A 72,089-nucleotide genomic window follows, 5' to 3' on the forward strand; every position below is an offset into this window, starting at 1 on the left:
GTTCATTTATTACTAAACTTCACCTTTAATCCTAACCGTTGATTGAAATCGATCGCAACCATTGATGAATTTTAGAAAAGTCTATTTAAGAGACCCTCATCTCTTCATTTTGAAAGGTTGAATGAGAATTTGCATCGAATTTTTGCTAGAGTTCATACTAACATTTGCTCATATTCACATACGCAAAGATCAAGTTTGACTAAAAGTTGACCTGATTTAACCACAGTTGACTTAAGTTGACTAGTTTCAAAAAGAATTTTGAAATAATTAAACGAAATTATTTAATCAAATGGAGTACTTACTTGTAATTAATTAAACAAAGTTATTTAATTAAACGAGAAGCCATTCCTAATCAATTAAAAGAAGTTATCTAATTAAATAAGAAAATTGTCTCTAATTAATTAAAGATTATTTAATTAAATAAAAAAAGTAATTATGAGAGCATATCTCATTTTATTAAATTAAATATCTCAAAAAAATCTCTCTTCAGTTTAGAAAGGGAAATTTCCAGTTCACTATTGATAAAAAATGAGTTAAATCAGTTAACTCCTTTTTCTACTCAAATTGAATTAGTTAACTCCTTATTTTACTCAAAATAAATCTGTTAACTCCCTTTAATTTGGAAATCTCGCTTTATGACTGAACTTCACCTTTAATCATGACCGTTGATTGAAATCGATCTCAACCGATGATGAATTTCAGGAAAGTCTATTTAAGAGACCCTCATCTCTTCATTTTGAAAGGTTGAATGAGAATTTGCATCAAATTGTTGCTGAAATTCATACTCACATTTGCTCATATTCACATACGCAAAGACCAAGTTTTACTAAAAGTTGACCAGATTTAACCACGGTTGACTTGAGCTGACTAGTTTCGAAAAGGATTTTAAAATAATTAAATAAATTTATTTAATTAAATGGAGTACTTACTTCTAATTAATTAAAAAAAGTTATTTAATTAAATGAGAAGCCATTCCTAATTAATTAAATGAAGTTATTTAATTAAATAAAAAAAGTGTCTCTAATTAGCTAAAGTTTATTTGATTAAATAGAAAAAGTAATTATGAGAGCATATCTCATTTTATTAAATTAAATATCTCAACAAAATCTCTCTTCAGTTCAAAAAGGGAAATTTCTAGTTCACTATTGATAAAAAATTAGTTAAATCAGTTAAGTCCTTTTTCTACTCAAATTGAATCAGTTAACTCCTTATTTTACTCAAATTAAATCTGTTAAATCACTTTAATTTGGAAATCTCCCTTTATGACTGAACTCCACCTTTAATCCTAACCGTTGATTGAAATCGATCTCAACCATTGATGAATTCTAGGAAAGTCTTTTTAAGAGACCCTCATCTCTTCATTTTGAAAAGTTGAATGAGAATTTGCATCGAATTGTTGCTCGAATTCATACTCACATTTGCTCATATTCACATAAGGAAAGATCAAGTTTGACCAAAAGTTAACCAGATTTAACCACGGTTGACTTTAGTTGACTAGTTTCGAAAAGAATTTTGAAATAATTAAATGAAATTATTTAATTAAATGGAGTGCTTACTTCTAATTAATTAAACAAAGTTCTTTAATTAAATGAGAAGTCATTCCAAATTAATTAAATGAGGTTATTTAATTAAATAAGAAAATTGTGTCTAATTAATTCAAGATTATTTAATTAAATAGAAAAAGTAATTATGAGAGCATATCTCATTTTACTAAATTGAATATGTCAATAAAATCTCTCTTCAATTCAAAAAGGGAAATTTTCAGTACACTATTGATCAAAAATGAGTTAAATCAGTTAACTTCTTTTTCTACTCAAATTGAATTAGTTAACTCTTTATTTTACTCAAATTAAATCTGTTAACTCCCTTTAATTTGGAAATCTCTCTTTATGACTGAACTTCACCTCTAATCTTGACCGTTGATTGAAATCGATCTCAACCGTTGATGAATTCTAGGAAAGTCTATTTAAGAGACCCTCATCTCTTCATTTTGAAAGGTTGAATGAGAATTTGCATCGAATTGTTGTTGGAATTCATACACACATTTGCTCATATTCACATATGCAAAGATCAAGTTTGACCAAAAATTGACCGAATTTAACCACGGTTGACTTGAGCTAACTAGTTTCAAAATTTTTTTTTAAATAATTAAACAAAATTATTTAATTAAATGGAGTACTTACTTCTAATTAATTAAAAAAAGTTATTTAATTAAATTAGAAGCCATTCCTAATTAATTAAATAAAGTTACTTAATTAAATGAGAAAAGTGTCTTCAATTAATTAAAGATTATTTAATTAAATAAAAAAGGTAATTTTGGAAGCATATCTCATTTTATCAAATTAAATATCTCAACAAAATCTCTCTTCAGTTCAAAAAAGAAAATTTTTAGTTCATTATTGATAAAAAATGAGTTAAATTAGTTAACTCCTTTTTCTACTCAAATTGAATCAGTTAACTCCTTATTTTACTCAAATTAAATCTGTTAACTCCCTTTAATTTGGAAATCTCCCTTTATGACTGAACTTCATCTTTAATCGTGACCGTTGATTGAAATCGATCTCAACCGATAATGAATTCCATGAAAGTCTATTTAAGAGACCCTCATCTCTTCATTTTGAAAGGTTGAATGAGAATTTGCATCAAATTGTTGCTGAAATTCATACTCACATTTGCTCATAATCACATACGCAAAGATCAAGTTTGACTAAAAGTTGACCAGATTTAACCATGGTTGACTTGAGCTGACTAGTTTCGAATTTTTTTTTGAAATAATTAAATGAAATTATTTAATTAAATCGAGTACTTACTTATAATTAATTAAACAAAGTTATTTAATTAAATGAAAACCCATTCCTAATTAATTAAATGAAGTTATTTAATTAAATAAGAAAAGTGTTTCTAATTAATTAAAGATTATTTAATTAAATAGAAAAAGTAATTATGAGACCATATCTTATTTTATTAAATTATATATCTCAACAAAATCTTTTTTCAGTTCAAAAAAGGAAATTTTCAGTTCACTATTGATAAAAAATGAGTTAAATCAGTTAATTCCTTTTTCTACTCAAATTGAATCGGTTAACTCTTTATTTTACTCAAATTAAATCTTTTAACTCCCTTTAATTTGAAAATCTCCTTTTATGACTGAACTTCACATTTAATCTTGACCATTGATTGAAATCGATCTCAACCGTTGATGAATTCCAGGAAAGTCTATTTAAGAGACACTCATCTCTTCATTTTGAAAGGTTGAATGAGAATTTGCATCGAATTGTTGTTAGAATTCATACTCACATTTTCTCATATTCACATACGCAAAGATCAACTTTGACCAAAAGTTGACCAGATTTAACCACAGTTGACTTGAGTTGACTAGTTTCAAAATGAAGTTTGAAATAATTAAATGAAATTATTTAATTAAATGGAGTACTTACTTCTAATTAATTAAACAAAGTTATTTAATTAAATGAGAAGCCATTCCTAATTAATTAAATGAAGTTATTTAATTAAAAATGAAAAGTGTCTCTAATTAATTAAAAATTATTTAATTAAATAGAAAAAGTAATTATGAGAGCATATTTCATTTAATTAAATTAAATATCTCAACAAAATCTCTCTTCAGTTCAAAAAGGGAAATTTTCAGTTCACTATTATTCAAAAATGAGTTAAATCAGTTAACTCCTTTTTTTACTCAAATTGAATCAGTTAACTCCTTATTTCACTCAAATTAAATCTGTTAACTCTTTTTAATTTAAAAATCTCTCTTTATGACTGAACTTCACCTTTAATCCTGACCGTTGATTGAAATTGATCTCAACCGTTGATGAATTCTAGAAAAGTCTATTTAAGAGACACTCATTTCTTTATTTTGAAAGGTTGAAAGAGAATTTGCATCGAATTGTCGCTAGAATTCATACTCACATTTGCTCCTATTCACATACGCAAAGATAAAGTTTTAGTAAAAGTTGATCAGATTTAACCACGTTTGACTTGAGTTGACTAGTTTCGAAAAGAATTTTGAAATAATTAAAAGAAATTATTTAATTAAATCCAGTACTTACTTTTAATTAATTAAACAAAGTTATTTAATTAAATGAGAAGCTATTCCTAATTAATTAAATGAAGTTATTTAATTAAATAAGAAAAGTGTCTCTAATTAATTAAATGAAGTTATTTAATTAAATAAGAAAAGTGTCTCTAATTAATTAAAGATTATTTAATTAAATAGAAAAAGTAATTATGAGAGCATATCTCATTTTATTAAATTAAATATGTCAAAAAAATCTCTCTTCAGTTCAAAAAGAGATATTTTTAATTCACTATTGATAAAAAATGAGTTAAATTAGTTAACTCTTTTTTCTACTCAAATTGAATCAATTAACTCCTTATTTTACTCAAATTAAATCTGTTAACTCTTTTTAATTTAGAAATCTCCCTTTATGACTGAACTTCACCTTTAATCCTAACCGTTGATTGAAATCAATCTCAACCATTGATGAATTCTAAGAAAGTATATTTAAGAGATTCTCATCTCTTCATTTTGAAAGGTTGAATGAGAATTTGCATCAAATTATTGCTGAAATTCATACTCACATTTGCTCATATTCACATACGCAAAGATAAAGTTTGACCAAAAGTTGACCAGATTTAACCGCAGTTGGCTTGAGTTGACTAGTTTCAAAAATAATTTTGAAATAATTGAACGAAATTATTTAATTAAATGGAGTACTTTTAATTAATTAAAAAAAGTTATTTAATTAAATGAGAAGCCATTCCTAATTAATTAAATGAAGTTATTTAATTAAATAAGAAAAGTGTCTCTAATTAATTAAAGATTATTTAATTAAATAGAAAAAGCAATTATGAGAGCATATCTCATTTTATTAAAATAAATATCTCAACAAAATCTCTCTTCGGTTCAAAAAAAGAAATTTCCAGTTCACTATTGATTAAAAATGAGTTAAATCAGTTAACTCTTTTTGCTAATCAAATTGAATCATTTAAGTCCTTATTTTACTCAAATTTAATCTATTAATTTCCTTTAATTTTGAAATCTCCTTTTATGACGTAACTTCACCTTTAATCCTGACCGTTGATTGAAATAAATCTCAACCGTTGATGAATTCTTGGAAAGTCTATTTAAGAGACTTTCAACTCTTCAATTTGAAAGGTTGAACGAGAATTTGCATCGACTTGTTGCTGGAATTAATACTCACATTTGCTCATATTCACAAACGCAAAGATCAAGTTTGTCCAAAAGTTGACCAGATTTAACCACGGTTGACTTGAGTTGACTAGTTTCAAATTTTTTTAAAAAATAATTAAACCAAATTATCTAATTAAATGGAGTACTTATTTCTAATTAATTAAACAAAGTTATTTAATTAAATAAGAAAAGTGTCTCTAATTAATTAAAGATTATTTAATTAAATAGGAAAAGTAATTATGAGAGCATATCTCATTTTATTAAATTAAATATCTCAACAAAATCTCTTTTTAGTTCAAAAAGAGAAATTTCCAGTTCACTATTGATAAAAAATGAGTTAAATGAGTTAACTCCTTTTTCTACTCAAATTGTGTCAGTTAATTCCTTATTTTACTCAAATTAAATCTGTTAACTCCCTTTAATTTAGAAATCTCCCTTTATGAATGAAATTCACCTTTAATCCTGACCGTTGATTGAAATCGATCTCAACCGTTGATGAATTTCAGGAAAGTCTATCTAAGAGACCCTAATCTTTTCATTTTGAAAGGTTGAATGAGAATTTGCATCGAATTGTTGTTGGAATTCATACTCACATTTGCTCCTATTCACATAAGCAAAGATCAAGTTTTACTAAAAGTTGATCAGATTTAACCACGTTTGATTTTAGTTGACTAGTTTCAAAAAGAATTTTGAAATAATTAAACAAAATTATTTAATTAAATTGAGTATTTACTTCTAATTAATCAAACAAAGTTATTTAATTAAATGAGAAGTCATTCCTAATTAATTAAATGAAGTTATTTAATTAAATAAGAAAAGTGTCTCTAATTAATTAAAGATTATTTAATTAAATAGAAAAAGTAATTATGAGAGCATATCTCATTTTATTAAATTAAATATTTCAACAAAATCTCTCTTCAGTTCAGAAAGGAAAATTTCCAATTCACTATTGATAAAAAATGAGTTAAATCAGTTAACTCCTTTTTCTACTCAAATTGAATCAGTTAACTCTTTATTTTACTCAAATTAAATCTGTTAACTCTCTTTAATTTAGAAATCTCCCTTTATGAATGAACTTCACCTTTAATCCTGACCGTTGATTGAAATCGATCTCAACTGTTGATGAATTCCAAGAAAGACTATTTAAGAGACCCTCATCTCTTCATTTTGAAAGGTTGAATGAGAATTTGCATCGAATTGTTGCTGGAATTCATACTCACATTTGCTTATATTCACATACGCAAAGATCAATATTGACCAAAAGTTGACCAGATTTAACCACAGTTGACTTGAGTTGACTAGTTTCGAAAAGAATTTTTGAATAATTAAACAAAATTATTTAATTAAATGGAGTACTTACTTTTAATTAATTAAACAAAGTTATTTAATTAAATCAGAAACCATTCCTAATTAATTAAATGAATTTATTTAAATAAATAAGAAAATTGTCTCTAATTAATTAAAGATTAGTTAATTAAATAAAAATTGTAATTATGAGAGCATATCTCATTTTATTAAATTAAATATCTCAACAAAATCTCTCTTTAGTTCAAAAAGGGAAATTTCAAGTTCACTATTGATAAAAAATGAGTTAAATCAATTAATTCATTTTTCTACTCGAATTGAATCAGTTAACTCTTTATTTTACTCAAATTAAATCTGTTAACTCCCTTTAATTTGGAAATCTCCCTTTATGACTAAACTTTACCTTTAATCCTGACCGTTGATTGAAATCGATCTCAACCGTTGATGAATTCTAGGAAAGTCTATTTAAGAGACCCTCATCTCTTCATTTTGAAAGGTTGAATGAGAATTTGCATCGAATTGTTGCTGGAATTCATACTCACATTTGCTCATATTCACATACGCAAAGATCTATTTTGACCAAAAGTTGACCAGATTTAGCCACGGTTGACTTGGGTTGACTAGTTTCAAAAATTTTTTTGAAATAATTAAACGAAATTATTTAATTAAATGGAGTACTTACTTTTAATTAATTAAACAAACTTATTTAATTAAATGAGAAGCCATTCCTAATTAATTAAATGAAGTTATTTAATTAAATAAGAAAAGTGTCTCTAATTAATTTAATATTATTTAATTAAATAGAAAAAGTAATTATGAGAGCATATCTCATTTTATTAAATTAAATATCTCAACAAAATCTCTTTTCAGTTCGAAAAGAGAAATTTTCAGTTCACTATTGATGAAAAATGAGTTAAATCAGTTAACTCCTCTTTCTACTCAAATTGAATCAGTTAACTCCTTATTTTACTCAAATTAAATCTGTTAACTCCCTTTAATTTAGAAATCTCCCTTTATGACTGAACTTCACCTTTAATCCTGATCGTTGATTGAAATCGATATCATTCATTGATGAATTCCAAGAAAGTCTATTTAAGAGACCCTCATCTCTTCATTTTGAAAGGTTGAATGAGAATTTGCATCGAATTGTTGTTGGAATTCACACTCACATTTGCTCCTATTCACATACGCAAAGATCAAGTTTGACTAAAAGTTGATCAGATTTAACTACGTTTGACTTCAGTTGACTAGTTTCGAAAATAATTTTAAAAGAATTAAACAAAATTATTTAATTAAATCAAGTACTTACTTCTAATTAATTAAACAAAGTTATTTAATTAAATCAGAAGTCATTCCTAATTAATTAAATGAATTTATTTAATTAAATAAGAAAAGTGTCTCTAATTAATTAAAGATTATTTAATTAAATAGAAAAAGTAATTATGAGAGCATATCTCATTTTATTAAATTAAATATCTCAACAAAATCTCTCTTCAGTTCAAAAAGGAAAATTTCTAGTTCACTATTGATAAAAAATGAGTTAAATTAGTTAACTCTTTATTTTACTAAAATTAAATCTGTTAACACCCTTTAACTTAGAAATCTCCTTTTATGACTGAACTTCACCTTTAATCCTGACCGTTGATTGAAATCGATCCCAACCGTTGATGAATTTCAGGAAAGTCTATTTAAGAGACCCTCATCTCTTCATTTTGAAAGGTTGAATGAGAATTTGCATCAAATTGTTGCTGGAATTAATACTCACATTTGCTTATATTCACATATGCAAAGATCAAGTTTGACCAAAAGTTGATCAGATTTAACCACAATTGACTTGAGTTGACTAGTTTCGAAATTTTTTTTTACATAATTAAACGAATTTGCTTAATTAAATGGAGTACTTTCTTCTAATTAGTAAAACAAAGTTATTTAATTAAATCAGAAGTCATTTCTAATTAATTAAATGAAGTGATTTATTTAAATAAGAAAAGTGTCTCTAATTAATTGAAGATTATTTAATTAAATAGAAAAAGTAATTATGAGAGCATAACTCAATTTATTAAATTAAATATGTAAACAAAATCTCTCTTCAGTTCAAAAAGGGAAATTTCCAGTTCACTATTGATAAAAAATGAGTTAAATGAGTTAACTCCTTTTTCTACTCAAATTGAATCAGTTAACTCTTTATTTTACTCAAATTAAATCTGTTAACGCTCTTTAATTTGGAAGTCTCCCTTTATGACTGAATTTCACCTTTAATCCTGACCGTTGATTGAAATTGATCTCAACCGTTGATGAATTCTAAGAAAGTCTATTTAAGAGACCCTCATCTCTTCATTTTGAAAGGTTGAATGAGAATTGGCATCGAATTGTTACCGGAATTCATACTCACATTTGCTCATATTCACATACGCAAAGCTCTAGTTTGACAAAAAGTTGACCAGATTCAACCACGGTTGACTTGAGAGTACTAGTTTCAAATTTTTTTTTGAAATAATTAAACAAAATTATTTAATTAAATGGAGTACTTACTTCTAATTAATTAAACATAGTTATTTAATTAAATGAGAAGCCATTCCTAATTAATTAAATGATGTTATTTAATTAACTAAGAAAAGTGTCTCTAATTAATTAAAAATTATTTAATTAAATAGAAAAAGTAATTATGAGAGCATATCTCATTTTATGAAATTAAATATTTCAAAAAAATCTCTCTTCAGTTCAAAAAGGGAAATTTCCAGTTCACTATTGATCAAAAATGAGTTAAATTAGTTATTTCTTTTTTCTACTCAAATTGAATCAGTTAACTCCTTATTTTACTCAAATTAAATCTGTTAACTCCCTTTAATTTGGAAATCTCGCTTTATGACTGAACTTCATCTTTAATCCTGACCGTTGATTGAAATCGATCTCAACTATTGATGAATTTTAGGAAAGTCTATTTAAGAGACCCTCATCTCTTCATTTGGAAAGGTTGAATGAGAATTTGCATCGAATTGTTGCTGAAATTCATACTCACATTTGCTCATATTCACTATGCAAATATCAAGTTTGACCAAAAGTTGACCAGATTTAACCACGGTTGACTTGAGTTGACTAGTTTTGAAAAAAAAATTAATATAATTAAACAAAATTATTTAATTAAATTGAGTACTTGCTTCTAATTAATTAAACAAAGTTATTTAATTAAATGAGAAGCCATTCTGAATTAATTAAATGAAGTTATTTAATTAAATAAGAAAAGTGTCTCTAATTAATTAAAAATTATTTAAATAAATAGAAAAAGTAAGTATGAGAGCATATCTCATTTTATTAAATTAAATATCTAAACAAAATCTCTCTTCAGTTCAAAAAGAGAAATTTCTAGTTCACTAGTGATAAAAAATGAGTTAAATCATTTAACTCCTTTTTCTACTCAAATTGAATCAGTTAACTCCTTATTTTACTCAAATTAAATCTATTAACTCTATTTAATTTGGAAATCTCCCTTTATGACTGAACTTCACCTTTACTCCTGACCGCTGATTGAATTTGATCTCATCCGTTGATGAATTCCAAGAAAGTCTATTTAAGAGACCCTCTTCTCTTCATTTTGAAAGGTTGAATGAGAATTTGCATCGAATTGTTGCTGGAATTCATACTCACATTTAATCATATTCACATATGCAAAGATCAATTTTGATCAGAAGTTAACCAGATTTAGCTACGGTTGACATGAGTTGACTAGTTTCGAAAAGAATTTTAAAATAATTAAACAAAATTATTTAATTAAATGGAGTACTTACTTCTAATTAATGAAATAAAGTTATTTAATTAAATGACAAGCGATTCATAATTAATTAAATGAAGTTATTTAATTAAATAAGAAAAGTGTCTTTAATTAATTAAAGATTATTTAATTAAATAGAAAAAGTAATTATGAGAGCATATTTCATTTTATTAAATTAAATATCTCAACAAAATCTTTGTTCAGTTCAAAAAGGAAAATTTTCAATTCACTATTGATCAAAAAAGAATTAAATCAACTCCTTTTTCTACTCAAATTGAATCAGTTAACTCTTTATTTTACTCAAATTAAATCTGTTAACTCCCTTTAATTTGGAAATCTCCCTTTATGACTGAACTTCACCTTTAATCTTGACCGCTGATTGAAATCGATCTTAACCATTGATGAATTCTAGGAAAGTCTATTTAAGAGACCCTCATGTTTTCATTTTGAAAGGTTGAATGCTAATTTGTATTGAATTGTTGCTAAAATTCATACTCACATTTGCTCATATTCACATACGCAAAGATCAAGTTTGACCAAAAGTTGACCAGATTTAACCACGGTTGACTTGAGTTGACTAGTTTCAAAATTTTTTTGAAATAATTAAACAAAATTATTTAATTAAATATAGTACTTAATTCTAATTAATTAAACAAAGTTATTTAATTAAATGAGAAGCCATTCCTAATTAATTAAATGAAGTTATTTAGTTAGATAAGAAAAGTGTCTCTAATTAATTAAAGATTATTTAATTAAATAGAAAAAGTAATTATGAGAGCATATCTCATTTTATTAAATTAAATATCTTAACAAAATCTCTCTTTAGTTCGAAAAAGGAAATTTCCAGTTCACTATTGATCAAATAAAAGTTAAATCAGTTAACTCCTTTTTCTACTCAAATTGAATCAGTTAACTCCTTATTTTACTTAAATTAAATCTGTTAACTCCTTTTAATTTGAAAATCTCCTTTTATGACTAAACTTCACCTTTAATCATGACCGTTGATTGAAATCGATCTCAACCATTGATAAATTCCAAAAAAGTCTATTTAAGAGACCCTCATCTCTTCATTTTGAAAGGTTGACTGAGAATTTGCATCGAATTGTTGCTGGAATTCATACTCACATTTGCTCATATTCACATACGCAAAGATCAAGTTTGGCCAAAAGTTGACCAGATTTAACCACGGTTGACTTGAGTTGACTAGTTTCGAAAAGAATTTTGAAATAATTAAATGAAATTATTTAAGTAAATGGAGTACTTACTTCTAATTAATTAAACAAAGTTATTTAATTAAATGAGAAATCATTCCTAATTAATTAAATGAAGTTATTTAATTAAATAAGAAAAGTGTCTTTGTAGTGCCTGCCCCTAGTTCGCATTTTGTTATCATTGCTGAACTTTTTTAGAGCTAATTTTATGTTGATCGTTAGCTTCATTATTTTGAGATTATCAAATATTCTACTATGGATTCAGTTTATTATGTGATGAGATTACTTAGACTTTACATTTCATGTATGTATGATGATTATTTTTAATATTTGCAATTATTGATGATGATGATTACATTGCTTTCAGTTATTAATGATTATTAGTTAGATGGTTTATTATCATATGTATTTTCTTATGGATACTTACCCCATACTTGCATGTGTATGGTGTGTGTGTTTTCTTTGTGTGTTTGCTTTTGTATGGTGTGTCTGATGTGGTTAAGGAAGGGAGTCGTAGTCACTTGCTAGTTGGGATCTACACGATGCACCATTTCCTGCCATTACCTGTTTAGTTTAGTATATTTGTGTTTGTACATGCATAGTTTTTATGCAGGTTGCAGGTACCAGGTATTGACTTCCCTGAATTGCCAAGATAAGTGTACCCTATCACATTATCTCAATGATAAGAGAGGGGAGATAAATTCTCAAGTCCAAATCTTAACCCTTTAAGCCATTTTCCCTAATTAAAAAAATAGGACAAGTATCTGAGTTGATTACCTTTCGAATACGTTGGATAACGTAATTCATGATTTAAACCCTTGGTTTGATTTTGAATGTATTTTGGCTATGATAGGGTTTTCATATTTTTGTCTTGTGAGTCTTTGATGTATTTTCTAGTAATTAAGCCTAATTAAAATATTTAATTAATAGTTTAATTAAATAAAAAATTAATATGATATTTTAATATTTATTTTATTCAATTAATTGATAAATTAATTAAATTAAATAATTAAATTTGAAAATAAAAGTTATAATATTAAATTTAGAATGTGACAATATTTATTTTAATAATAATATATTTGGAGTTCATTTTTAAATAAATGACTAAGTAATATTATTATTAAATCTAATAAATATTTTAGAAAATTAAGTTTTGAAAATAAAATTTAAAAGTGAGAAATATATTTAAATTATTAAAAGATTCTAGATTTCATGTGCTTAAAATATAAATATATTAAGATTGAAAAGTGGAATTATTAAAATAAGTGCATGAGATTTAATAAATAAATAAATTAAATTGGAAAGAGTAAATTAAATATTAAATTAATTAATGTGAATTATTTTAATATTTGCTCACATAGGAGTTGGAAAATTCTCGAGAGTTGTCATGTAGACAACACAAGAGTTTGCACTCTAAGAATGCACTAGTTGTCTACACTTAGGAGTTAGCATTTTATTTAAGCACATAGTATCTACAACCTTAAGACTCATCTAGAAGGTTGGAGAAGACTCATGCTTGGTTGTCATGCTTATCTTCTAGTTGTTTCTAAAGACACTCTAGATGCATCTTAGAGGCCTTTAAATAGAGGCTCTCCTAGTGTGTTTGGACAAGTTGAATGGAAGCTACAAGCTTCAAGCTAAAAATGAAAGCTTCAAGCTTACATGCTCATATTCTTTTTCATGCTCATATGCTCCTTCATGCTCATATGTTTCTATATGCTCATATGTTTCTATATGCTTCTATGCTTCTTCTAGCACTTCTAGTCACTTGGAAGATTCAATTAGCTTGGATCTTGGAGGAATTGCAAATGATGGAGAAGGAAGAGATTTTTTATGGACTTCTGAGGCATGGCGGATTAGCATCAGTGTCCAGGTGCACTCGTGATATTCACATATTCTCTTTGTACTTTATTTCTTTCTGTCTTGATCATGTTTGTTATATGTGTCTGAATACTCTTGTGATTGAATCTATAATTAAATTGAAATCTAGATATTTTATTTGGTTGAGAAGAAAAGAATAGAAAACCCTAGTTTCAAATGAGAAAGAATTAGATCTATCGAGTTTGGGTTCGAATTAGAATCAAATTGATAAATAGATCTGAAGAGGGTTTCTAAATATATAGTCAAACCTATTTAGAAATTAATGGTTAAATTTAGAAAACAATTGTTTTAAGAGGAAATTCTTAATTCATCACAAATTGTCCTGTCGCTGCCCCTTGGATAGACCCGAACTCAGTCATTCATAACTTTTTATCATGATCGAATTTATTTGATCGCTCTAGTCAGAAGTGGCGCAACTTGGCCCTCTCCAACATATTTCAATTTCAGCCCAATCCAATGATTCATTAGGGAGATATGGCCGTCGTACTAGGACTGTTTTATTCAAGGATAGATATTTGTCCATTTTTCAATAACCAAGAGTTCTTTATGCTTAAACTTAACAAAAATAATATATCAAAGCATGAAATGAATTAAAGATATTATTGCAATCTTCCCTTAATAGAATCTTATTTTTATGCATTAGTTTTATATGATTTATTAACTAATCTAATTTAATTAAGATTAGTTTATAGTAGAAGAAGTATAATTAATCTATTTATCAACCAACATAGAAAGTATTTAGTTGAAATATTAATATTGGATTTAGATTTAAATAAAAATTATTATATTGACAAGGAGTCATAGCTACATTATAACATTGTTATAATATAGCAACGATTTAAATTATTAATACATTTGTATTATTAAATAGATTAATGGTACACCTTAATCGTGCTAAGAATTAGTTAAATATTAACCAATGAAGTTTGTAAGGTTTCTTTAAGATCAATTAATAATAGTTTTGATGAGTTTATTATTTATTAATATTTGTTGGGTCTAACAAATTATTAATAAATAATGGTGCAAATAGTTCGATTAGATTTAATCTAGTGAAGATTATTTAATGATTAAAGTTTTGTAAAGATATTAGTTTTTGAAGTTGGATTATAATTGATTTTAATCAATTGATATTCATTGAGTTGTCAAAATAATTATATTATGCGATAGAGTTTTAACTTGAAATGATTATCATTAATACGAAACCGTTAAGAAAGATGAATGTAGTCATTATGGATAAGATTTTTAAAATAACTTGTTAATATTATTATTATTAAAATATTAATATTTGTGTATTGGATTGAAATTGACTTTGATGTACAAACTATTGTTAGTCAACTAATACTCATTGGGTTGATGGTTTGGTTGTGAAATTATTAATTAAATCAATTAACTATAGCTAATTGGATTTAATTAATAATTAAGTTATGTAATAGAGATTTAATTGATATAATTCTTTTAACAAGATTGTAGATTATCTATATTGAAGTTGATAAGTTTTATGACTTGAATTATGACCTTAGATATTATATGGTTGTCAATAGTTATAACGATTAAATTAAAATAATCAAACTTTAGTAATACTTAATTAAGTTTCTAATTAAAAACTATTAGAATGTAATAGATCATGGATGGTGTACCTATGTTAATTGATCATTTTAGTAAAGTTATAATCTTCTTATTTGAAGATTGATAATTGGCTTTCTTATATTTTAGCGAATAATGATCTTAGAAAAGTTGAAAGGTTAATCAATTAAAATATGGATCATGGTTAAATATAGAGGACAATTTAATTAATGGAAGGATAATGCTATCAGTGAACAAATGGGTTGACTTGTAGGTCAAATGATGAAACTTTAGACACTTGAAGTATACTTGCAAATAGAAAAGTGATACCTCTACACTTGATTCAACTATGTAATATAGAAAAACCAAAACATGTGTTTGCATCGTGTATTCTATATGCTTCTTGTTTTGAGTTTTTGGGTTGACTAGTGTTGACCAGTCCTAGGTTGTTACTAGAGGCTCAGGGGTTATGAGATTGTGTTGCAATGTTGATCTTATTTGGTCTTGATTTTTATAAGCCCAACCATGGTAATGTGATCGTATGCTCTATGAAATGTTTGTATTTACTGATTGTTATTGTTCATCAGTCTTCATGTGTGAAGCTGAGATGTATGTGTATGAGACACTTGAGCTAATCATTTTTGAGTCATTGATTAGTTATCCTTGGATTACTTTCTAGTCGCCATGATGGGACTGAAATGTTGATTTATTTTTTGATGATGTCATGTTGTGACATATTTTGACTCATCAGTATGATTTTGAGATATTCTTGGTTGCTTTTTGAGAACCAATGGATGTTCTGATTTATCTTGAGATATATATTTTGGTTATTGAGAACCAATGGATACTTATAATTATCAGTGATGCCTTCAGTTGCCAATAAAGAATTGTTGTGGTCATGATTTTTTATGGATTCTTTTCAGATGCTCATGGAGATTTGATGATTCTTATCTTGAAGATTTGATGATTCTTATTATGGATATTTGATGCTTTTATCATAGATATTTGATGATTCTTTTTATGAATTATCTTTTGAATTTTCTTTACAATCGCTTGTACAGGACTGTGCTAATTTTATGATTCCATGAGCTTAGGGTAGGTTATCTACTCGTAGTGTCGGGAAGTGGCTTGCAATGGGGGCCGGGGCCCTAAGAGGTTGTCAGGGTAACTCATTGTAAGTTGGATTAATAAGTGATAACATTCACACCTAATACTAACTGAATGAACCTAAAAAGATAAGTGTTTTGTTCTCGCCCATGCCTTGAGTGCTTGTATAGACTAGGATGGGAGTAGTGAGAACGCATGGTTGCAACCTTGCATTCCATAGTATGCCTTGTCAGTATGAGAGGATACTAGTGGCCGCAAGAGATCAGTATGGACTCATGGAGTTTAGCTAACTGCTAGGGTAACTTGTATGTGATAAATGCGATGACACTTTTTCGCTTGCATAGTAGGTTCCTACATGTCATTGTGTGCCTCTAGGAAGTAGATGTCAGTTTCGTGATTGGAACCTTTGAGTTAGTATATTTTTAGGATTCCTGGACTATAAAGGTTTGTGCTATGTTGTATGGATAGCCTATTTGGGACTTGAGATTATCTCCTCAGCACGGTGGGAGTGGACCACTTAGGTTCCACGCAGTCGGGTGGTAGTGTTTTTCCACTCTTATCATTTGAGATATGTTTAAGACACCGTGGCTGGAGCATTCTTGGTTGGTATTTATTGTCATTATGTTCTTGGATCATTATGATAGATGATATATCCTATGATGGATGTATTTACTAGTATGTTTCTTATATTGATGATTTGCATATATTAGATGATATTATCTTATGCTTTACTTTGCATGTTAGTAGGATGTTTTAGGAGTGACATTCCTACTATGATTATACCGATGATCTCTTCGGTGCTTTGGAATGTTACACACGGAGGGATGGCTAGAATCCACGATGGTCTAATGATGCTATTTACGATTGAGAGGAACTATTTTCTTAGTTAGTTATGTTTGATCTTACGATGGATGTATATGTATTCTATGATGATGTATCATGTGTATCATGTGATTATCTTTAATTTGATGTATCATGGATTAGAATAGGATGATATACCTTATTCTACATATGTATATTCTTTGAGCTTGTCATACCCTGTGACATGTACAGAGGATCAATGAGCATTTGAAATATAATGTATGAACATTGGACTTACCATTATTATTTCATGTGGATGTTGTACTAAATGGACTCATGTATGTCAGTTAATTTAGATGTAACTCAACGTTAAGGGATTCTTAAATAATGAAATTGGTTATGTATGTTATGTTTACTTTTAGAAGGACATTATTATTGCTTCCGTTATTATGTACAAGTTGTATGTGGTATTTACTTTTATGTTATTTAAAAATAAAAATAAAAATGTTACCAAACTTAGTGAAACTCTAGGTTAATTCTTTGGATCCCTTGGCGGGGCGTTACAGTCTCTAATTAATTAAAAATTATTTAATTAAATAGAAAAAATAATTATGAGAGCATATCTCATTTTATTAAATTAAATATCTCAACAAAATCTCTCTTCAGTTCAAAAAGGGAAATTTTCAGTTCACTATTGATAAAAAATGAGTTAAATCAGTTAACTCCTTTTTCTACTCAAATTGAATCAGTTAACTCTTTATTTTACTCAAATTAAATCTATTAACTCCCTTTAATTTAGAAATCTCCCTTTATGACTGAACTTCACCTTTAATCCTGACCATTGATTGAAATCGATCTCAACCGTTGATGAATTCTAGGAAAGTCTATTTAAGAGACCCTCATCTCTTCATTTGGAAAGGTTGAATGAGAATTTGCATCGAATTGTTGTTATAATTCATACTCACATTTGCTCATATTCACATACGCAAATATCAAGTTTGACCAAAAGTTGACAAGATTTAACCACAGTTGACTTGAGTTGACTAGTTTCAAAAAGAATTTTGAAATAGTTAAACGAAATTATTTAATTAAATAGAGTACTTAATTCTAATTAATTAAAAAAAGTTATTTAATTAAATGAGAAGCCATTCCTAATTAATTAAATGAAGTTATTTAATTAAATAAGAAAAGTGTCTCTAATTAATTAAAAATTATTTAATTAAATAGAAAAAGTAATTATGAGAGCATATCTCATTTTATTAAATTAAATATCTCAACAAAATCTCTCTTCAGTTCAAAAAGAAAAATTTTTAGTTCACCATTGATGAAAAATTAGTTAAATCAGTTAACTCCTTTTTCTACTCAAATTGAATCAGTTAACTCTTTATTTTACTCAAATTAAATCTGTTAACTCCCTTTAATTTGGAAATCTCCCTTTATGACTGAACTTCACCTTTAATCCTGAGCGCTGATACAAATCGATCTCAACCGTTGATGAATTTCAAGAAAGTCTATTTAAGAGACCCTCATCTCTTCATTTTGAAAGGTTAATTGAGAATTTGCATCGAATTGTTGCTGGAATTCATACTTACATTTGCTCATATTCACATACACAAAGATCAAGTTTGACCAAAAGTTGACCAAATTTAACCACGGTTGACTTGAGTTGACTAGTTTCGAGAAGAATTTTGAAATAATTAAATAAAATTATATAATTAAATGGAGTAGTTACTTCTAATCAATTAAACAAAGTTATTTAATTAAATGAGAAGTCATTCCTAATTAATTAAATGAAGTTATTTAATTAAATAAGAAAAGTGTCTCTAATTAATTAAAGATTATTTAATTAAATAGAAAAAGTAATTATAAGAGCACATTTCATTTTATTAAATTAAATATCTCAAAAAAATCTCTCTTCAATTCAAAAAGCGAAATTTTCAGTTCACTATTGCTCAAAAATGAGTTAAATCAGTTAACTCCTTTCTCTACTCAAATTTAATCAGTTAACTCTTTATTTAACTTAAATTAAATCTATTAACTCCTTTTAATTTGGAAATCTCCCTTTATGATTGAACTTCACCTTTAATCCTGACCTCTGATTGAAATCAATCACAATCATTGAAAAATTTCAAGAAAGTCTATTTAAGAGACCCTCATCTCTTCATTTTGAAAGGTTGAATGAGAATTTGCATCGAATTGTTGCTGGAATTCACACTCACATTTGCTTATTTTCACATACGCAAAGATCAAGTTTGAACAGAAGTTGACCAAATTTAACCACGATTAACTTGAGTTGATTAGTTTTGAAAAAAATTGAAATAATTAAACGAAATTATTTAATTAAATGGAGTACTTACTTCTAATTAATTAAACAAAGTTATTTAATTAAATGAGAAGCCATTCCTAATTAATTAAATGAAGTTATTTAATCAAATAAGAAAAGTGTCTCTAATTAATTAAAGATTATTTAATTAAATAGAAATAGTAATTATGAGAGCATATCTCATTTTATTAAATTAAATATCTCAACAAAATCTCTCTTCAGTTCAAAAAGGGAAATTTCAAGTTCACTATTGATAAAAAATGAGTTAAATCAATTAACTCCTTTTTCAACTCAAATTGAATCAGTTAACTGCTTATTTTACTCAAATTAAATCTGTTAACTGCATTTAATTTGGAAATCTCCCTTTATGACTGAACTTCACCTTTAATCCTGACCGCTGATTGAAATCGATCTCAACTGTTGATGAATTCCAAGAAAGTCTATTTAAGAGACCCTCATCTCTTCATTTTGAAAGGTTGAATGAGAATTTGCATCGAATTGTTGCTAGAATTCATACTCACATTTGCTCATATTCACATACGCAAAGATCAAGTTTGACCAATAGTTGACCAAATTTAACGACGGTTGACTTGATTTGACTAATTTTGAAAAGAGTTTTGAAATAATTAAGTAAAATTATTTAATTAAATGGAGTAATTACTTCTAATTAATTAAACAAAGTTATTTAATTAAATGAGAAGTCATTCCTAATTAATTAAATGAAGTTATTTAATTAAATAAGAAAAGTGTCTCTAATTAACTGAAGATTATTGAATTAAATAGAAAAAGTATTTATGAGAGCATATCTCATTTTATTAAATTAAATATCTCGAAAAAATCTCTCTTCAGTTCAAAAAGGGAAATTTTCAGTTCACTGTTGATAAAAAATGAGTTAAATCGATTAACTTCTTTCTCTACTCAAATTAAATCAGTTAATTCATTATTTTACTCAAATTAAATCTGTTAACTCCTTTTAATTTGGAAATCTCCATTTATGACTGAACTTCACCTTTAATCCTGACCGTTGAATGAAATCGATTTCAACCGTTGATGAATTCCACGAAAGTCTATTTAAGAGACTCTCATTTCTTTATTTTGAAAGGTTGAATGAGAATTTGCATTGAATTGTTGCTGAAATTCGTACTCACATTTGCTCATATTCACATACGTAAAGATCCAGTTTGACCAAATGTTGACCAAATTTAACCACGGTTGAATTGAGTTGACTAATTTTGAAAAGAATTTTGAAGTAATTAAACGAAATTATTTAATTAAATGGAGTATTTACTTCTAATTAATTAAACAAAGTTATTTAATTAAATGAGAAGCCATTCCTAATTAATTAAATGAAGTTATCTAATTAAATAAGAAAAGTGTCTCTAAATAATTAAAGATTATTTAATTAAATAGAAAAAGTAATTATGAGAGCATATCTCATTTTATTAAATTAAATATCTCAACAAAATCTCTCTTCAGTTCAAAAAGGGAAATTTCCAGTTTACTATTGATAAAAAATGAGTTAAATCAGTTAACTCTTTTTTCTACTCAAATTGAATCAGTTAACTCCTTATTTTACTCAAATTAAATCTGTTAATTCCCTTTAATTTGGAAATCTCCCTTTATGACTGAACTTCACCTTTAATCCTGACCTTTGAATGAAATCGATCTCAACCATTGATTAATTCCAGGAAAGTCTATTTAAGAGACCCTCATTTCTTCATTTTGAAAGGTTGAATGAGAATTTGCATTGAATTGTTGCTGGAATTCATACTCAAATTTGCTCATATTCACATACACAAAGATCAAGTTTTACCAAAAGTTGGCCAGATTTAACCACAGTTGACTTGAGTTGACTAGTTTCAATTTTTTTTTGAAATAATTAATCAAAATTATTTAATTAAATGGAGTACTTACTTCTAATTAATTAAACAAAGTTATTTAATTAAATTAGAAGCCATTCCTAATTAATTAAATCAAGTTATTTATTTAATTAAGAAAAGTGTCTCTAATTAATTAAAAATTATTTAATTAAATAGAAAAAGTAATTATGAGAGCCTATCACATTTTATTAAATTAAATATCTCAACAAAATCTCTCTTCAGTTCAAAAAGGGAAATTTTCAGTTCACTATTGATCAAAAATGAGTTAAATCAGTTAACTCCTTTCTCTACTCAAATTGAATCAGTTAACTCTTTATTTTACTTAAATTAAATCTGTTAACTCCCTTTAATTCAGAAATCTCCCTTTATGACTGAACTTTACCTTTAATCCTGACCTCTGATTGAAATCGATCACAATCGTTGATGAATTTCAAGAAAGTCTATTTAAGAGACCGTCATCTCTTCATTTTGAAAGGTTGAATGAGAATTTGCATCGAATTGTTGCTGAAATTCATACTCACATTTGCTCATATTCGCATACGCAAACATCAAGTTTGAGCAGAAGTTGACCAAATTTAACCACGGTTGACTTCAGTTGACTAGTTTTGAAAAAAATTGAAATAATTAAACGAAATTATTTAATTAAATGGAGTACTTACTTTTAATTAATTAAACAAAGTTATTTAATTAAACGAGAAGTCATTCCTAATTAATTAAATGAGAAGCCATTCTTAATTAATTAAATGAAGTTATTTAATTAAATAACAAAAGTGTCTCTAATTAATTAAAGATTATTTCATTAAATAGTAATTATGACAGCATATCTCATTTTATTATATTAAATATCTCAACAAAATCTCTGTTCAGTTCAAAAAAAAAATTTTCTAGTACACTATTGATAAAAAATGAGTTAACTCCTTTTTCTACTCAAATTGAGTCAGTTAACTCCTTATTTTGCTCAAATTAAATTTGTTAACTCACTTTAATTTGGAAATCTCCCTTTATGACTGAACTTAAGCTTTAATCCTGACCGTTGATTGAAATTGATCTCAACCATTGATGAATTCCAGGAAAATCTATTTAAGAGATCCTCATCTCTTCATTTTGAAAGGTTGAATAAGAATTATAATCAAATTGTTGTTGGAATTCATACTCAAATTTGCTCATATTTATATACGCAAAGATCAAGTTTGACCAAAAATTGACTAGATTTAACCACGGTTGACTTGAGTTGACTAGTTTCGAATTTTTTTTTGAAATAATTAAATAAAATTATTTAATTAAATGGAGTACTTACTTTTAATTAATTAAACAAAGTTATTTAATTAAATGAGAAGCCATTCCTAATTAATTAAATGAAGTTATTTAATTAAATAAGAAAAGTGTCTCTCATTAATTAAAAATTATTTAATTAAATAAAAAAAGTAATTATGAAAGCATATCTCATTTTATTAAATTAAATATCTCAACAAAATCTCTCTTCATTTCAAAAAGGCAAATATCCAGTTCAGTATTGATAATAAATGAGTTATATCAGTTAACTCCTTTTTCTACTCAAATTGAATAAGTTAACTCCATATTTTACTCAAATTAAATTCATTAACTCCCTTTAATTTGGAAATCTCCCTTTATGACTGAACTTCACCTTTAATCCTGACTGCTGATTGAAATCAATCTGAACTGTTGATGAATTCCAAGAAAGTCTATTTAAGAGACCCTCATCTTTTCATTTTGAAAGGTTGAATGAAAATTTGCATTGAATTGTTGTTGGAATTCATACTCACATTTGCTCATATTCACATACGCAAAGATCAAGTTTGACAAAAAGTTGACCAGATTTAACCACGGTTGACTTGAGTTGACTAGTTTCGAAAAAAAATTTCAAATAATTAACCAAAATTATTTAATTAAATGGAGTACTTACTTCTAATTAATTAAACAAAGTTATTTAGTTAAATGAGCAGCCATTCCTAATTAATTAAATGAAGTTATTTAATTAAATAACAAAAGTGTCTCTAATTAATTATATATTATTTAATTAAATAGAAAAAGTAAATTATGAGAGCATATCTCATTCTATTAAATTGAATATCTCAACAAAATCTCTCTTTAGTTCAAAAAGGGAAATTTCTAGTTCACTATTGATCAAAAATGAGTTGAATCAGTTAACTCTTTTTTCTACTCAAATTGAATAAGATAACTCCTTATTTTACTCAAATTAAATCCGTTAACTCACTTTAATTTGAAAATCTCACTTTATCACTGAACTTCACCTTTAATCCTGACCGTTGATCGAAATCGATTTCAACCGTTGATGAATTCCAAAAAAGTCTATTTAAGAGACCCTCATCTCTTCATTTTGAAAAGTTGAATGAGAATTTGTATCGAATTGTTGCTGGAATTCATACTCACATTTGCTCATATTCACATACGCAAAGATCAAGTTTGACCAAAAGTTGACCAGATTTAACTACGGTTGACTAGTTTCAAATTTTTTTTTGAAATAATTAAACAAAATTATTTAATTAAATGGAGTACTTACTACTAATTAATTAAACAAAGTTATTTAACTAAATGAGAAGCCATTCCTAATTAATTAAATGAAGTTATTTAGTTAAATAAGAAAACTTTTTCTAATTAATAAAAAATTATTTAATTAAATAGAAAAAGTAATTATGAGAGCATATCTCATTTTATTAAATTAAATATCTCAATAAAATCTCTCTTCAGTTCAAAAAGGGAAATTTCTAGTTCACTACTGATCAAAAATGAATTAAATCAGTTAACTCATTTTTTTATTCAAATTGAATCAGTTAACTACTTAATTTACTCAAATTAAATCCGTTAACTCCCTTTAATTTGGAAATCTCCCTTTATGACTGAACTTCACCTTTAATCCTGACCGCTGATTGAAATCGATTTCAACCGTTGATAAATTCCAGGAAAGTCTATTTAAGAGACCTTCATCTATTCATTTTGAAAGGTTGAATGAGAATTTGCATGAAATTGTTGCTGGAATTCATACTCACATTTGCTCATATTCACATACACAAAAATCAAATTTGACCAAAAGTTGACCAAATTTAACCAGGGTTGACTAGTTTTTAAAAGAATTATGAAATAATTAAATGAATTTATTTAATTAAATGGAGTACTTACTTCTAATTACTTAAACAAAGTTATTTAATTAAATGGGAACCGATTCCTAATTAATTAAATGAAGATATTTAATTAAATAAGAAAAGTGTCTCTAACTAATTAAAGATTATTTGATTAAATAGAAAAAGTAATTATGAGAGCATATCTCATTTTATTAAATTAAATATCTCAACAAAATCTCTCTTCAATTCAAAAAGAGAAATTTCTAGTTCACTATTAATCGAATTGTTGCTGGAATTCATACTCACATTTGCTCATATTCACATATGCAAAGATCAAATTTGACCAAAAGTTGACCAGATTTAACCACGGTTGACTTAAGTTGACTAGTTTCGAAAAGAATTTTGAAATAATTAAACAAAATTATTTAATTAAATGGAGTATATACTTCTAATTAATGAAACAAAGTTATTTAATTAAATGAGAAGCCATTCCTAATTAATTAAATGAAGTTATTTAATTAAATAAGAAAAGTGTCTCTAACTAATTAAATATTATTTAATTAAATAGAAAAAGTAATTATGAGAGCATATCTCATTTTATTAAATTAAATATCTCTACAAAATCTCTCTTCAATGCAAAAAGGGAAATTTCCAATTCACTATTGATAAAAAATGAGTTAAATCAGTTAACTCATTTTTCTACTCAAATTGAATCAATTAACTCCTTATTTTACTCAAATTAAATTCGTTGACTCTCTTTAATTTAGAAATCTCCCTTTATGACTGAACCTCACCTTTAATCTTGATCGCTGATTGAAATAGATCTCAACCGTTGATGAATTCTAGGAAAGTCTATTTAAGAGACTCTCATCTCTTCATTTTGAAACGATGAATAAGAATTTGCATCGAATTTTTGCTAGAAATTATACTCACATTTGCTCATATTCACATACGCAAAGATCAAGTTTGACCAAAAGTTGACCAGATTTAACCACGGTTGACTTGAGTTGACTAGTTAAGAAAAGAATTTTGAAATAATTAAATGAAATTATTTAATTAAATGGAGTACTTATTTCTAATTAATTAAACAAAGTTATTTAATTAAATGAGAAGCCATTCCCAATTAATTAAATGAAGTTATTTAATTAAATAAGAAAAGTGTCTCTAATTAATTAAAAATTATTTAATTAAATAAAAAAAGTAATTATGAAAGCATATCTCATTTTATTAAATTAAATATCTCAACAAAATCTCTCTTCAGTTCAAAAAGGCAAATATCGAGTTCAGTATTGATAATAAATGAGTTATATCAGTTAACTCCTTTTTCTACTCAAATTGAATCAGTTAACTCCTTATTTTAGTGAAATTAAATCCATTAACTCCCTTTCATTTGAAAATCTCCCTTTATGACTGAACTTCACCTTTAATCCTAACCGTTGATTGAAATCGATTTCAACTGTTGATGAATTCTAGGAAAGTCTATTTAAGAGACTCTCATCTCTTCATTTTGAAAGGTTGAATGAGAATTTGTATCAAATTGTTGCTGGAATTCATACTCACATTTGCTCATATTCACATACGCAAAGATCAAGTTTGACCAAAACTTGACCAGATTTAACCACGGTTGACTTGAGTTGACTAGTTTCAATTTTGTTTTAAAATAATTAAACGAAATTATTTAATTAAATGGAGTACTTACTTCTAATTAATTAAACAAAGTTATTTAATTAAATGAGAAGCCATTCCTAATTAATTAAATGAAGTTATATAATTAAATAAGAAAAGTGTCTCTAACTAATTAAAGATTATTTAATTAAATAGAAAAAGTAATTGTGAGAATATATCTCATTTTCTTAAATTAAATATCTCAACAAAATCTCTCTTCAGTTCAAAAAAGGAAATTTCCAGTTCACTATTGATAAAAAATGATTTAAATCAGTTAACTCCTCTTTCTACTCAAATTGAATTAGTTAACTCCATATTTTACTCAAATTAAATCCTATAACTTACTTTAATTTGGAAATCTCTCTTTATGACTGAACTTCGCCTTTAATCCTCACCGTTGATTGAAATCGATCTCAACCGTTGATGAATTCCGGGAAAGTCTATTTAAAAGACCCTCATTTCTTCATTTTGAAAGGTTGAAGGAGAATTTGCATCAAATTTTTGCTGGAATTCATACTCACAATTGCTCATATTCACATACGCAAAGATCAAGTTTGACCAAAAGTTGACTAGATTTAACCATGGTTGACTTGAGTTGACTAGTTTCAAAAAGAATTTTGAAATATTTAAACGAAATTATTTAATTAAATGGAGTACTTACGTCTAATTAATTAAACAAAGTTATTTAATTAAATGAGAAGCCATTCCTAATTAATTACATGAAGTTATTTAATTAAATAAGAAAAGTGTTTCTAATTAATTAAACATTATTCAATTAAATAGAAAATGTAATTATGAGAGCATATCTCATTTATTAAATTAAATATCTCAACAAAATCTCTGTTCAGTTCAAAAAGGGAAATTTTCAGTTCACTATTGATCAAAAATGAGTTAAATCAGTTAACTCCTTTTTCTACTCAAATTGAATCAGTTAACTTTTTATTTTACTCAAATAAAATCCGTTAACTCGTTTTAATTTGGAAATCTTCCTTTATGACTGAACTTCACCTTTAGTCTTGACCGCTGGTTGAAATCGATCTCAACCGCTGATGAATTCCAAGAAAGTCTATTTAAGAGACCCTCATCTCTTCATTTTGAAAGGTTGAATGAGAATTTGTATCGAATTGTTGCTGAAATTCATACTCACATTTGCATATATTAACATACGTAAAGATCAAGTTTGACCAAAAGTAGACCAGATTTAACCACGATTGACTTGAGTTGACTAGTTTCAAAAAGAATTCTGAAATAATTAAACGAAATTATTTAATTAAATGGAGTACTTACTTCTAATTAATTAAACAAAGTTATTTAATTAAATGAGAAGCCATTCCTAATTAATGAAATGAAGTTATTTAATTAAATAAGAAAACTGTCTCTAATTAATTAAAGATTATTTATTTAAATAGAAAAAGTAATTATGAGAGCATACCTCATTTTATTAAATTAAATATCTCAACAAAATCTCCCTTTAATTTGGAAATCTTCTTTTATGACTAAACTTCACCTTTAATCCTGACCGCTGATTGAAATCGATCTCAACTGTTAATGAATTTCAGGAAAGTGTATTTAAGAGACCCTCATCTCTTCATTTTGAAAGGTTGAATGAGAATTTGCATAGAATTGTTGCTGGAATTCATACTCACATTTGCTCATATTCACATACGCAAAGATCAAGTTTGACCAAAATTTGACCAGATTTAACCACGATTGTCTTGTGTTGACTAGTTTCGAGAAGAATTTTGAAATAATTAAACAAATTTATTTAATTAAATGGAGTGCTTACTTCTAATTAATTAAACAAAGTTATTTAATTAAATCAGAAGTCATTTCTAATTAATTAAATGAAGTTATTTAATTAAATAAGAAAACTTTCTCTAAGTAATTAAAGATTATTTAATTAAATAGAAAAAGTAATTATGAGAGCATATCTCATTTTATTAAATTAAATATCTCAACAAATCTCTCTTCAGATCAAAAAGAGAAATTTTCAGTTCACTATTGATCAAAAATGAGTTAAATCAGTAAACTCCTTTTTCTACTCAAATTGAATTAGTTAACTCCTTATTTTACTCAAATTAAATCTGTTAACTCCCTTTAATTTCAAAACCTCGCTTTATGACTGAACTTCACCTTTAATCCTAACCGCTGATTGAAATTGATCTCAACAGTTCATGAATTCTAGGAAAGTCTATTTAAGAGACCCTCATTTCTTTAGTTTGAAAGGTTGAATGAAAATTTGCATCGAATTGTTGTTGAAATTCATACTCACATTTGCTCATATTCACATACGCAAAGATCAAGTTTGTCCAAAAGTTGACCAAATTTAACCACTGTTGACTTGAGTTGACTAGTTTCGAAAAGAATTTTGAAATAATTAAACAAAATTATTTAACTAAATGGAGTACTTACTTCTAATTAATTAAACCAAGTTATTTAATTAAATGAGAAGCCATTCCTAATTAATTAAATGAAGTTATTTAATTGAATAAGAAAAGTGTCTCTAATTAATTAAAGATTATTTAATTAAATAGAAAAAGTAATTATGAGAGCATATCTCATTTTATTAAATTGAATATCTCAACAAAATCTCTCTTCAGTTCAAAAAGGGAAATTTCTAATTCGCTATTGATCAAAAATGAGTTAAATCAGTTAACTCCTTTTTCTACTCAAATTGAATCAAATAACTCCTTATTTTACTCAAATTAAATCTGTTAACTCCCTTTAATTTGGAAATCTCCTTTTGTGACTGAACTTCACCTTTAATCCTGACCGCTGATTGAAATCGATCTCAACTGTTAATGAATTCTAGGAAAGTCTATTTAAGAGACCCTCATCTCTTCAATTTGAAAAGTTGAATGAGAATTTGCATTGAATGGTTGTTGAAATTCATACTCACATTTGCTCATATTCACATACGCAAAGATCAAGTTTGACCAAAATTTGACCAAATTTAACCACGGTTGACTTGAGCTGACTAGTTTCAAATTTTTTTAAAAAATAATTAAAGAAAATTATTTAATTAAATGGAGTATTTACTTTTAATTAATTAAACGAAATTATTTAATTAAATGAGAAGTCATTCTTAATTAATTAAATGAAGTTATTTAATTAAATAAGAAAACTGTCTCTAACAAATTAAAGATTATTTAATTAAATAGAAAAAGTAATTATGAGAGCATATCTCATTTTATTAAATTAAATATCTCAACAAAATCTCTTTTCAGTTCAAAAAGGGAAATTTCCAGTTCACTATTGATAAAAAATGAGTTAAATCAGTTAACTTTGTTTTCTAGTCAAATTGAATCAGTTCATTCCTTATTTTACTCAAATTAAATCCGTTAGCTCCCTTTAATTTGGAAATCTCCCTTTATGACTGAACTTCACCTTTAATCTTGACCGCTGATTGAAATCGATTTCAACAGTTGATGAATTCTAGGAAAGTCTATTTAAGAGACCCTCATTTCTTCATTTTCTAAGGTTGATTGAGAATTTGCATCGAACGGTTGTTGGAATTCATACTCACATTTGCTCATATTGACATACGCAAAGATCAAGTTTGACTAAAAGTTGACCAGATTTAACCACGGTTGACTTGAGTTGACTAGTCTCGAAAAGAATTTTAAAATAATTAAACGAAATTATTTAATTAAATGGAGTAATTACTTCTAATTAATTAAACAAAGTTATTTAATTAAATGAGGAGCCATTCTTAATTAATTAAATGAAGTTATTTAATTAAATAAGAAAAGTGTCTCTAATTAATTAAAGATTGTTTAATTAAATAGAAAAAGTAATTATGAGAGCATATCTCATTTTATTAAATTAAATATCTCAACAAAATCTCTCTTCAGTTCAAAAAGGGAAATTTTGAGTTAACTATTGATCAAAAATGGGTTAAATCAGTTAACTCCTTTCTCTACTCAAATTGAATCTGTTAACTCCTTATTTTACTCAAATTAAATCCGTTAACTCCCTTTAATTTGGAAATCTCCCTTTATGACTGAACTTCACCTTTAATCCTGACTGCTGATTGAAATTAATCTCAAACGTTGATGAATTTCAAGAAAGTCTATTTAAGGGACCCTCATCTCTACATTTGCTCATATTCACATACACAAAGATCAAGTTTGACCAAAAGTTGACTAGATTTAACCATGGTTGATTTGAGTTGACTAGTTTCGAAAAGAATTTTGAAATAATTAAAAGAAATTATTTAATTAAATGGAGTACTTCTAATTAATTAGACAAACTTATTTACTTAAATCAAAAGCCATTCCTAATTAATTAAATGAAGTTATTTAATTAAAAAAGAAAAGGTTCTGTAATTAATTAAAGATTATTTAATTAAATAGAAAAAGTAATTATGAGAGCATATCTCATTTTATTAAATTAAATATCTCAACAAAATCTCTCTTCAGTGCAAAAAGGGAAATTTCCAGTTCACTATTGGTCAAAAATAAGTTAAATCAGTTAACTCCTTTTTCTACTCAGATTGAATCAGTTAACTCCTTATTTTACTCAAATTAAATCCGTTAACTCCCTTTAATTTGGAAATCTCCCTTTACGACTGAACTTCACATTTAATCCTGACCGCTGATTGAAATCGATCTCAACCGTTGATGAATTCTAAGAAAGTTTATTTAAGAGACCCTCATCTCTTCATTTTGAAAGGTTGAATGAGAATTTGCATCGAATTGTTGCTGAAATTCAAACTCACATTTGCTCATATTCACATACGCAAAGATCAAGTTTGACCAAAAGTTGACCAGATTTAATGATAGTTGACTTTAGTTGACTAGTTTCGAAATGAATTTTGAAATAATTAAACAAAATTATTTAATTAAATGGAGTACTTACTTCTAATTAATTAAACAAAGTTATTTCATTAAATGAGAACCCATTCCTAATTAATTAAATAAAGTTATTTAATTAAATAAGAAAAGTCTCTCTAATTAATTAAAGATTATTTAGTTAAATAGAAAAAGTAATTATGAGAGCATATCTCATTTTATTAAATTAAATATCTCAAAAAAATTTCTCTTTAATTCAAAAAGGAAAATTTTCAGTTAACCCTGACCGCTGATTTATATAGATCTCAACTGTTAATGAATTCTAGAAAAGTCTATTTAAGAGACCTTCATCTCTTCATTTTGAAAGGTTGAATGAGAATTTGTATCGAATTGTTGCTGGAATTTATACTCACATTTGCTTATATTCACATACGCAAAGATCAACTTTGACCAAAATTTGACTAGATTTAACTACGTTTGACTTGAGTTGACTAGTTTTGAAAAAAAATTTGAAATAATTAGATGAAATTATTTAATTAAATGGAGTACTTACTTTTAGTTAATTAAACAAAGTTATTTAATTAAATGAGAAGTCATTCCTAATTAATTAAATGAAGTTATTTAATTATATAAGAAAACTAGCTCTAACTAATTAAAGATTATTTAATTAAATAGAGAAAGTAATTATAAGAGCATATCTCATTTTATTAAATTAAATATCTCAACAAAATCTCTCTTCAGTTTAAAAAGAGAAATTTCCAGTTGACTATTGATAAAAAATGAGTTAAATCAGTTAACTCTTTTTTCTACTCAAATTGAATCAGTTAACTTCTTATTTTACTCAAAATTAAATCCGATAACTCCCTTTAATTTGGAAATCTCCCTTTATGACTGAACTTCACCTTTAATCTTGACCGCTGATTGAAATCGATCTCAACTGTTGATGAATTCTAGGAAAGTCTATTTAGGATACCCTCATCTCTTCATTTTGAAAGGTTGAATGAGAATTTGCATCGAATTGTTGCTGGAATTCATACTCACATTTGCTCATATTCATATACTCATATTTATTTCACCAAGAAAAGTGTGTCTAATTAATTAAAGATTATTTAATTAAATAGAAAAAGTAATTATGAGAGCATATCTCATTTTATTAAATTAAATATCTCAACAAAATCTCTCTTCAGTTCAAAATGGGAAATTTCTAGTTCACTATTGATCAAAAATGAGTTAAATCAGTTAACTCATTTTTCTACTCAAATTGAATCAGTTAACTCCTTATTTTACTCAAATTAAATCTGTTAACTCCTTTAAATTTGGAAATCTCCCTTTCTGACTGAACTTCACCTTTAATCCTAACCGCTGATTGAAATCGATCTCAACCGTTGATGAATTCTGAGAAAGTCTATTTAAGAGACCCTCATCTGTTCATTTTGAAAGGTTGAATGAGAATTTGCATCGAATTGTTGCTGGAATTCATACTCACATTTGCTCATATTCACATATGCAAAGATCAAGTTTGACCAAAACTTGACCAGATTTAACCACGGTTGACTTGAGTTGACTAGTTTCAAATTTTTTTTTGAAATAATTAAACCAAATTATTTCATTAAATAAAGTACTTACCTCTAATTGATTAAATAAAGTTATTTAATTAAATGAGAAGCCATTCCTAATTAATTAAATGAAGTTATTTAATTAAATAAGAAAAGTGTTTCTAATTAATTAAAGATTACTTAATTAAATAGAAAAGTAATTATGAGAGCATGTCTCATTTTATTAAATTAAATATCTCAACAAAATCTTTGTTCAGTTCAAAAAGGGAAATTTCCTGTTCACTATTGATCAAAAATTAGTTAAATCAGTTAACTCCTTTTTTTACTCAAATTGAATCAGTTAACTCTTTATTTTACTCAAATTAAATCTGTTAACTCCCTTTAATTTGGAAATCTCCCTTTATGGCTGAACTTCACCTTTAATCCTAACCACTGATTGAAATCGGTCTAAACCGTTGATGAATTTCAGAAAATTCTATTTAAGAGACCCTCATCTCTTCATTTCGAAATGTTGAATGAGAACTTGCATCGAATTGTTGCTGGAATTCATACTCACATTTGCTCATATTCACATATGCAAAGATCAAGTTTGGCCAAAAGTTGACCAGATTTAACCATGGTTGACTTGAGTTGACTAGTTTTGAAAAGAATTTTGAAATAATTAAACAAAATTATTTAACTAAATAGAGTACTTACTTCTAATTAATTAAACAAAATTATTTAATTAAATGAGAAGCCATTCCTAATTAATTAAATGAAGTTATTTAATTAAATAAGAAAAGTGTCTCTAATTAACTAAAGATTATTTAATTAAATAGAAAAAGTCATTATGAGAGCATATCTCTTGTTATTAAATTAAATATCTCAACAAAAACTCTCTTTAGTTCAAAAAGGAAAATTTTCAGTTCACTGTTTATCAAAAATGAGTGAAATCAGTTAACTCCTTTTTCTACTCGAATTGAATTAGTTAACTCATTATTTTACTCAAATTAAATCAATTAACTCCCTTTAATTTGGAAATCTCCCTTTATGACTGAACTTCACCTTTAATCCTGACCGCTGATTGAAATCGATCTCAACTGTTGATGAATTTCAGGAAAGTCTATTTAAGAGACCCTCATCTCTTCATTTTGAAAGGTTGAATGAGAATTTGCATCGAATTGTTGCTAGAATTCACACTCACATTTGCTCATATTCACATACGCAAAGATCAATTTTGATCAAAATTTGATCAGATTTAACCATGGTTGACTTGAGTTGACTAGTTTCAAAAAAAAATTTAAATAATTAAATAAAATTATTTAATTAAATGGAGTACTTACTTCTAATTAATTAAATAAAGTTATTTAATTAAATGAGAAGCCATTCCTAATTAAATAAATGAAGTTATTTCATTTAATAAAAAAAGTGTCTCTAATTAATTAAAGATTATTTAATTAAATAGAAAATGTAATTATGAGAGCATATCTCATTTTATTAAATTAAATATCTCAAAAAAATCTCTCTTCAATTCAAAAAGGGAAATTTCCAGTTCACTATTGATCAAAAATGAGTTAAATAAATTAACTCCTTTTTCTACTCAAACTGAATCAGTTAACTCCTTATTTTACTCAAATTAAATCCGTTAACTCCCTTTAATTTGGAAATCTCCCTTTATGACTGAACTTCACCTTTAATCCTGACCGCTGATTGAAATCGATCTCAACCATTGATGAATTTTAGGAAAGTCTATTTAAGAGACCCTCATCTCTTCATTTTGAAAGGTTGGATGAAAATTTGCATCGAATTGTTGCTGGAATTCATACTCACATTTGCTCATATTCATATACACAAAGATCAAATTTGACCAAAAGTTGGTCAGTTTTAACCACGGTTGACTTGAGTTGACTAGTTTCGGAAATTTTTTTGAAATAATTAAACAAAATTATTTAATTAAATGGAGTACTTCTAATTAATTAAAGAAACTTATTTACTTAAATCAGAAGCCATTCTTAATTAATTAAATGAAGTTATTTAATTAAATAAGAAAAGTGTCTGTAATTAATTAAAGATTATTTAATTAAATAGAAAAAGTAATTATAAGACCATATCTCATTTTATTAAATTAAATATCTCAACAAAATCTCTCGTCAGTACAAAAAGGGCAATTTCCAGTTCACTATTGATCAAAATTAAGTTAAATCAGTTAACTCCTCTTTCTACTCAAATTGAATCAGTTAACTCCTTATTTTACTCAAATTAAATCCATTAACTCCCTTTAGTTTGGAAATCTCCCTTTATGACTAAATTTCACCTTTAATCCTGACCGCTGATTGAAATCGATCTCAACCGTTGATGAATTCTAGGAAAGTTTATTTAAGAGACCCTCATCTCTTCATTTTGAAAGGTTGAGTGAAAATTTGCCTCGAATTGATGGTAAAATTCATACTCACATTTGCTCATATTCACATACGCAAAGATCAAATTTGACCAAAAGTTGACCAGATTTAACCACGGTTGACTTTAGTTGACTAGTTTCGAGAAAATTTTTGAAATAATTAAACGAAATTATTTAATTAAATGGAGTACATACTTCTAATTAATTAAACAAAGTTATTTAATTAAATGAGAAGCCATTCATAATTAATTAAATAAAGTTATTTAATTAAATAAGAAAAGTGTCTCTAATTAATTAAAGATTATTTAATTAAATAGAAAAAGTAATTATGAGAGCATAAATCATTTTATTAAATTAAATATTTCAACAAAATCTCTTTTTAATTCAAAAAGTGAAATTTTTAGTTCACTATTGATAAAAAATGAGTTAAATTAGTTAACTCCTTTTGCTACTCAAATTGAATCAGTTAACTCCTTATTTTACTCAAATTAAATTCGTTAATTTCCTTTAATTTGGAAATCTCCCTGTATGACTGAACTTCACCTTTAATCCTAACCGTTGATTGAAATCTATCTCAACCATTGATGAATTCCAGAAAAGTCTATTTAAGAGACCCTCATCTCTTCATTTTGAAAGGTTGAATGAGAATTTGCATCGAATTGTTGCTAGAATTCATACTCACATTTGCTCATATTCACATACGCAAAGATCAAGTTTGACCAAAAGTTGACCAGATTTAACCACGGTTGACTTGAGTTTACTAGTTTCAAAAAGAATTTTGAAATAATTAAACAAAATTATTTAATTAAATTGAGTACTTACTTCTAATTAATTAAACAAAGTTATTTAATTAAATGAGAAGCCATTCCTAATTAATTGAATGAAGTTATTTAATTAAATAAGAAAAGTGTCTCTAATTAATTAAAGATTATTTAATTAAATAGAAAAAATAAATTATGAGAGCATATCTCATTTTATTAAATTAAATATCTCAACAAAATCTCTCTTTAGTTCAAAAAGAGAAATTTTCAGTTCACTATTGATAAAAAATGAGTTAAATCAGTTAACTCTTTTTTCTACTCAAACTGAATAGGGTAACTCCTTATTTTACTCAAATTAAATCTATTAACTCCCTTTAATTTGTAAATCTCTCTTTATGACTGAACTTCATTTTTAATCCTCACCACTGATTGAAATCGATGTCAACCATTGATGAATTTCATAAAAGTCTATTTAAGAGATCCTCATCTCTTCATTTTGGAAGGTTGAATGAGAGTTTGCATCGAATTGTTATTGGAATTCATACTCAGATTTGCTCATATTCACATACACAAAGATCATGTTTGACCAAAAGTTGACCAGATTTAACCATGGTTGACTTGAGTTGACTAGTTTCTAAAAGAATTTTGAAATAATTAAACGAGATTATTGTGACGGTGCACCAAGGGATCCAAAAGAATTAACCTAAAGTTTTACTAAGTTTGCTAAACATTTTTTTTTTTTTAAAGAAAGTATAACATAAACATCAAACACAAAGTAGCGGAAGGAATAACATACATAATAGGTTGCATTCCTTAAAGATCCCATGACGTTGAATCACATATAAAATCTAATCTGAAACCAAGTCCATCATTTAATACATCCATATGAAAGAATAATGAAAAGTCCAATGTTTGTAAAATATACAATTGTTCTGAATGCCTCTTGGCAAATTAATTCGGAATGCTCATTCATCCACTGTACATGTCACAGGTTATGAAAGGTTTAAAAGAATATACAGAAACAAGATAAATAAACATCATCCTCTTCGGATCCATGATACACGTGCATCAAATAAATGAAACCATTCATCATACATAATAAATCCATACATCAAGAAATATACATACATAATAAAATGATACTACATCCAACATATGATATAATCATCTATCATAATGATCCATGAACAAAATGAAGGTATAAGCCAACAGTAATACTCCAGCTACAGTGTCTCGAACGGATCTCAATAGTAAGAGTAAAAAGCACTACCACCCGACAGCGTAGAACCTAAATGATGCACTCCCACTGCGCTGAGGAGATAGTTTCAAGTCCCAAACAAGGTATCAAAACATGAAACACAAGTATTCTCTAAGTTTAGGAAATCCTAAAAGTATACTAACTCAAACGTTCCAACATAGATAAACATCTAGACCCAGAGACACCACACAAAAATGTAGAAAATCTGCTATGCAAGCAGGAAAGTTTCATCGCAAAAGTCACGTCGGAAGTTACCCAAGTAATCCCTTAGGAATCTTGGGTCCCCTGTGATCCTGTAGTCACTAGTATCCTCTCGTACTGACAAGGCATACTACAAAATGCAAGGTCGCAACCAAGCATTCTCTCTACCCTATCCTAGTCTGTACTAGCACTCAAGGCATGGGAGAGAACATACAGTTATCTTATTAGATTCCTTTAAGTCAGTATTTAGGTGAGATGTTTTCACTTATTAAAACAACTTACAATGAGTTACCCTGGCAGCCACTTAGGGCCCCAGCCCCCATCGCAAGCCACTTCTCGACACTACACATAGATAACCTACCCTAGGCTCATGAAATCACAAATCACAAATATCACCTTAGCCCTATACAAGCGATTGGAAAATATCAAATGATAATCATAATGATCACAACAGTTCTCTATCAGCAACTGAAGGTATCAATGATAAATCACAATATCCATTGGTTCTTAACAAGCAACCAAAAAAACTATCCCAAAATAAAACACAATACTGATCAAAGACTCCAAAATGGTCAAGTCAAACATGTCACAACATGACATCATCAAGAACAAATCACTTAAAGCACCTCAACTTCACACAAGGAAACTGAAAAACAACAACAGTAAATACATCCATCAGAGAGCATATCGACACATCACTATGGTTGGGTTTAGAAAGATCGAGAAAAAATAATCATAACGTCACAATCGCATAACACCCAAGCCTCTGGTAATGTCCTAAACTGGTCAACACTAAGACAATCCCAAAACCCCAAATCATAGAAGCATAAAGAAAACAAAACAATATAATCTAGTTCATAGTTTGGGTTTGTTTCCATAATACACACTAAGGTTTAAGTTGAAATTTTCAGTTTGAGTTTCAATGAACGTTTTTAATGTAAAGGTTTCTCACTATTACCCTTATAATTTAACCCAATTATTTAATCTTCATTTAATAATAACTCTTTTACTATTTTCAGATATTACTCTAACCATATTTAATTAAATAAATTAATATTTTATTTAACTATAAAAACATTTATTATTATAAAATTATTAACAATTTTTAATAAATTAAAAAATTATTAAAGCAACTTTTATTATTAATATCTATTAACAAATTTATATTATTAAACATTGTTAAAATAAAATAAAATACAGTTATGTATGACATAACTGATGCCCCTTAAATAAAAGAGCCGTGCGGCCCCGTCACAGGGTACTGCAAGCTTTAAAAGTCGTCCGGTCCCCTGTTGACGCAAGTCGCCGCCGACGATTTCACATTGCTGGTGGGAAAAAAAGGTCTCCAGATTTGACCAAAATTTGACCAGATTTAACCACGGTTGACTTGAGTTGACTAGTTTCAAAAAGAAATTTGAAATAATTAAACAAAATTATTTAATTAAATAGAGTACTTCTAATTAATTAAACAAAGATATTTAATTAAATGAGAAGCCATTCCTAATTAATTAAATGAAGTTATTTAATTAAATAAGAAAAGTGTCTCTAATTAATTAAAGATTATTTATGAAACACTACCAAAAATAAACCCATACAAAAGAATCAAAGAATGAGAACAAAGAACATAATAATTTTTTTTTTCAATATTTAAATACCACTTAATGCAAGTACAAGTACACAGATTGATTCACTCTTAATCTAAAAACCTCATAATACAAATATACATCATCCAATTATGATTTCATAAAGATTCCAATACATATTGAGTTTAGTACAATAAAGAAGTACAATATCATTCTAGAACAGCTATGTCCAACATTCAGACCCTTCTATTAATTGAATACTAGTTCAAGATGAACTTAAATAAACATCCTTAGCTACTAGAAATCTCGAAGCACCTGAAAACCACACAGAATGCAACAACACACAAAAAAGGGGGCTCAGTATACACTGAGTTGAAAAGCGTTATCCACCTGCGTACATGTTAGATTAAGCATATACATAATCATAATGTAGATATCTGATTCACTTAACATAGTGCAGTTTCAAAATTAATAAGAAGTAGGCATTTACTTAACAATGAAAAATTAAATTCGCACTAAGAATAACCCGCAAATGAACCATATATATACTGAGGTGTCATCGTTATGGCACTAAGATTCTGCATCCATGTATGGTATGCTCATAGTCTCACATAATGGTGAACTCTATTTTACTTGTCAATGACAGAATAGAGTTATGCCTTGTTCTTCATACTCAACCATATCGGTTTAAGTCATAGGTAAGGCCAATTATCTTTTATATGTAATTAACCCACCCAATAGATTTTAAAGTTATCACTGAATTAATTAACTAAATCGGATAAACCAAATTCAGCCACCCCGATATATGTTCATCACAGCTATTCCTAAAAATACACATCAAACAGATATACTAAGAATGTACATGCAACAGATATAAATCAATTTACAACATGATACTACATCCTTTAATCCATCTGAAACACATCTTATTCTGTCAAGTTCAAAGGTAAATATAAATAATTATAATCAATAGAACTTAAACCTATAATATAAAGATCGCCTAAATACCATTGAACTGTAGCTCAGCCCAATGATACTTACAAAATCTTCACATTATACGTTTGATTCCTTGCTGACTTAACTAGCTATACTTAACATTAAACTAACCAAGACAACAAATCAAAATGCACATGATATTCTTGTTTCAAAATGTCACATCATCAAACATATATCAAATTCTACCTCAATTCTTATACTACTTTTATTAAGATTTTAAAACATCTTTGTAATTAAAAGAATTCTGTATTAAACATCTTATTACAAAAAAATTTCAACAATACTAAAAAGACATTCATAATCCAAATAAAAAATAAATACAATCCAAGTTTATCAAGTGACCGTTACCATGTTATTAAAGGTAAACAAGTGTCTATAAAAATAACACCCTTGATTTGACAATAAGTCATTACACAATATAACTACCACAACATTTAAAGATCTATTGTCTAAAATCAACTTAAAATGTGATTCACAAATGCAATGTGGCTTTCAGCATTCAGACATCCAATGGTAATTTAGGATACAAAAGTTCCTAATCTAAAATGTACAACTAGCTGTCCATAAAATTGCTATTTTAATAATGATACAACAATTCTAAAAAAAATGTTTCGATTATCAATACTGTCATATTCAACTACAACTAATATCTCAAAACATCAGTTAATGATGACTCAGAATACATCATATTTACTGAACATAATAAACTATCTCAATGTTCCTCTGTTACTGTAATAGTAATGTATTTAATTAAATGGAGTACTTACTTCTAATTAATTAAACAAAGTTATTTATTTAAATGAGAAGCCATTCCTAATTAATTAAATGAAGTTATTTAATTAAATAAGAAAAGTGTCTCTAATTAATTAAAAATTATTTAATCAAATAGAAAAAGTAATTATGAGAGCATATCTCATTTTATTGAATTAAATATCTCAACAAAATCTCTCTTCAGTTCAAAAAAGGAAATTTCCAGTTCACTAATTATCAAAAATGACTTAAATCAGTTAACTCTTTTTTGTACTCAAATTGAATCAGTTAACTCCTTATTTTACTCAAATTAAATCCGTTAACTCCCTTTGATTTGGAAATCTCCCTTTATGACTGAACTTCACCTTTAATCCTAACCGTTGATTGAAATCGATCTTAACCGTTGATGAATTCCAAGAAATTCTATTTAAGAGACCCTCATCTCTTCATTTTGAAAGGTTGAATGAGAATTTGCATCAAATTGTTGCTGGAATTCATACTCACATTTGCTCACATTCACATACGCAAAGATCAAGTTTGACCAAAAGTTGACCAAATTTAACCACGGTTGACTTGAGTTGACTAGTTTCGAAAAGAATTTTGAAATAATTAAATGAAATTATTTAATTAAATGTATTACTTACTTCTAATTAAATAAACAAAGTTATTTAATTAAATGAGAAGCCATTCATAATTAATTAAATGAAGTTATTTAATTAAATAAGAAAAGTGTCTCTAATTGATTAAAGATTATTTAATTAAATAGAAAAAGTAATTATGAGAGCATATCTCATTTTATTAAATTAAATATCTCAACAAAATCTCTCTTCAGTTCAAAAAGGGAAATTTCATGTTCACTTTTGATCAAAAATGAGTTAAATGAGTTAACTCTTTTTTTTACTCAAATTGAATCAATTAACTCCTTATTTTACTCAAATTAAATCCGTTAACTCCCTTTGATTTTAAAATCTCCCTTTATGACTAAACTTCACCTTTAATCCTGACCGTATAATGCCCTGCCAAGGGATCCAAAGAATTAACCTAAAATTTCACTAAGTTTGATAACATTTTTTTTTTTAAATAACATGAAAGTAAATACTACATATAAATTGTACATAGTAATGGAAGCAATAGCAATATCTATCTAAAAGTAAACATAACATACATAACCATTTACATTCTTTAAAGATCCCTTAACGTGAATTACATCTAAGTCATCTAACATACATGATTCCATCTAATACAACATCCACATGAGATAATAATGATAAGTCCAATGTTTAAACATTACATTTCCATATGCTCAATCATCCTCTATACATGTCATAGGGTATGACAAGCTCAAAGAATATACATATGTGAAATAAGGTACATCATCTTTTTCTAATCCATGATACATCAAAGTAAAGATAATGACATGATACACATGATACATCATCATAGAATAAATATACATCCATTATAAGATCAAATATAATAAACTAAGTGCATGGTTCCTCCCAACCGTTAATAGCATCATTAGACCATCGTGGGCCCTAGCCATCCCTCTGTGCGTAACATCTCAAATCACCGAAGAGATCATCGATATTAACATAGTAGGAATGTCACTCCTAACATATACAACATCATATGTAGAAAGTAATCTAACATGCAGATATAAGCATAAGATAACATCATCTAGCTTATGCTAATCATCAATGAAAGGATACATATCCACCATCACGAAGGACGCATCAGCCACGATGTCTCAATGAATCTCAAATGATAAGAGTGAAAAATACACTATCACCCGACCGCGTGGTACCTAAGTGGCCCACTCCCACCGTGCTGAGGAGATAATCTCAAGTCTCAAACAGGCTATCCATAACACATAGCACAAATCTCTATAGTCCAGGAATCCTAAAAGTATACTAACTCAAAGGTTCCAATCACGAAACTGACATCTACTTCTCAGAGGCACACAATGACATGTAGGAACCTACTATGCAAGCGGGAAAGTGTCATCGCATTTATCACGTACAAGTTACACTGGCAGTTAGCTAAACTCTACAAGTCCATACTAATCTCATACGGCCACTAGTATCCTCTCATACTAACAAGGCATACTATGGAATGCAAGGTCGCAACCATGCGTTCTCACTACTTCTATCCTAGCCTACACAAGCACTCAAGGCATGGGTGAGAACCAAAACTCTTATTTTTTAGGTTCATTCAGTTAGTATTAGGTGTGAATGTTATCACTTATTAATCCAACTTATAATGAGTTACCCTGGCAGCCTCTTAGGGCCCCGACCCCCATTGCAAGCCACTTCCCGACACTACATGCAAATATCCTACCCTAATGTTCATGGTATCATAAATCTCAAAATCACAAAAGATAATCCAAAATAAAATCATCAAATATGCATAAAAGCATCAAATCTCCACGAGCGAACATCCATCGAAAATCATGACCACAATAGCTCTCTATTGGCAACTGAAGTATCACTGATAATCAAAAGTATCCAATGGTTCTCAATAACCAAAATATATCTCAAACACACTGATCGAAGACTCCAAAAATGGTTGACTCAAACATGTCACAACATGACATCATAAATCACATTTCAGTCCTATCATGGCGACTACAAAATAACCAAGGATAATTGATCGATGACCAAAAATAATGGTTAAGTCAAGTGTCTCATACATAAGAATCTCAACTATAACAATCAGTAATCTCATCCAATACATAGAGCATTCCATCACATAACCATGGTTGGGTTTATAAAGATCAAGATTAAAACATCATCATGACATCACAATCACCTAACCCTTGACATCCTATACTAGTCAACACTAGTCAACCCAAAACTCAAAATAGTAGCATAAAGAATACACAATATAAACACATGTTTTGGTTTTTGCTAAGTTTCCAAATTTGAATATAAAAGTCTCGGTTTACGTTTCCCAAATTTAGAGAAAGAATTTGAAGGAACATTTTGCACGTTTTTCCATGTATTGTTTTTGGATGGATAAGAGATTTCATTTATAAGTCTAAAATCCAATTTCCAATTATAATATTTTGTTGAAATCATTCCCGACCAACTTTTAATTAAATTTCATATACTTTATATATTTATAATTTAAAACTATTAATTAAATCTTAATTATAAAATTATAAAATTATTCATCATTATAAAAGATGAATTCTTAAATCTTTTATCAAATAATAATAATTCAAATTTATTAATTACATATTTACATATTACATATATATATATATATATATTTATATATTTATATTTAAATATATATATACATACATATGTACATATATAAATAATAATTATTATCGCATTTTAAAAAAATGAAATATAAAAATTGAATTATACAAATTCGATGGATGACACATATTATAAGTTAAGCGCTTCACATATTACTACCAACGGTGACCATACTCAATGGTTAATACACTGTCGCCACACATAAGCCATGCGGCTTGCAGCACCGACACTTTGCCAAGTGCAGGTGTCGTGCGCACGGGTCTGCATACGATGGACAGACGAGTTGGTACGTCTACCCGACCCATGGTCAATACATATAATGTTTAGTTTTGTAGCATTTTTCAAAAACGCAAATACAAATCGCAATGCGATTTTGTATATATATATATTTTCACTGCAATTATTAAATTTGATTCCTCAATATATATACATATGTATATATATATATATATATATATATATATATATATATATATATATATATATATATATATATATATATATATATATATATGTATGTATATACGAATTTTGTGTCACAGTATATAAATTATATATATATATATGTATATATATATATGTATGTATATATATATATATATATGTATAATATGTATAATATATATGTATATATATATATATATATATATATATATATATATATATATATATATATATATATATGTATAATATGTGTGTGTGTGTGTGTGTGTGTGTGTGTGTGTGTGTGTGTGTGTGTGTGCAGATATAAACATACATATACACTATATATATAAATTCTAATTCTCAAAAAAAATTTATAAACTTTTAATCCCAAATTTATCCAATAAATAATCTAATGAGTTTGGCTATGAATTTAAACCCTAGCCCCATTATTTTTTTTTCAGATCTATGCTTATAATCAATTTTAACTACCCATATTGAGAATGCATACAATTAAAATATGAAATTCCTCAAAAGACATATGGAAGACACGAAGAAGACAGGGAATACATGATGTGAAAATAGCATAAGTAAAGTCACAAGAATCTACTCGGATTTTGATGCTAATTTGCTCTTCTTTAGAAAACTCGCAGAGCAAGCTCCCTTCTTCAGAGTTCTTGAGTCCTGCAATGCTCCAATTGCTCTCCAAACGCTATCCCTAAGCTTCTAGGAATGCATGAATATAAAGAGCTCTCAAGAAACCTTTGGAATGTTTCTTGAAACAGCTGGAAGGTGTCACCAACTAAGCATGGGTCTTTTTCAACCTTTTTGATGAGTCATAGAGTTGTAGACACCTTGTGTTTAATTGATGCACTAACCCCCGTGTTGTTGATACATGTTAATTTCCATGCAAGCTTATAACTCCAATTTACTTTTTAAATAATTTCTATTTAAATTTTATAACTTTCATTTTAATTATTATAACTTTTATTAGTATTATTTTATTTATTACTTTATTATTATTTTATAATTATTATTAATTTTAATTTCTAGTTTTCTTTTATTTAATTCCTTTCCTCAATAATTCACATTTAATTAATCACAATCAAAATATCAAAGATCATGATATTTTATTAATTTTTTCAATTAAATAATTTATTAATTAAATCTATTTATTAAGACTTAATTAATGGAAAATTCACCATAGACCTCCAAGATAAAATATGAAAACCCATCATAGAACAAATCATACAAAATAAATCTAAAGGGTTAAAAAACATGAAATATGTCATCTGACACATTCGGTGGGTATTCAACTTTGATACTTGTCCTAACTCACTAGGACAAACGGTTTTTAGGTTTGGGATTTGGACATGAGAATTTATCTCCCTTTTCTTATCATTGAGATAGTATAATAGGGTATGCTCATCCTGGCAATTCAGGGAAGTCGATACCCAGTACCTGCAACCTGCAGAAAAACTATGCATGTACATACAATATATATAATGCTAAGCTAAACAGACAATGGTAGGAAGTGGTGCATCGTGTAGATCCTGATTAAGCAGGTGACTATGACTCACTTCCTTAACCACATCAGAAACGCCATACAATAAGAAAACACGCACACCATACACATGCAAGTATGGGGTAAGTAACGATAATAAAACATATGAGATAATAAACCATCTAACTAATCATCATTAATAACTGAAAATAATGTAATGATCATCATACATACATGAACTCCCTTTAGTTTGGAAATCTCTCCTTATGACTGAACTTCACCTTTAATCCTGACCGTTGATTGAAATCGATCTCAATGGTTGATGAATTCCAGGAAAGTCTATTTAAGAGACCCTCATCTCTTCATTTTGAAAGGTTGAATGAGAATTTGCATCGACTTGTTGCTGGAATTCATACTCGCATTTGCTCATATTCACATACACAAAGATCAAGTTTGACCAAAAATTGACTAGATTTAACCATGGTTGACTTGAGTTGACTAGTTTCGAAAAGAATTTTGAAATAATTAAACGAAATTATTTAATTAAATGGAGTACTTACTTCTAATTAATTAAACAAAGTTATTTAATTAAATTAGAAGCCATTCCTAATTAATTAAATGAAGTTATTTAATTAAATAAGAAAAGCGTCTCTAATTAATTAAAGATTATTTAATTAAATAGAAAAAGTAATTATGAGAGCATATCTCATTTTATTAAATTAAATATCTCAACAAAATCTCTCTTTAGTTCAAAAAGGGAAATTTCCAGTTCACTATTGATGAAAAATGAGTTAAATGAGTTAACTCCTTTTTCTACTCAAATTGAATCAGTTAACTCCTTATTTTACTCAAATTAAATCCGTTAACTCCCTTCGATTTGGAAATCTCCCTTTATGACTGAACTTCACCTTTAATCTTGACCATTAATTGAAATCGATCTCAACCATTGATGAATTTCAGGAAAGTCTATTTAAGAGACCCTCATCTCTTCATTTTGAAAGGTTGAATGAGAATTTGCATCGAATTGTTGCTGGAATTCATACTCACATTTTCTCATATTCACATACGCAAAGATCAAGTTTGACCAAAAGTTGACCAGATTTAACCACAGTTGACTTGACTTGACTAGTTTTGAAAAAAATATTGAAATAATTAAACGAAATTATTTAATTAAATGGAGTACTTACTTCTAATTAAATAAACAAAGTTATTTAATTAAATGAGAAGCCATTCTTAAATAATTAAATGAAGTTATTTAATTAAATAAGAAAAGTGTCTCTAATTAATTAAAGATTATTTCATTAAATAGAAAAAGTAATTATGAGAGCATATCTCATTTTATTAAATTAAAAATATCAACAAAATATCTCTTCAGTTCAAAAAGGGAAATTTTCAGTTCACTATTGATCAAAAATGAGTTAAATGAGTTAATTCCTTTTTCTACTCAAATTGAATCAGTTAACTCTTTATTTTACTCAAATTAAATCTATTAATTCCCTTTGATTTGAAAATCTCCCTTTATGACTAAACTTCAGCTTTAATCCTGACTGTTAATTGAAATCGATCTCAACCGTTGATGAATTTCAGGAAAGTCTATTTAAGAGACCCTCATCTCATCATTTTGAAAGGTTGAATGAGAATTTGCATCGAATTGTTGCTAGAATTCATACTCACATTTGCTCATATTCACATACGCAAAGATCAATTTTGACCAAAACTTGACCAGATTTAACCACGGTTGACTTGAGTTGACTAGTTTCGAAAAGAATATTGAAATAATTAAACAAAATTATTTAATTAAATGGAGTACTTACTTCTAATTAATTAAACAAAGTTATTTAATTAAATGAGAAGTCATTCGTAATTAATTAAATAAAGTTATTCAATTAAGTAAGAAAAGTGTCTCTAATTAATTAAGGATTATTTAATTAAATAGAAAAAGTAATTATTAGAGCATATCTCATTTTATTAAATTAAATATCTCAACAAAATCTCTCTTCAGTTCAAAAAGGGAAATTTCCAGTTCACTATTGATCAAAAATGAGTTAAATCAGTTAACTCCTTTTTCTATTTAAATTGAATCAGTCAACTCCTTATTTTACTCAAATTAAATCTCTTAACTTCCTTTGATTTGAAAATCTCCCTTTATGACTGAACTTTGTCTTTAATCCTGACCATTGATTGAAATCGATCTCAACCATTAATGAATTCCAGGAAAGCCTATTTAAGAGACCCTCATCTATTCATTTTGAAAGGCTGAATGAGAATTTGCATCGAATTGTTGCTAGAATTCATACTCACATTTGCTCATATTCACATACGCAAAGATCAAGTTTAACCAAAACTTGACCAGATTTAACCACAGTTGACTTGAGTTGACTAGTTTCGAAAAGAATATTGAAATAATTAAATAAAATTATTTAATTAAATGGAGTACTTACTTCTAATTAATTAAACAAAGTTATTTAATTAAATGAGAAGTCATTCGTAATTAATTAAATGAAGTTATTCAATTAAATAAGAAAAGTGTCTCTAATTAATTAAGGATTATTTAATTAAATAGAAAAAGTAATTATGAGAGCATATCTCATTTTATTAAATTAAATATCTCAACAAAATCTCTCTTCAGTTCTAAAAGGGAAATTTCCAATTCACTATTGATCAAAAATGAGTTAAATGAGTTAACTCCTTTTTCTACTCAAATTGAATCAGTTAACTCCTTATTTTGCTCAAATTAAATCTGTTAACTCCCTTTAATTTGAAAATCTCCCTTTATGACTGAACTTCACCTTTAATCTTGTCCGTTGATTGAAATCGATCTCAATCATTGATGAATTTCAGAAAAGTCTATTTAAGACACCGTCATCTCTTCATTTTGAAAGTTTGAATGAGAATTTACATCGAATTGTTGCTGGAATTCATACTCACATTTGCTCATATTCACATATGCAAAGATCAAGTTTGACCAAAAGTTGACTAGATTTAACCACGGTTGACTTGAGTTGACTAGTTTCAAAATTTTTTTTCTAATAATTAAACAAAATTATTTAATTAAATGGAGTACTTACTTCTAATTAATTAAACAAAGTTATTTAATTAAATGAGAAGCCATTCCTAATTAATTAAATGAAGTTATTTAATTAAATAAGAAAAGTGTCTCTAAATAATTAAAGATTGTTTAATTAAATAAAAAAAGTAATTATGAGAGCATATCTCATTTTATTAAATTAAATATCTCAACAAAATCTCTCTTCAGTTCAAAAAGGGAAATTTTAAGTTCATTATTGATCAAAAATGAGTTAAATTAGTTAACTCCTTTTTCTACTCAAATTGAATCAGTTAACTCGTTACTTTGCTCAAATTAAATATGTTAACTCCCTTTAATTTGGAAATCTCCCTTGATGACTGAACTTCACCTTTAATCTTGACTGTTGATTGAAATTGATCTCAACTGTTGATGAATTAAATTAAATCTGTTAAATCCGTTTAATTTGAAAATCTCCCTTTGTGACTGAACTTCACCTTTAATCCTGACCGTTGATTGAAATTGATCTCAATTGTTGATGAATTGCAAGATAGTCTATTTAAGAGACCCTCATATTTTCATTTTGAAAGGTTGAATGAGAATTTGCATCGAATTGTTGCTAAAATTCATACTCACATTTCCTCATATTCACATACGCAAAGATCAAGTTTGACCAAAACTTGACCAGATTTAACCATGGTTGACTTGAGTTGACTTTTTTGGAAAAGAATTTTGTAATAATTAAACGAAATTATTTAATTAAATGGAGTACTTACTTCTAATTAATTAAACAAAGTTATTTAACTAAATGAGAAGCCATTCCTAATTAATTAAATGAAGTTATTTAATTAAATAAGAAAAGTGTCTCTAATTAATTAAAGATTATTTAATTAAATAGAAAAAGTAATTATGAGAGCATATCTCATTTTATTAAATTAAATATCTCAACAAAATCTCTCTTCAGTTCAAAAAGGGAAATTTCCAGTTCACTATTGATGAAAAATGAGTTAAATGAGTTAACTCCTTTTTCTTCTCAAATTGAATCAGTTAACTCCTTATTTTTCTCAAATTAAATTTGTTAAGTCCTTTTAATTTGGAAATCTCCCTTTATGACTGAACTTCACCTTTTATCATAACCGTTGATTGAAATCGATTTCGACTATTGATGAATTCCAGGAAAGTCTATTTAAGAGACCCTCATCTCTTCATTTTGAAAGGTTGAATGAGAATTTGTATCGTATTTTTGTTGGAATTCATACTCACATTTTCTCATATTGATATACGCAAAGATCAGATTTGACCAAAAGTTGACCAGATTTAACCTCGGTTGACTTGAGTTGACTAGTTTCGAAAAGAATATTGAAATAATTAAACAAAATTATTTAATTAAATGGAGTACTTACTTCTAATTAATTGGAGAACTTACTTCTAATTAATTGGAGTACTTACTTCTAATTAATTAAACAAAGTTATTTAATTAAATGAAAAACCATTCCTAATTAATTAAATGAAGTTATTTAATTAAATAAGAAAAGTGTCTCTAATAAATTAAAGATTATTTAATTAAATAGAAAAAGTAATTATGAGAGCATATCTCATTTTATTAAATTAAATATCTCAACAAAATCTCTCTTCAGTTCAAAAAGAGAAATTTTCAGTTCACTATTGATCAAAAATGAATTAAATCAGTTGACTTGTAGTGGTTGCCCCTAGTTTGCATTTTGTTATCGTTGCTGAACTCTTTTAAGAGCTAGTTTTATGTTGTTGGATATTGTCCTATGGATTTAGTTTATTATGTAATGAGATTACTTAGACTTTACATTTCATGTATGCATGATGATTATTTTTAGTGTTTGTAGTTATTAATGATGATTAGTAAGATGATTTATTATCATATGTGTTTTATTATGGATACTTACCCCATACTTGAATGTGTATGGTGGGCGTGTTTTCTTTGCGTGTTTGCTTTTGTATGGCATGCTTGATGTGCTTAAGGAAGGGAGTCGTAGTCACCTGCTAGTCGGGATCTACACGATGCACCGCTTTCTGTCATTGCCTGTTTAGTTTAGTATATATTGTGTTTGTACATGTGTGGTTTTTATGCAGGTTGTAGGTACCAGGTATTGACTTTCCTGAATTGTCAGGATGAGCATACCCTATCACATTATATCAATGATAAGAGAAGGGAGATAAATTCTCAAGTCCAAATCCCAACCCTTTAAGCCATTTGTCCTAATTAGAAATTAGGACAAGTATCCAAGTTGAGTACCCTCCGAATGCGTCAAATGACGTAATTCATGATTTAAACCCTTGGTTTGATTTTGTATGTATTTTGGCTATGATGGGTTTTCATATTTTTACCCTTATGAGTCTTTGGAGTATGTTCTATTAATTAAACCTAATTAAAAGATTTAATTAATGGTTTAATTAAATGAAAAATTAATATAATATTTTAATATTTATTTTATTTAATTAATTGAAAAATTAATTAAATAAAATAATTAAATTTGAAAATAAAAGTTAAAAGATTAAATTTGGAATATGACAATATTTATAATAATATATTTGGAGTTCATTTTTAATAAATGACTAAATAATATTATTATTAAAGCTAATAAATATTTTAGCAATTAATTTTTGGAAAATGAAATTTAAAAAGTGAAGAATATATTAAAATTAATAAAAGATTCTAAATCTCATGTGATTAAAATATAAATATATTAAGATTTAAAAGTGGATTTATTAAAGTAAGTGCATGAGATTTAATAAATAAATAAATTAAATTGGAAAGAGTACAGTAAATATTAAATTAATTAATGTGCATTATATTAATATTTGCTCACATATGAGTTTGCAAATTTTCAAGAGTTGTCATGTAGACAACACAGAGGTTTGTACTCTAAGAATGCACAAGTTGTCTACACTTAGAAGTTAGCATTTTATTTGAGCACATGGTGTCTACAACCTTAAGACTTATATAGAAGGTCGGAGAAGACCCATGCTTGGTTGTCATACTTATCTTCTAGTTGTTTCTAGAGACACTCTAGATGCATCTTAGAGGCCTTTAAATAGAGGCTCTCCTAGTGTGTTTGGACAAGCTTAAATGAAAGCTTAATGGAAGCTACAAGCTTCAATATTTCTACATGCTCTTATGTTTCTACATGCTTCTATGCTTTTTCTAGCACTTTTAGTCACTTGGAAGTTTTCAGTTGGCTTGGATCTTGGAGGAATTGTGAATGATGGAGAAGGAAGAGATTTTATATGGACTTCTGAGGCATGGAAAAATTAGCATCAGTGTCTAGGTGCACTTGTGATATTCGCATATTCTCTTTACACTATTTCTCTTCTTGTCTTCATCATGTTTTTTTATATGTGTCTGATTATAATCCATGAATGAATTTGCAATTTAAATTGGAACCTAGATGTTTTATTTGGTTGAGAAGAAAACAATAGAAAAACCCTAGATTCAATTAAGGAAGAGATTAGATCTAATTCAGGTTTGGGTGCGATTTAGAATCAAATTGAAATAGATTTGAAAATGGTTTCTACAACTATAGTCAAACTTATTAGAGAAATTATTGGATAAATTTAGAGAACAAATATTATATAGAAATCTTTAATTTGAAAGCCTTTGTTTTTAAAATTATGTATATATAGTAATATAAATGTTTTTGGATTTGTACACACACACACACACACATATACATACGTATATATGTATATATTTGAAAGAGGTCTAATGAAATAAATCGCAGTGAAGATCTTATGTAATAGCATCACGTTTCATGTTTTGAAAAAAAATGTTTAAAAAAAAAAAGGATATATATAATATAAGGGAGGGTGGGGTATACCCCCTCGTACCCCCCCTCTCTGTCTTCATACGTCTATGGTACCGTGGTCGCAGGGTACCTGCGGGTACCCGCAACAGACCTCTTAACTTTTGCACGGCCCTTGCACAAATATGCATAGTGATTTTTAAAATCGCTTAAACACTATGCGCCCTCCTTTAATGTATTATTATGTTTAAACTTCCAGTTGAAGTTATTACAATATTTTTGTGGGAAAAGATTATTACAAAGGGTTTATGTTATGAGAAATCGATATTAAATAATTCGATTCTCATTATATATATATATATATATATATATATATGAAGTTAATCTTTGTTATTATTTTTATTTTATAAGATAAATGTAGAATACAAATTTAATAATAGTTTAATTAAAAAGAGATATTAGTTTGTATGTATTAATGTGGAAATATTATTAGGTTAATTTAATTGTTTTGGAAATAATTAAGTTTAAGCTATAGAGTTTGAGGGGATGTTGATTGCGATAAAATGAGAAATGTGGATTCATTGATGTGATGGTTAAATTCAAGACTTCAACTTAATTAACCATTATTTCTTGGTAAACATTGGGAAGGTTGATCTAATAAACAGTGAGGGTAGTTCTGTTGGGAAGATGGTTAGTCATCATTTAATTATAATTATGATTAATAATTCAATTAAGAGATTCCAATTTGGATAATATTTAATCTAATCTTATTTAAGTTGTTTGAAGTCGCAAATGACGAATTAAATGAGATTTAATTAAGTATTACAAAGATAAAGGGTCATTGTTATATTATATCATTGCTATGTTATTATTAATACGTTATGTATTAATAAATAACTCATTAAGAGTTAGCTAATGAAGCTTATGTTAAGTTTTTCTCTAGATCGATTATTTATAGTTTATCATTTATTAATGTTTGTTGGGTCTAGCAAATTATTAATAAATAATAGAGTAATGATCTAAATGATTATGGATAATACGAATTAATCAGTGATCATATAAGTATGACGAATGTGGATATTACAAGATTATTATTAAGAGTTTCAATATAGCTTGTTATTTATTAACAAGTTGTTATTATTGAATTAGTAATATGATCATTTGAGTATTGAATTATAGTTGACTTTTATCTTACAGAATTCTAGTTAGTTATTAGTCAACTGATATTAATTGAAACATTGTTGTAGTTATGCAATTATTAATTAAATCAATTAACTAGGGTTAATTGGATTTAATTAATAATTAAGTTATGTAATGGAAATTTAATTGATATAATTCTTTAATGAGATTGTAGATTATCTATATCGAAGTTGATAAGTCTTATTCTAATAACTTGAATAATGACTTAGATATTTTAACGATTATTAGTGACAATTTAATAATGATTATAATTAAGAGGCTTAAGTGTTAGAGATACTTAATTGAGTTTTAACCATTAAAATGTTAATGGATCATGGAATTGTGCACCTAAGTTAATTGGTGGGTTAGATTGATCAATAGGAAAAATAGTAATGAAAAGACACAATCTAATCCAGAAACTGATTCACAAAACTATGATGGATTGTGGAAATTTGATCACATTAATAGATTGATCAAGTTATAATCTTCTTATTCAAAGATTGGTAATTAGCTCTCTTGTAATTTAACGAATAATGATCTTTGATTATCTCGAAAAGTTGAAGTAACCTTAAATAAGAGTTAATCAATTAGAATATGGATCATAGATAAATTAAAAAAAATTAATGATGATCAGTTTAATGAGTAAATAGTTATCGTTAAGTTATTCTTAGAATGTAATTCTTAATAACGGAAGAATAATGCTATCGGGGATAATGTGTTGACTTGTAGGTCAAATGATGAAACTTAAGACACTTGAAAGTATACTTGCTAACAAAAAACTGGAAACCTCTACACATTATTCAACTATGTGAATTTAGTAAACCAAAACATGTGTTTGCATCGTGTATTCTCTATGCTTCTTGTTTTGAGTTTTGGGTTGACTAGTGTTGACCAGTCCTAGGTTGTTACCAGAGGCTCAGGGGTTATGAGATATGATCGCATGTTGATCTTATTTGGTCTCAATCTTTATAAGCCCAACCATGGTAATGTGATCGTATGCTCTATGAAATGTTTGTATTTACTGATTGTTATTGTTGATCAGTCTTCATGTGTGAAGCTGAGATGTATGTGTATGAGACACTTGACTTAATCATTATTTTTGAGTCATCGATTAGTTATCCTTGGATTATTTTCTAGTCACCATAATGGGACTGAAATGTGGATTTATTTCTTGATGATGTCATGTTGTGACATGTTTTGACTCAACCATTTTGGAGTCTTTGATCAGTATGATTTTGAGAATATTCTTAGTTTCTTGTTGAGAACCAATGGATATGGTGATTTATTTGAGATATATTTTGGTTATAGAGAATCAATTGACACTTATGATTATCAGTGATGCCTTCATTTGCCAATAAAGAGCTGTTGTGGTCATGATTTTCTATGGATGCTTTTCAGATGCTCATGGAGATTTGATGATTTTTATCTTGGAGATTTGATGATTCTTATTATGAATATTTGATGCTTTTATGCATATTTGATGATTTTATTATGGATTATCTTTTGTGATTTTGAGATTTATGATTCCATGAGCTTAGGGTAGGTTATCTACTTATAGTGTCGGTAAGTGGCTTGCAATGAAGGCCGAGGCCCTAAGTGGTTGCCAGGGTAACTCATTGTAAGTTTGGTTAATAAGTGATAATATTTACACACTAAATGGGGATTAAATGAACCTAAAAGGATAATTTTTTTGATGTTCTCGCCCATGCCTTGAGCGCTTGTACAAGCTAGGATGGGAGTAGTGAGAACGCATGGTTGCGACCATGCATTCCGTAGTATGTCTCATCAGTATGAGAGGATACTAGTGGCCGCATGAGATCAGTATGGACCCATGGAGTTTAGCTAACTGCCAGGGTAACTTGTACATGATCATTGCAATGACACTTTCCTGCTTGCATAGTAGGTTTCCTACATGTCATTGTTGTGCCTTTGGGAATTAGATGTCGATTTTATGTGTGTTGGAACCTTTGAGTAGTATACTTTTAGGATTCCTGGACTTATAGAGATTTGTGCTTTGTGAATTGATATTCTACTTGGGACTTGAGATTATCTCCTCAACATGGTGGGAGTGGACCACTTAGGTTCCATGCGATCAGGTGGTAGTGTATTTTCCACTCTTATCATTTGAGATCCGTCTGAGACACCGTGGCTGATGCTTTCTTGGTTGGTATTTATCTTCATTATGATCTTGGAGCATTATGATAGATGATATACTTTATGATGGATGTATTTATTGGTATGTTTCTTATATTGGTGTTTTGCATATGTTAGATGATGTTACTTTATGCTTTACTTTACATGTTAGTAGGATGTTTTAGGAGTGACATTCTTACAATATTAATACCGATGATCTCTTCGGTGCTTTGGAATGTTACGTACGGAGGGATGGCTAAGATCCACGATGGTCTAATGATGCTATTTACGGTTGGGAGGAACCATGCACTTAGTTATTTATGTTTGTGATGCATGGTTATCTCTTATAATGGATGTTTATATCTTTTATGATGATGATGTATCATGTATGATATATGGTTTCATTTACCCTAATTGCATCATGGATTAATAATGGATGATGATGTACTTTATTTACACGAATGTTTATTCTTTTGAAGCTTTTCATACCATGTGTCATGTACAGTAGATGATTGAGCAATTGAAAATGTAATTTATGAATATTGGATGTATCATTGTTATTTCATAAGGATGTGATGTTAGATAAATAAGTTATGATTAGATGTGATTCAAAGTTAAAGGATCTTTAAAGAATGTAATTTGTTAAGTGTGCTATGATTACTATTAGTTGGATGTTAGTATTGCTTCCATAAATATTGTAAATGGTTTATCTTTCATGTTTTAAAAAAAACAAAAAATTTGGCAAACTTAGTGAAATTTTTTGGATCCCTTGGTGGGGCATTACATGACTCCTTTTTCTACTCAAATTGAATCAGTTAACTCTTTATGTTACTCAAACTAAATCTGTTAACTCCCTTTAATTTGAAAATCTCCCTTTATGATTGAACTTAACCTTTAATACTGACCGTTGATTGAAATCGATCTCAACCGTTGATGACTTCAAGGAAAGTCTATTTAAGAGACCCTCATCTCTTCATTTTGAAAGGTTGAATGAGAACTTGCATCGAATTGTTGCTGGAATTCATACTCACATTTGCTCATATTCACATACGCAAAGATCAACTTTGACCAAAAGTTGACCAGATTTAACCACGGTTGACTTGAGTTGACTAGTTTCGAATTTTTTTTTGAAATAATTAAACGAAATTATTTAATTAAATGGAGTACTTACTTCTAATTAATTAAACAAAGTTATTTAATTAAATGAGAAGCCATTCCTAACTAATTAAATGAAGTTATTTAATTAAATAAGAAAAGTGTCTCTAATTAATTAAAGATTATTTAATTAAATAGAAAAAGTAATTATGAGAGCATATCTTATTTTATTAAATTAAATATCTCAATAGAATCTCTCTTCAGTTCAAAAAGGGAAATTTCCAGTTCACTATTGATCAAAAATGAGTTAAATCAGTTAACTCCTTTTTCTACTCAAATTGAATTAGTTAACTCCTTATTTTACTCAAATTAAATCTGTTAACTCCCTTTAATTTGAAAATCTCCCTTTATGACTAAACTTCACCTTTAATCCTGACCGCTGATTGAAATCGATCTCAACCGTTGATGAATTTCAGAAAAGTCTATTTAAGAGACCCTCATCTCTTCTTTTTGAAAGGTTGAATTAGAATTTGCATCGAATTGTTGCTAAAATTCATACTCACATCTGCTCATATTCATATACGCAAAAATCAAGTTTGACCAAAATTTGACCAGATTTAACCACGGTTGACTTGAGTTGACTACTTTCGAAAAGAATTTTGAAATAATTAAACGAAATTATTTAATTAAATGGAGTACTTACCTCTAATTAATTAAACAAGGTTATTTAATTAAATGAGAAGCCATTCCTAACTAATTAAATGAAGTTATTTAATTAAATAAGAAAAGTGTCTCTAATTAATGAAAGATTATTCAATTAAATAGAAAAAGTAATTATGAGAGCATATCTCATTTTATTAAACTAAATATCTCAACAAAATCTCTCTTCAGTTCAAAAAGAAAAATTTTCAGTTCATTATTGATAAAAAATACGTTAAATCAGTTAACTCCATTTTCTACTCAAATTGAATCAGTTAACTCCTTATTTTACTCAAATTAAATCTATTAACTCCCTTTAATTTGGAAATCTCCTTTTATGACTGAACTTCACCTTTAATCCTGACCGCTGATTGAAATCGATCTCAACCGTTGATGAAGTCTAGGAAACTCTATTTAAGAGACCCTCATTTATTCATTTTGAAAGGTTGAATGAGAATTTGCATCGAATTGTTGCTGGAATTCATACTCACATTTGCTCATATTCACATACACAAAGATCAAGTTTGACTAAAAGTTGACCAGATTTAATCATAGTTGACTTGAGTTGACTAGTCTCGAAAAGAATTTTTAAATAATTAAACAAAATTATTTGATTAAATGGAGTACATACTTTTAATTAATTAAACAAAGTTATTTAATTAAATGAGAAGCCATTCGTAACTAATTAAATGAAGTTATTTAACTAAATAAGAAAATTGACTCTAATTAATTAAAGATTATTTAATTAAATAGAAAAATTAATTATCAGAGCATATCTCATTTTATTAAATTAAATATCTCAACAAAATCTCTCTTCAGTTCAAAATGAGAAATTTCTTGTTCACTATTGATCAAAAATGAGTTAAATAAGTTAACTCCTTTTTCTACTCAAATTAAATTAGTTAACTCCTTATTTTACTCAAATTAAATCTGTTGACTCCTTTTAATTTGGAAATCTCCCTTTATGACTAAACTTCACCTTTAATCCTGACCGTTGATTGAAATCGATCTCAACCGTTGATGAATTCCAGGAAAGTCTATTTAAGAGACCCTCATCTCTTCATTTTGAAAGGTTCAATGAAAATTTGCATCGAATTGTTGTTGGAATTCATACTCACATTTGCTCATATTCACATACGCAAAGATCAAGTTTGACCAAAAGTTGACTAGATTTGACCACGGTTGACATGAGTTGACTAGTTTCAAAAAAAAATTTGAAATAATTAAATGAAATTATTTAATTAAATGGAGTACTTACTTCTAATTAATTAAACAAAGTTATTTAATTAAATGAGAAGCCATTCCTAACTAATTAAATGAAGTTATTTTATTAAATAAGAAAAGTGTCTCTAATTAATTAAAGATTATTTAATTAAAGAGAAAAAATAATTATGAGAGCATATCTCAGTTTATTAAATTAAATATCTCAAAAAAATATCTCTTCAGTTCAAAAAGGGAAATTTCTAGTTCACTATTGATCAAAAATGAGTTAAATCAGTTGACTCCTTTTTCTACTCAAATTGAACTAGTTAACTCCTTATTTTACTCAACTTAAATCTGTTAACTCCCTTTAGTTTGCAAATCTCCCTTTTGAAATCGATCTCAACCGTTGATAAATTCTAGCAAAGTCTATTTAAGAGACCCTCATCTCTTCATTTTGAAAGGTTGAATGAGAATTTGTATCGAATTGTTGCTAAAATTCATACTCACATTTGCTCATATTCACATACGCAAAGATCAAGTTAGACCAAAAGTTGAGCATATTTAACCACGGTTGACAAGTTTCAAAAAAATTTAAAATAATTAAACAAAATTATTTAATTAAATAGAGTACTTACTTCTAATTAATTAAACAAAGTTATTTAATTAAATGAGAAACCATTCCTTACAAATTAAATGAAGTTATTTAATTAAATAAGAGAATTGTCTCTAATTAATTAAAGATTATTTAATTAAATAGAAAGAGTAATTGTGAGAGCATATCTCATTTTATTAAATTAAATATCTTAACAAAATCTCTCTTCAGTTCAAAAAGGGAAATTTTCAGTTCACTATTGATAAAAAATGAGTTAAATCAGTTAAATCCTTTTTCTACTCAAATTGAGTTAGTTAACTCTTTATTTCACTCAAATTAAATCTGTTAACTCCCTTTAATTTGGAAATCTCCCTTTATGACTAAACTTTACCTTTAATCCTGACCGTTGATTGAAATCGATCTCAACCGTTGATGAATTTTAGAAAAGTCTATTTAAGAGACCCTCATCTCTTCATTTTGAAAGGTTCAATGAAAATTTGCATCGAATTGTTGCTGGAATTCATACTCACATTTGCTCATATTCACATACGCAAAGATCAAGTTTGACCAAAAGTTGACCAGATTTAACCACGGTTGACTTGAGTTGACTAGTTTCGAAAAGAATTTTGAAATAATTGAACGAAATTATTTAATTAAATGGAGTACTTACTTCTAATTAATTAAACAAAGTTATTTAATTAAATGAGAAGTCATTCCTAACTAATTAAATGAAGTTATTTAATTAAATAAGAAAAGTGTCTCTAATTAATTAAAGATTATTTAATTAAATAGAAAAAGTAATTATGAGAGCATATCTCATTTTATTAAATTAAATATCTCAACAAAATCTCTCTTCAATTCAAAAAGAGAAATTTCCAGTTCAGTATTGATAAAATATGAGTTAAATCAGTTAACTCTTTTTTCTACTCAAATTGAATCAGTTAACTCCTTATTTTACTCAAATTAAATCTGTTAACTCCCTTTAATTTGGAAATCTCCCTTTATGACTGAACTTCAATTTTAATCCTGACCGCTGATTAAAATCGATCTCAACCGTTGATGAATTCCAGGAAAGGCTATTTAAGAGACCCTCATCTCTTCATTTTGAAAGGTTGAATCAAAATTTGCAACAAATTGTTGCTGGAATTCATACTCACATGTGCTCATATTCACATACGCAAAGATCAAGTTTGTCCAAAAGTTGACCAGATTTAACCATGGTTGACTTGAGTTGACTACTTTCGAAATGACTTTTGAAATAATTATATAAAATTATTTAATTAAATTGAGTACTTACTTCTAATTAATTAAACTAAATGAGAAGCCATTCCTAATTAATTAAATGAAGTTATTTAATTAAATAAGAAAAGTGTCTCTAATTAATTAAAGATTATTTAATTAAATAGAAAAAGTAATTATGAGAGCATATCTCATTTTATTAAATTAAATATCTCAACAAAATCTCTCTTCAGTTCAAAAAGGGAAAATTTCAGTTCACTATTGATAAAAAATGAGTTAAATCAGTTAACTCCTTTTTCTACTCAAATTGAATCAGTTAACTCCTTATTTTACTCAAATTAAATCTGTTAACTCCCTTTAATTTGAAAATCTTCCTTTATGACTGAACTTCACCTTTAATACTGACCGCTGATTGAAATCGATTTGAACCGTTGATGAACTAGAGGAATGTCTATTTAAGAGACCCTCATCTCTTCATTTTGCAAGGTTGAATAAGAATTTGCATCAAAATGTTGTTGGAATTCATACTCACATTTTCTCATATTCACATACGCAAAGATCAAGTTTGACCAAAAGTTGACCAGATTTAACCACGGTTGACTTGAGTTGACTAATCTCGAAAAGAATTTTGAAATAATTAAACGAAATTATTTAATTAAATGGAGTACTTACTTCTAATTAATTAAACAAAGTTATTTAATTAAACGAGAAGCTATTCCTAACTAATTAAATGAAGTTATTTAATTAAATAAGAAAAGTGTCTCTAATTAATTAAAAATTATTTAATTAAAGACAAAAAGTAATTATTAGAGCATATCTCATTTTATTAAATTAAATATTTGAACAAAATCGCTCTTCAGTTCAAAAAGGAAAATTTCCAATTCATTATTGATAAAAAATGAGTTAAATCAGTTGACTCCTTTTTCTACTCAAATTGAATTACTCAACTCCTTATTTTACTCAAATTAAATTTATTAACTCCCTTTAATTTGGAAATCTCCCTTTATGATTGAACTTCACCTTTAATCCTGACCGCTGATTGAAATCAATCTCAAACGTTGATGAATTTCAGGAAAGTCAATTAAAGAGACCCTCATCTCTTCATTTTGAAAAGTTGAATGAGAATTTGCATCGAATTGTTGCTGGAATTCATACTCACAAGTGCTCATATTCACATACACAAAGATCAAGTTTGACCAAAAGTTGACTAGATTTAACCACGGTTGACATGAGTTGACTAGTTTCGAAAAAAAATTTGAAATAATTAAATGAAATTATTTAATTAAATGGAGTACTTACTTCTAATTAATTAAAGAAAGTTATTTAATTAAATGAGAAGCCATTCCTAACTAATTAAATGAAGTTATTTAATTAAATAAGAAAAGTGTCTCTAATTAATTAAAGATTATTTAATTAAATAGAAAAAGTAATTATGAGAGCATATCTCATTTTATTAAATTAAATATTTCAACAAAATATCTCTTCAGTTCAAAAAGGTAAATTTTCAGTTCACTATTTATAAAAAATGAGTTAAATCAATTGACTCCTTTTCTTACTCAAATTGAATCAGTTAACTACTTATTTTACTCAAATTAAATTTGTTAACTCCCTTTAGTTTGGAAATCTCCCTTTTGAAATCGATCTCAACCGTTGATGAATTCTAAGAAAGTCTATTTAAGAGACCCTCATCTCTTCATTCTGAAAGGTTGAATGAGAATTTGCATCGAATTATTGCTAAAATTCATACTCACATTTTCTCATATTCACATACACAAAAATTAAGTTGGACCAAAAGTTGACCAGATTTAACCATGCTTGACTAGTTTCGAAAAAAATTTAAAATAATTAAACAAAATTATTTAATTAAATGGAGTACTTACTTCTAATTAATTAAACAAAGTTATTTAATTAAATGAGAAACCATTCCTAACTAATTAAATGAAGTTATTTAATTAAATAAGAGAATTGTCTCTAATTAATAAAAGATTATTTAATTAATTAGAAAAATTAATTGTGAGAGCATATCTCATTTTATTGAATTAAATATCTTAACAAAATCTCTCTTCAATTCAAAAAGAGAAATTTTCAGTTCACTATTGATCAAAAATGAGTTAAATTAGTTAAATCCTTTTTCTACTCAAATTGAATTAGTTAACTCTTTATTTTACTCAAATTAAATCTGTTAACTCCTTTTAATTTGGAAATCTTCCTTTATGACTAAACTTCACCTTTAATACTGATCACTAATTGAAATCGATCTCAACCGTTGATGAATTATAGGAAAGTCTATTTAAGAGACCCTCATCTTTTCATTTTGAAAGGTTGAATTAGAATTTGCATCGAATTGTCGTTGGAGTTTATACTCACATTTTCTCATCTTCACATACGCAAAGATCAAGTTTGACAAAAAATTGACCAGATTTAACAACGATTGACTTGAGTTGACTAGTTTCGAAAAGAATTTTGAAATAATTAAATGAAATTATTTAATTAAATGGAGTACTTACTTCTAATTAATTAAAGAAAGTTATTTAATTAAATGGGAAGCCATTCCTAACTAATTAAATGCAATTATTTAATTAAATAAGAAAAGTGTCTCTAATTAATTAAAGATTATTTAATTAAATAGAAAAAATAATTATGAGAGCATATCTCATTTGATTAAATTAAATGTCTTAAAAAAAATCTCTTCAGTTCAATAAGGGAAATTTCCAGTTCACTATTGATCAAAAATCAGTTCAATCAGTTAACTCCTTTTTCTACTCAAATTGAATCAGTTAACTCCTTATTTTACTCAAATTAAATTTGTTAACTCCCTTTAATTTAGAAATCTACCTTTATGACTGAACTTTACTTTTAATCTTGACCGCTGATTGAAATTGATCTCAATCGTTGATGAGTTCCAGGAAAGTCTATTTAAGAGACCCTCATCTCTTCATCTTGAAAGGTTGAATGAGAATTTGGATTGAATTTTTGCTGGAATTCATACTCACATTCGCTCATATTCACATACGCGAAGATCAAGTTTAACCAAAAGTTGACAAGATTTAACCATGATTGACTTGAGTTGACTAGTTTCGAAAAGAATTTTCAAAATAATTAAATGAAATTATTTAATTAAATGGAGTACTTACTTCTAATTAATTAAACAAAGTTATTTAATTAAATGAGAAGCCATTCCTAACTAATTAACTGAAGTTATTTAGTTAAATAAGAATAGTGTCTCTAATTAATTAAAGATTATTTAATTAAATTAAATCTGTTAACTCACTTTAATTTGGAAATCTCTCTTTATTACTGAACTTCACCTTTAATCCTGACCGCTGATTGAAATCTATCTCAACCCTTGATGGATTCTAAGAAAGTCTATTTAAGAGACCCTCATCTCTTCATTTTGAAAGGTTGAATGAGAATTTGCATCGAATTATTGCTAAAATTCATACTCACATTTGCTCATTTTCACATACGCAAAGATCAAATTAGACCAAAAGTTGACCAGATTTTACCACAATTGACTAGTTTCGGAATAAAATTTAAAATAAATAAATGAAATTATTTAATTAATTGGAGTGCTTACTTCTCAGTAATTAAACAAAGTTATTTAATTAAATGAGAAACCATTCCTACCTAATTAAATGAAGTTATTTAATTAAATAAGAGAAGTGTCTCTAATTAATTAAAGATTCTTGATTTAAATAGAAAAAGTAATTGTGAGAGCATATCTCATTTTATTAAATTAAATATTTTAACAAAATCGCTCTTCAGTTCAAAAAGGAAAATTTTCAATTCACTATTGATAAAAAATAAGTTAAATCAATTAAATCTTTTTTCTACTCAAATTGAATTAGTTAACTCCTTATTTTCCTCAAATTAAATTTGTTAACTCTCTTTAATTTGAAAGTCTCCCTTTATGACTGAACTTCACCTTTAATAATGACTACTGATTGAAATCGATTTGAACCGTTGATGAATTGAAGGAAACTCTATTTAAGAGACCCTCATCTCTTCATTTTGAAAGGTTGAATTAGAATTTGTATCGAATTGTTGTTGAGATTCATACTCACATTTGCTCATCTTCACATACGCAAATATCAAGTTTGACCAAAAATTGACCAAATTTAACCACAGTTGACTTGAGTTGACTAGTTTCGAAATTTTTTTTGAAATAATTAAACGAAATTATTTAATTAAATAGAGTACTTAGTTCTAATTAATTAAACAAAGTTATTTAATTAAATGAGAAGTCATTCCTAACTAATTAAATGCAGTTTTTTAATTAAATAAGAAAAGTATCTCTAATTAATTAAAGATTATTTAATTAAATAGAAAAAATAATTATGAGAGCATATCTCATTTTATTAAATTAAATATCTCAACAAAATCTCTCTTCAGTTCAAAAAGGGAAATTTCCAGTTTACTATTGATCAAAAATCAGTTAAATCAGTTAACTCCTCTTTCTACTCAAATTGAATGAGTTAACTCCTTATTTTACTCAAATTAAATTTGTTAACTCCCTTTAATTTTAAAATCTCCCTTTATGACTGAACTTCACCTTTAATACTGACCGCTGATTGAAATCGATTTGAACCATTGATGAATTCAAGGAAAGTCTATTTAAGAGACCCTCATCTCTTCATTTTGAAAGGTTGAATGAGAATTTGCATCTAATTGTTGTTGGAATTCATACTCACATTTGCTCATCTTCACATACGCAAAGATCAAGTTTGACCAAAAATTGACCAGATATAACCACGGTTGACTTGAGTTGACTAGTTTTGAAAAGAATTTTGAAATAATTAAATAAAATTATTTAATTAAATGGAGTACTTACTTCTAATTAATTAAACAAAGTTATTTAATTAAATGAGAAGCCATTCCTAACTAATTAAATGCAGTTATTTAATTAAATAAGAAAATTGTCCCTAATTAATTAAAGATTATTTAATTAAATAGAAAAAATAATTATGAGAGCATATCTCATTTGATTAAATTAAATATCTCAACAAAATATCTCTTCAGTTCAAAAAGGGAAATTTCCGGTTCACTATTGATAAAAAATGAGTTAAATGAGTTAACTCCTTTTTCTACTCAAATTAAATCAGTTAACTCCCTATTTTACTCAAATTAAATCTGTTAACTCCCTTTAATTTAGAAATCTCCCTTTATGACTAAACTTCGCCTTTAATCTTGACCGCTGATTGAAATCGATCTCAACCGTTGATCAATTTCAGGAAAGTCTGTGTAAGAGACCCTCATCTCTTCATATTGAAAGGTTGAATGTGAATTTGCATCGAATTGTTGCTAGAATTCATACTCACATCTGCTCATATTCATATACGCAAAGATCAAGTTTGACCAAAAGTTGACCAGATTTAACCACGGTTGACTTGAGTTGACTAGTTTCGAAAAGAATTTTGAAATAATTAAATGAAATTATTTAATTAAATGAAGAACTTACTTCTAATTAAATAAAGATTATTTAATTAAATAGAAAAAATAATTATGAGAGCATATCTCATTTTATTAAATTAAATATCTCAACAAAATCTCTCTTTAGTTCAAAAAGGGAAATTTTCAGTCCACTATTGATCAAAAATGAGTTAAATCACTTAACTCCATTTTCTACTCAAATTGAATTAGTTAACTCCTTATTTTACTCAAATTAAATCTGTTAACTCCCTTTAATTAGGAAATCTCCCTTTCTGACTGAACTTCACCTTTAATCCTGACTGCTGATTGAAATCGAGCTCAACCATTGATGAATTCTAGGAAAGTCCTTTTAAGAGACCCTCATCTCTTCATATTGAAAGGTTGAATGAGAATTTGCATCGAATTGTTGCTAGAATTCATACTCACATTTGCTCATATTCACATACGCAAAGATCAAGTTTGACTAAAAGTTGACGAGATTTAAATATGGTTGACTTGAGTTGACTAATTTTGAAAAATATTTGAAATAATTAAACAAAATTATTTGATTAAATGGAGTACATACTTTTAATTAATTAAAAAAAGTTATTTAATTAAATGAGAAGCCATACCTAACTAATTAAATGAAGTTATTTAACTAAATAAAAAAAGTGTCTCTAATTAATTAAAGATTATTTAATTAAATAGAGAAATTAATTATGAGAGCATATCTCATTTTAATAAATTAAATATCTCAACAAAATCTCTCTTCAATTCAAAAAGAGAAATTTCTAGTTCAGTATTGATAAAAAATGAGTTAAATCAGTTAACTCCTTTTTTTACTCAAATTGAATCAGTTAACTCCTTATTTTACTCAAATTAAATCTTTTAACTCCCTCTAATTTGAAAATCTCCCTTTATGACTGAACTTCACCTTTAATCATGACCGTTGACTGAAATCGATCTCAACCGTTAATGAATTTCAGGAAAGTCTATTTAAGAGACCTTCATCTCTTCATTTTGAAAGGTTGAATGAGTATTTGCATCGAATTGTTGCTAGAATTCATACTCACATTTGCTCATATTCACATACGCAAAGACGAAGTTTGACCAAAAGTTGACCGGATTTAACTACGGTTGACTTGAGTTGACTTGTTTCGAAAAATAAATTGAAATAATTAATTGAAATTATTTAATTAAATGAAGTACTTACTTCTTATTAAATAAACAAAGTTATTTAATTAAATGAGAAGTCATTGCTAACTAATTAAATGAAGTTATTTAATTAAATAAGAAAAGTGTCTCTAATTAATTAAAGATTATTTAATTAAATAGAAAAAGTAATTATGAGAGCATATCTCATTTTATTAAATTAAATATCTCAACAAAATCTCTGTTGAATTCAAAAAGGGAAATTTTCAATTCACTATTGATAAAAAATGATTTAAATCTATTAACTCCCTTTAATTTGGAAATCTCCCTTTATGACTGAACTTCACCTTTAATCTTGACTGCTGATTGAAATCAATCTCAACCGTTGATAAATTCCAAGAAAGTCTATTTAAGAGACACTCATATCTTCATTTTGAAAGTTTGAATGAGAATTTGCATCGAACTGTTGCTGGAATTCATACTCACATTTGCTCATATTCACATACGCAAAGATCAAGTTTGACTAAAAGTTGACCAGATTTAACCATGGTTGACTTGAGTTGACTAGTTTCGAGAAGAATTTTGAAATAATTAAACAAAATTATTTAATTAAATGGAGTACTTACTTCTAATTAATTAAACAAAGTTATTTAATTAAATGAGAATGCATTCCTAACTATTTAAATGAAGTTATTTAATTGAATAAGAAAACTGTCTCTAATTAATTAAAGATTATTTTATTAAATAGAAAAAGTAATTATTAGAGCATATCTCATTTTATTAAATTAAATATCTCAACAAAATCTCTTTTTAGTTCAAAAAGAGAAATTTCCAGTTCACTATTGATAAAAAATGAGTTAAATTTGTTAACTCCTTTTAATTTGGAAATTTCCTTTTATGACTGAACTTCACCTTTAATCCTGACTACTAATTGAAATCGATCTCAACTGTTGATGAATTCCAGGAAAGTCTATTTAAGAGACCCTCATCTCTTCTTTTTGAAAGGTTAAATGAGAATTTGCATCGAATTGTTGCTGGAATTCATACTCACATTTGCTCATATTCACATATGCAAATATCAAGTTTGACGAAAAGTTGACCAGATTTAACTACGGTTGACTTGAGTTGACTAGTTTCAGAAAGAATTTTGAAATAATTAAATGAAATTATTTAATTAAATGGAGTACTTACTTCTAATTAATTAAACAAAGTTATTTAATTAAATGAGAAGCCATTCCTAACTAATTAACTGAAGTTATTTAGTTAAATAAGAATAGTGTCTCTAATTAATTAAAGATTATTTAATTAAATTAAATCTGTTAACTCACTTTAATTTGGAAATCTCTCTTTATTACTGAACTTCACCTTTAATCCTAACCGCTGATTGAAATCGATCTCAACCCTTGATGGATTCTAGGAAAGTCTATTTAAGAGACCCTCATCTCTTCATTTGGAAAGGTTGAATGAGAATTTGCATCGAATTGTTGCTAAAATTCATACTCACATTTGCTCATTTTCACATACGCAAAGATCAAATTAGACCAAAAGTTGACCAGATTTTACCACAATTGACTAGTTTCGGAATAAAATTTAAAATAAATAAATGAAATTATTTAATTAATTGGAGTGCTTACTTCTCAGTAATTAAACAAAGTTATTTAATTAAATGAGAAACCATTCCTTACAAATTAAATGAAGTTATTTAATTAAATAAGAGAAGTGTCTCTAATTAATTAAAGATTATTTATTTAAATAGAAAAAGTAATTGTGAGAGCATATCTCATTTTATTAAATTAAATATTTTAACAAAATCTCTCTTCAGTTCAAAAAGGAAAATTTTCAATTCACTATTGATAAAAAATGAGTTAAATCAATTAAATCTTTTTTCTACTCAGATTGAATTAGTTAACTCCTTATTTTCTTCAAATTAAATCTGTTAACTCTCTTTAATTTGAAAGTTTCCCTTTGTGACTGAACTTCACCTTTAATATTGACTACTGATTGAAATCGATTTGAACCGTTGATGAATTGAAGGAAAGTCTATTTAAGAGACCCTCATCTCTTCATTTTGAAAGGTTGAATTAGAATTTGTATCGAATTGTTGTTGAGATTCATACTCACATTTGTTCATCTTCACATACGCAAATATCAAGTTTGACCAAAAATTGACCAGATTTAACCACGGTTGACTTGAGTTGACTAGTTTCGAATTTTTTTTTGAAATAATTAAACAAAATTATTTAACTAAATGGAGTACTTACTTCTAATTAATTAAACAAAGTTATTTAATTAAATGAGAAGTCATTCCTAACTAATTAAATGCAGTTTTTTAATTAAATAAGAAAAGTGTCTCTAATTAATTAAAGATTATTTAATTAAATAGAAAAAATAATTATGAGAGCATATCTCATTTTATTAAATTAAATATCTCAACAAAATCTCTCTTCAGTTCAAAAAGGGAAATTTCCAGTTTACTATTGATCAAAAATCAGTTAAATCAGTTAACTCCTCTTTCTACTCAAATTGAATGAGTTAACTCCTTATTTTACTCAAATTAAATCTGTTAACTCTCTTTAATTTTAAAATCTCCCTTTATGACTGAACTTCACCTTTAATACTGACCGCTGATTGAAATCGATTTGAACCATTGATGAATTCAAAGAAAGTCTATTTAAGAGACCTCATCTCTTCATTTTGAAAGGTTGAATAAGAATTTGCATCTAATTGTTGTTGGAATTCATACTCACATTTGCTCATCTTCACATACGCAAAGATTAAGTTTGACCAAAAATTGACCAGATATAACCACGGTTGACTTGAGTTGACTAGTTTGGAAAAGAATTTTGAAATAATTAAATAAAATTATTTAATTAAATGGAGTACTTACTTCTAATTAATTAAACAAAGTTATTTAATTAAATGAGAAGCCATTCCTAACTAATTAAATGCAGTTATTTAATTAAATAAGAAAATTGTCCCTAATTAATTAAAGATTATTTAATTAAATAGAAAAAATAATTATGAGAGCATATCTCATTTGATTAAATTAAATATCTCAACAAAATATCTCTTCAGTTCAAAAAGGGAAATTTTCGGTTCACTATTGATAAAAAATGAGTTAAATGAGTTAACTCCTTTTTCTACTCAAATTAAATCAGTTAACTCCCTATTTTACTCAAATTAAATCTGTTAACTCCCTTTAATTTAGAAATCTCCCTTTATGACTAAACTTTGCCTTTAATCTTGACTGCTGATTGAAATCGATCTCAACCGTTGATCAATTTCAGGAAAGTCTGTGTAAGAGACCCTCATCTTTTCATATTGAAAGGTTGAATGAGAATTTGCATCGAATTGTTGCTAGAATTCATACTCACATCTGCTCATATTTATATACGCAAAGATCAAGTTTGACCAAAAGTTGACCAAATTTAACCACGGTTGACTGGAGTTGACTAGTTTCAAAAAGAATTTTGAAATAATTAAATGAAATTATTTAATTAAATGAAGAACTTACTTCTAATTAATTAAACAAGGTTATTTAATTAAATGATAAGCCATTCCTAACTAATTAAATGAAGTTATTTAATTAAATAAGGAAAGTGTCTCTAATTAAATAAAGATTATTTAATTAAATAGAAAAAATAATTATGAGAGCATATCTCATTTTATTAAATTAAATATCTCAACAAAATCTCTCTTTAGTTCAAAAAGGGAAATTTTCAGTCCACTATTGATCAAAAATGAGTTAAATCACTTAACTCCATTTTCTACTCAAATTGAATTAGTTAACTCCTTATTTTACTCAAATTAAATCTGTTAACTCCCTTTAATTAGGAAATCTCCCTTTCTGACTGAACTTCACCTTTAATCCTGACTGCTGATTGAAATCGATCTCAACCATTGATGAATTCTAGGAAAGTCCTTTTAAGAGACCCTCATCTCTTCATATTGAAAGGTTGAATGAGAATTTGCATCAAATTGTTGCTAGAATTCATACTTACATTTGCTCATATTCACATACGCAAAGATCAAGTTTGACTAAAAGTTGACGAGATTTAAATACGGTTCACTTGAGTTGACTAATTTCAAAAAATATTTGAAATAATTAAACGAAATTATTTGATTAAATGGAGTACATACTTTTAATTAATTAAAAAAAGTTATTTAATTAAATGAGAAGCCATACCTAACTAATTAAATGAAGTTATTTAACTAAATAAGAAAAGTGTCTCTAATTAATTAAAGATTATTTAATTAAATAGAGAAAGTAATTATGAGAGCATATCTCATTTTAATAAATTAAATATCTCAACAAAATCTCTCTTCAATTCAAAAAGAGAAATTTCCAGTTCAGTATTGATAAAAAATAAGTTAAATCAGTTAACTCCTTTTTTTACTCAAATTGAATCAGTTAACTCCTTATTTTACTCAAATTAAATCTTTTAACTCCCTCTAATTTGGAAATCTCCCTTTATGACTGAACTTCACCTTTAATCATGATCGTTGACTGAAATCGATCTCAACCGTTAATGAATTTTAGGAAAGTCTATTTAAGAGACCTTCATCTCTTCATTTTGAATGGTTGAATGAGTATTTGCATTGAATTGTTGCTGGAATTCATACTCACATTTGCTCATATTCACATACGCAAAGACGAAGTTTGACCAAAAGTTGACCGGATTTAACTACGGTTGACTTGAGTTGACTTGTTTCGAAAAATAAATTGAAATAATTAATTGAAATTATTTAATTAAATGAAGTACTTACTTCTTATTAAATAAACAAAGTTATTTAATTAAATGAGAAGTCATTGCTAACTAATTAAATGAAGTTATTTAATTAAATAAGAAAAGTTTCTCTAATTAATTAAAGAATATTTAATTAAATAGAAAAAGTAATTATGAGAGCATATCTCATTTTATTAAATTAAATATCTCAACAAAATCTCTGTTGAATTCAAAAAGGGAAATTTTCAATTCACTATTCATAAAAAATGATTTAAATCTATTAACTCCCTTTAATTTGGAAATCTCCCTTTATGACTGAACTTCACCTTTAATCTTGACTGCTGATTGAAATCGATCTCAACCGTTAATAAATTCCAAGAAAGTCTATTTAAGAGACACTCATCTCTTAATTTTGAAAGTTTGAATGAGAATTTGCATCGAACTATTGCTGGAATTCATACTCACATTTGCTCATATTCACATACGCAAAGATCAAGTTTGACTAAAAGATGACCAGATTTAACCATGGTTGACTTGAGTTAACTAGTTTCGAGAAGAATTTTGAAATAATTAAACA

Source organism: Cupressus sempervirens, chromosome 6 (genome assembly GCF_028749045.1).
Source record: "Cupressus sempervirens isolate cs-2001-9-10 chromosome 6, ASM2874904v1, whole genome shotgun sequence".
NCBI lineage: Eukaryota > Viridiplantae > Streptophyta > Pinopsida > Cupressales > Cupressaceae > Cupressus > Cupressus sempervirens.